Below are 72089 nucleotides of genomic sequence, written 5' to 3'. Positions count from 1 at the left end.
TCCTTATAATCCACACACATTCTAAGTTTGTTTCCTTTTCTAGGTACTACAACTATATTGGCTAACCATTCGGGATATTTCACCTCCCGAATGGATCCTATCTTGAGAAGTTTGGTTACCTCGTCCTTTATGAATGCGTGCTTTACCTCGGACTAGGGACTTCTCTTTTGCTTCACCGGTCTGAACCTAGGGTTTGGTGCTCAACCTAGTTCCCAGGTATACCTTCTGTTCGGGCCAGTGCTCGATTAGTGTGACTTGCTCCAGTTCCTCAATCGTTGATTTGGTGGCGTCGGAGTCATCGGGAATCACGAAGGATCGAGGGATCCTCTGATCATCATCTTCTTTGATCCTCTGGTTATCAGGTTGCGTCAAAGCCGGTGTTTGTGATTGCTATTTGGTATCTCATTCCCCTTCTGAGCCCGATCCTTTTACTGGCGAAGGCGAGGATATTGGTTTCGCTTCCTCGACGGCGAACATTTCTCTTGCGGCTAGTTGTTCTCCATACACTGTTTTGACTCCTCTCTATGTTGGGAATTTAAGGACCTGGTGTAGGGTCGAAGGTACAACTCTCATGTTGTGGATCCATGCCCTTCTGAAAAGGGTGTTGTATATCATGTCGCCTTCGATCACGTGGAACTTCATTTCCTGGATGGTTCCGGCCACGTTTATTTGTAGAATTATCTTGCCTTTGGTAGTTTCACATGCCATATTGAATCCGTTTAGAACCAGGGTTGTGGGTACGATCTGTTCCTATAGGCCGAGCTGTTCTATGACCTTCAATCTGATGATGTTGGCCGAGCTACCTGGATCAATCAACACACGCTTAACTTTAGTTTTATTCATGAGTACGGATATTACTAGTGCATCGTTATGAGGTTGCATGACTCCTTCTGCATCTTCATCATTGAAGGACAAAGTTCCTATGGGTGTGTAATCTTGAGTTCGAGATTGTTTTTCTCTCACAATCGATGTCTTAGTGCGTTTAAGCACTGGTCCCTGAGGGGTATAGGCGCCGCTGATTATCATGTGAATGAAGTGTTGCGGTTCTTCTTGTTCGATTTGCTTGTCGAAATCCCTGTTTTTAAAATGGTTCTTCGCCCTATCGCTCAATAATTATCAAAGGTGCCCTTTGTTGATTAACTGGGCCACTTCCTCTCTTAGTTGTCTGCAATCTTCTGTTCTGTGGCCATGGTGTGATGACCCAAAATGTCATCTTTAAATTTAATAAGTAATTTTGTGTTCTAAGACCTCGAAAAGCACCATTTATCATTCCTCGACTTGCGTGCGCAATTCGTACAATTTTCCGGAAAGTTTTTATGTGAAAAATGGATTAAAATGGGAAATAGAGCTTTAAAACTCAACTAAGTTGACTTTGATCAACATTTTGAGCAAACGGGTCCGGATCAGTGTTTTGAAAATTCCGGTAGGTCCGTATCGTGATTTGGGACTTGGGCTTATGCCCGGAATTGAATTCCGAGGTCCCTAGCCCGAGTTATGGAATTTTGATGAAAAATTAAAAGCTTGAAAGCTTAATGATTTTTAAGAAATTACTGATGTTGGATTTATTGACCTCGGGTCCGTATTTTGGTTCCGGAGCTCGGTATAGGTCCACTATAATATTTATGACTTGTCTGCCGAATTTGGTGAGAATTGGAGTTGATTTGACGTGATTCGGACGTCCGGTTGTAATAATATAAGTTTTAAAGTTTTCTTGAAAACTTCCTTTGATTTGGTGTCCGATTCGTAGTTCTAGGTGTTATTTTGGCGATTTGATCATGCGAGCAAGTTCGTATGATGTTTTATAACTTGTGTACATGTTTGGTTTGGAGCCCCGAGGGCTCGGGTGAGTTTCGGATAGGCTACAGGATGATTTCGGACTTAGGAAATCTGGTTTTCTGCAGACTTCAGGCTTCTGGTGTGTTCTTCTTCGCGATCGCGAAGGTACTCTCGTGAACGCAAAGAGCAAATTGGGCTGGCAAGTTTTGTGCTTCGCGTTCGCGACATAGTGACCGCATTCGCGAAGGCTTGAGGTTCAAAGCTTCGCCTTCGCGATAGAAGCCTTGCGTTCGTGAAGGGAAAGAGACTGGCCAGGAAAAATTAGCCTTCGCGTTCGCGAAAGGTATCTCGCTTTTGCGAAGGCCAAGCCAGGCATGCATCGCGTTCGCGAGGTAGCCCTCGCGTTCGCGAAGAGTAAGATTTGACAGCACATAATTTTGCTTCACGAACGCGAGGCAGTGGCCGCGTTCGCGAAGGGTAAAAATCCCAGAAACAGAATATAAGTTGTGGAAATGGGGTTTCGACCCATTTTCGGATAAGGCAATTTTTGGACGATTTTCACGGAAAAACATTGGGGTAAGTATTCCTTATCCTATATTGATTATATTTGATGATTTCCTACTCATTTATATCATGAATCTGTGAATTTATGGAAGAAAAATCAGATTTTTATAAAATCGTCCAAAAACAAAAAAATTAAGATTTAAAGGTCCATTTGATATCAGAATTGGACCAATTTGGTATGGTTGAACTCGTATCGGAACAAGTGTTCGTATTTCGTGAGTTTTTCTTGGATTTGAGATGTGGGTCCCACTGCCGAATATTTTAATGAATTTTGGATTTTTATCCGAAAAATTTGTAAATTCATATGGAATTAATTCCTATGATTAGTATTGAATATATTGAATTGTTTGTGAATAGATTTGAAGCTTTCGGAGGAAAATTTAAAAGGAAAAGTTATGGTTGAATAATTGATTGGAATTTGCAAAGCGAGGTAAGTGTCAGGGTTAACCTTGACTTGAGAGAATAGAACCCCTAAATTGTTTGTTATGTGAATTGCATGTGAACGACGTATAGGCGAGGTGACGATTATCTATACGTCGTCAAATTAATTGTTTGTCTGCTTACTTGAAAAATCATAAATTATTTTTAATTATAAGTTAATTATTATAATAATTATTTCTCTCTTATTCTTTACAAATATAAATTCTTGAATTCCTGCATTAATTGTTACATGCTATTTGAATTATGTGCCTTAATTGTTTTTTGACATTTAGCATAATAAATATTAAACTGCCTATTTGCTCCCTGATTTCCATAATAATTTGCTATTTGTCATTGTTTGCTTCATAATTAAATCATAATTATTGTATGCTTGTTGTCTTGTAATTTTATATTAATTGTTACATTTATTGGAAAAAATTCTTCTATAAGAATTGGTAAATGAAAATGTTGGAGGAGCGGGTTGCACGTCGCAACATGATTGATTATAATGAATATATTGGAGGATCGGGTTGCACGCCGCAACAAACTTATTAAAAGTCTATATTGGAGGATCAGGTTGCACACCGCAACAAACATATTAAAAGTCAACATTGGAGGATCGGATTGCACGTCGCAACAGACTTATTAAAAGTCAATATTGGAGGATCGGGTTGCACGCCGCAACAGACTTGTTAAAAAGTTAATATTGGAGGATCGGGTTGCACGCCACAACAGACTTGATTAAAATGAATATGTTGGAGGAACAGGTTGCACGCCGCAACAGAACTGAATGTGGATATATTATGAGAGCGGGTTGCACGCTGCAACAGAAATAATAAAAATGATAATTGGTTATGACTGTTGAGTTGCCTTCAATTATTATAAATGAATTACCTGATTTATTCCTATTATTTTTGTTGTTACTAATATTGCGTACAGGTTAATGTAAGTGAACCGCCTTAGCCTTGTCACTATTTCGTCGAGGTTAGGCTCAGCACTTACCAGTACATGGGGTCGGTTGTACTGATACTACACTCTGCACTTCTTGTGCATATTTTGGAGTTGGTCCCAGTGGCGTACCATAGACTTGCTCAGATTTCAGCTACCAGAGGAGACTTGAGGTATAACTTCATTGCATTTGCAGTTCTGAAGTCCCCGTCTATTGTACTTTAGTTGTGTGTTTATTTCCAGACAGCTTTATTTTATTCAGAACTTTATTTTTATTTATTCTAGAAGCTCGTGCACTTGTGACACCAATTCTGGGATGGTATTTAGACACCATTGTTATTATGGATTATTTCAAAATTTCTTCCGCATTTGCTTCCTTGTTGTTAATAAATTTAAAATTATTTTAAAATTTGATAATGTTATTCTAACGTTGGCTTGCCTAGCAAGTGAAATGTTAGGCGCCATCACGGTCCGAAGGTGGGAATTTTGGGTCGTGACAGTTGGTATCAGAGCACTAGGTTACATAGGTCTCACGAGTCACGAGGAAGCTTAGTAGAGTCTGAAGGATCGGTACAAAGACGTCTGTACTTATCTCTTAGAGGCTATGAAGTTTAGGAACAATATCACTTATTTCTTATTCTGTCGTGCGATTTTATTCTATCATCGATGATTGAACCATTCTACTCTTATTCTCTCGCAGATGGTGAGAACACGTAATACCTCTACCGATGGACAGTGACCAGAACCCCCGGTGGAAACTATGGCCAGGGGTAGAGGTCGAGGCCGAGGTCATGCTAGAGGCCGAGGCAGGGGCTGAGGTAGAGCTCAGTCCAGAGCTCGAGCAGCTGCACCTGTTGTAGAACCTCAGGGAGACCTTCAGGAGGAGGTCCCAGTTCAGAATGTACCAGTTGGACCAGTTCAGGTCCCAGAAGGATTCATAGCCACTCCAGTGCTTCAGGACACTCTAGTCTGATTGGTGAGTCTTATGGAGGGTGTGGCCCAGAATGGTACATTTCCAGTGGCACCAGCCATCTCACAGGCTGGGGGAGGAGCAAAAACTCCCACTACTCCCGCTCTGGAGCAGATGGCTCCCCAGAATTAGGCTCCAGCAGCCCCGCCAGTTGGGGTAGTTTAGCCAGTTATTGCGGCACAGACTGGTGATAGGCCCGCCATGTCTTTTGAGGCCTTATTGAGACTGGATAAGTTTACTAAGCTCTTTCCAGTTCACTTCAGTGGTACACCTTCTGAGGACCCACAAGATTATCTTGAACGCTGCCATGAGGTGCTACAAAACATGGGTATAGTTGAGACCAATGGAGTTGATTTTGTTGTATTCCAGATGACGGGTTCCGCCAAGAGGTGGTGGAGAGATTACACATTGACCTGAGCAGTCGGATCACTTGAACTTACCTGGGAGTAGTTCTCTTAGCTATTTCTGGAGAAGTTCCTCCCTATCACATTGAGAGATGAATTCCACAAGCAATTTGAGCGTCTACAGCAGGGCAGTATAACTGTTACTCAGTATGAGTCCCGTTTTGTGGATTTGGCCCGTCATGCTCTCCTTTTACTACCTACAGAGGGAGAGAGAGTGAGGAGGTTCATTGAGGGACTCACTCACCCTATCAGACTTCAGATAGCCAAGGAGACCGGAAGTGAGATTTCTTTTCAGGTGGCTGCTAATGTCGCAAGGTGGATCGAAATGGTTCTTGCACAGGAAAGAGGGAAGAGGTCCAATAAGAGGCCTCGTCAGTTTGGTAGTTATAGTGGTGCCTCGTCTGGAGGCCGAGGTAATTTTGGTAGAGGTCATCCTCCCAAACCGTTTCATTCAGCACTTCATGTATCTCCCGGTGCTTCAGGGAGTCACGATCCTATTATGCCTTACTCTGGGCAGCCAGTATTCAGTGCACATCCATCTCCTATCAGTGCTCCACCACTCCAGAGTTACTACAGTGGTTATCCGGCCCATCTGGGTTAGCTTCAGCTTCAGCAGCCACGGCATTAGGATGAGTGTTATGAGTGTGGGAACATTGGTCACACCAGGAGGTATTGCCCTAGATTGGCGAGTAACAGATCTGGTCAAGATTCTCGTGTCATCATACCGGCACCGATTGCTTCACCGCCTGCTCAGCCAGCTAGAAATAGGGGTCAGGCAGTTAGAGGTGAAGGTCAGGCCATTAGAGGTGGAGGTCAGGCCATTAGAGGTGGAGGTCAGACCGTTAGAGGTGGAGGCCAACCAGTTAGAGGCCTTCCCAGAGATGCAGTTCAGAGTGGTGGGGCCCAGTCCCGATTTTATGCTTTTCTAGCTAGCCCTGAGGCCGAGTCATCTAATGCTGTGATCACAGGTATTATTCCAGTTTGCCATAGAGATGCTTCAGTTTTATTTGATCCAGGATCTACTTATTCCTATGTGTCCTCCTACTTTGCTTCATATTTGGTTGTGCCTTGTGATTCTCTGAGTACTTCGAGTGCTTCTGTATGTGTATCTACACCGGTGGGAGACTCTGTGGTAGTAGATCATGTCTACCATTCGTGTGTGGTTACTATTGGTAATCTTGAAACTAGTGTAGATCTTCTACTTCTTGATAAGGTAGATTTTGATGTCATCTTGGGTATGGATTGGATGTCTCCTTATCATGCTATATTGGACTGTCATGCCAAGACAGTGACCCTAGCTATGCCGGGGTTACCTCGATTAGAGTGGAAAGGAACTCCTGGCCTTTCTTCCAGTAGTGTTATTTCTTATATGAAAGCTCGGCGTATGGTAGAGAAAGGATGTCTAGCCTATTTGGCTTATATTCGCGATCCCGGTGCGGATGTCCCTTCTATGGACTCAGTACCAGTTGTTCGTAAATTTTCAGAAGTATTTCCTGCAGATCTTCCGGGGATGCCACCCGATAGAGATATTGACTTCTGTATTGATTTGGCTCCGGGCACTCAGCCTATTTCTATTCCACCATACCGTATGGCCCCGCCAGAGTTGAAAGAATTGAAAGAGCAGTTACAAGACTTTCTTGATTAGGGATTCATTAGACCTAGTATCTCGCTCTGGGGTGCACCAGTATTATTTGTAAAGAAGAAAGATGGCTCGATGCGGATGTGTATAGACTATCGGCAGTTGAACAAGGCCACTATCAAAAACAAATATCCGCTGCCAAGAATTGATGACTTATTTGATCAGCTTCAAGATGCCAAGGTATTTTCGAAAATTGATTTGAGATCTGGTTACCATCAGTTGAAGATTAGGGCATCTGATGTCCCTAAGACAGCTTTTCGGACTTGGTATGGGCATTACGAGTTCCTAGTGATGTCATTTGGGTTGACAAATGCTTCAGCAGCATTTATAGATTTGATGAATCGGGTGTTCAAGACTTATTTGGATTCTTGTGTGGTTGTATTCATTGATGATATCTTGATTTACTACAGCAGTCGAGAGGAGCATGAGCAGCATCTTCGAAGTGTGCTTCACATCTTGAAGAATAATCAGTTATATGCCAAATTTTCAAAATGTGAGTTTTGGTTAGACTCAGTTGCCTTTTGGGGACATGTTGTATCGGCAAAAAGCATAACGGTGGATCCTAAGAAGATTGAGGTTGTTCAGAATTGGCCTAGACCTACTTCGGTTACAGAGATCCGGAGTTTCCTGGGTTTGGCAGGTTATTATCGTCAGTTAGTGGAAGGGTTTTCATCTATAGCAAGCCCATTGACCAGATTGACCCAGAAAGGTGTCCCATTCAGATGGTCAGACGAGTGTGAGTTGAGCTTTCAGAAGCTCAAGACCGCTTTGACTACGGCGCCAGTGTTGGTATTACCTACAAGATCAGGATCGTATACGGTATATTGTGACGCATCTCACATTGGGCTTGGTGCAGTATTAATGCAAGATGGCAAGGTAATTGCATATGCGTCGCGGCAGTTGAAAGTACACGAGAAGAATTATCTTGTTCATGACTTAGAATTGGCAGCCATTTGTTTATGCGCTGAAGATTTGGAGGCATTACCTCTACGGTATCTCGTGTGAGGTATTTACTGATCATCGTAGCCTCCAGTATCTGTTCAAACAAAAGGATCTTAATTCGAGGTAGAGAAGATTGTTGGAGTTGTTGAAAGACTATGATATCACCATTTTGTATCACCCCGGAAAGGCCAATGTGGTAGCCAATGCTTTGAGTAGAAAAGCTGTGAGTATGGGCAGTCTTGCGTATATTCTGGTTGATGAGAGGCCATTAGCTGCAGATGTTTAGACTTTGGCTAATCAGTTCGTGAGGTTAGATGTTTCAGAACCCAGTCGGGTTCTAGCTTGTACAATCGCTCGGTCTTCTTTATATGAGCGCATCAAAGAGAGGCAGTATGATGATCCTTATTTACTTGTCCTTAAGGACACGGTGCGGCACGGTGATGCCAAGCAGGTTGTTGTGGGGGAAGATGGAGTTCTGCGAATGCAGGGCCATATTTGTGTGCCTAATGTGGATGGGCTTCGTGAATTAATTCTTGAATAGGCACACAGTTCCAGGTATTCTATTCATCCAGGTACCGCTAAAATATATCAAGATTTGCGGCAACATTATTGGTGGAGGAGAATGAAAAAGGATATAGTTGCACATGTAGCTCGGTGCCTGAATTGTCAGCAAGTTAAGTACGAGCATCAAAGACCTGGTGGTTTGCTTCAGAAGTTAGAAATTCCTGAGTGGAAGTGGGAGCGTATCACTATGAATTTTGTTGTTGTGCTCCCACGGACTCAGAGAAAATTTGACGCAGTTTGGGTCATTGTGGACAGGTTGACCAAGTCAGCCCATTTCATTCTAGTGGCAGTTACCTATTCTTCAGAGAGGTTAGCTGAAATTTACATTCGTGAGATTGTCCGCCTTCACGGTGTGTCCGTGTCTATTATTTCAGATCGAGGTACGCAGTTTACCTCACATTTCTGGAGGGCTGTATAGCGTGAGTTAGGCACGCGGGTGGAGTTGAGTACAGCATTTCATCCACAGATAGATGGACAGTCAGAGCGCACTATTCAGATATTGGAAGATATGCTTCGCGCTTGTGTTATAGACTTTGGAGGTTCTTGGGATCATTTCTTACCACTTATGGAGCTTGCTTATAATAATAATAGCTACCAGTCGAGCATTCAGATGGCTCCATATAAGGCATTATACGGAAGGCGATGTCGATCGCCAATTGGTTGGTTTGAACCCGGAGAGGCTCGGTTGTTAGGTACCGATTTGGTACAAGATGCCTTGGATAAGGTCAAGACTATTCAAGATCGACTTCGCACAGCTCAGTCTAGGCAAAAGAGTTATGCCGGCTATAAAGTTTGTGATATTGCATTCATGGTTGGAGAACGAATATTGCTCCGGGTTTCACCTATGAAAGGTGTAATGAGGTTCGGAAAGAAGGGCAAGTTGATCCCTAGGTATATCGGACCCTTTGAAATTCTTGAAAGGGTGGGTGAAGTAGCCTACAGGCTTGCATTACCACCTAGTTTATCAGCGGTTCATCCGGTGTTCCATGTGTCTATGCTCCGAAAAAATCATGGTGATCCGTCCCATGTGTTAGATTTCAGCTCAGTCCAATTGGACAAAGATTTGACTTACGAGGAAGAGCCAGTGGCTATTCTAGCCCGGCAGGTTCGACAGTTGAGGTCTAAGAGTTATCCTTCAGTTCGGGTGCAATGGAGAGGTCAACCGATAGAGGCATCTACCTGGGAGTCCGAGTCGGACATGCAGAGTAAATATCCATATCTTTTCTCCAGCTCGGGTACTTTTTCTAACTCCGTTCGAGAATGAACGTTTGTTTTAGAGGTGGAGAATGTGATGACCCAAAATGTCATCTTTAAATTTAATAAGTAATTCTGTGTTCTAAGACCTCGAAAAGCACCATTTATCATTCCTCGACTTGCGTGTACAGTCCTTACAATTTTTCGGAAAGTTTTTATGTGAAAAATGGATTAAAATGGGAAATAGAGCTTTAAAACTCAACTAAGTTGACTTTGGTCAACATTTTGAGCAAACTGACCCGGATCAGTGTTTTGAAAATTTCGGGAGGTCCGTATCATGATTTGGGACTTGGGCGTATGCCCGGAATCAAATTCCGAGGTCCCTAGCCCGAGTTATGAAATTTTGATGAAAAATTAAAAGCTTGAAAGCTTAATGATTTCTAAGAAATTACTAATATTGTATTTATTGACCCCGGGTCCGTATTTTGGTTTCGGAGCTCGGTATAGGTCCACTATAATATTTATGACTTGTCTGGCGAATTTGGTGAGAATCGGAGTTGATTTTACGTGATTTGCACGTCCGGTTGTAAAAATATAAGTTTTAAAGTTTTCTTGAAAACTTCCTTTGATTTGGTGTCCGATTCATAGTTCTAGGTGATATTTTGGCAATTCGATCACGCGAGCAAGTTCGTATGATATTTTAGAACTTGTGTGCATGTTTGGTTTGGAGCCCCGAGGGCTCGGGTAAGTTTCGGATAGGCTACGGGATGATTTCGGACTTAGGAAATCTGGTTTTCTGCAGACTTCAGGCTTCTGGTGTGTTCTTCTTCGCGTTCGCGAAGGTACTCTCGCGAACGCGAAGAGCAAATTGGGCTGGCATATTTTGTGCTTCACGTTTGCGACATAGTGACCGCTTTTGTGAAGGCTTGAGGTTCAAAGCTTCGCCTTCGCGATAGAAGCCTCGCGTTCGTGAAGGGAAAGAGACTGGCCAGGAAAAATTAGCCTTCGCGTTCGCGAAGGGCATCTCGCGTTCACGAAGGCCAAGCCAGGCATGCATCGCGTTTGCGAGGTAGCCCTCGCATTCGCAAAGAGTAAAATTTGACAACACATAATTGTGCTTCGCGAACGCGAGGCACTGACCGCGTTCGCGAAGGGTAAAAATCCCAGAAACAGAACATAAGTTCTCGAAATGGGGTTTCGACCCATTTTCAATTCTTTCCCATTTTTTAGCTCGGGTAAGGCGATTTTTGGGCGATGTTTACGGGAAAATATTGGGGTAAGTGTTCATTATACTATATTGATTATATTTCATGATTTATTACTCATTTATATCATGAATCCGTGAATTTATGGAAGAAAAATCAGATTTTTATAAAATCTTCCAAAAACGAAAAATTAAGATTTGAAGGTTCATTTGATATCGGAATTGGACAAATTTGGTATGGTTGAACTCATACCGGAACGGGTATTCGGATTTTGCGAGTTTTTTCGGGATTTGAGATGTGGGTCCCACTGCCGAATATTTTAATAAATTTCAGATTTTTATCCGAAAAATTTGTAAATTCATATGGAATTAATTCCTATGATTAGTATTGAATATATTGAATTTTTTGTGAATAGATTTGAAGCTTTTGGAGGCAAATTTAAAAGGAAAAGTTGTGGTTGAATAATTGATTGGAATTTGCAAAGCGAGGTAAGTGTTGGGATTAACCTTGACTTGAGGGAATAGAACCCTTAAATTATTTATTATGTGAATTGCATGTAAACGACGTATAGGCGAGGTGACGAGTGTCTATACGTCGTCAAATTAATTATTTGCCTGCTAACTTGAAAAATCATACATTATTTTTAATCATAAATTATTTATTATAATAATTATTTCTCTCTTATTCTTTGCAAATATAAATTCTTAAATTCATGCATTAATTGTTACATGCTTTTTGAATTATGTGCCTTAATTGTTATTTGACATTTAGCATAATAAATATTAAACTGTATATTTGCTTCCTGATTTCCATAATAATTTGCTATTTGTCATTGTTTGCTTCATAATTATTGTATGCTTATTGTCTTGTAATTTTATATTAATTGTTACATTTATTGGGAAAAATTCTTCTATAAGAATTGGTAAATAAAAATGTTGGAGGAGCGGGTTGCACGCCGCAACATGACTGATTATAATGAATATATTTGAGGATCAGGTTGCACGCCGCAACAGACTTATTAAAAGTCTATATTGGAGGATCGGGTTGCACGCCGCAACAGACATATTAAAAGTCAACATTGGAGGATCGGGTTGCACGTCGCAACAGACTTATTAAAAGTCAATATTGGAGGATTGGGTTACACGCTGCAACAGACTTGTTAAAAAGTTAATATTGGAGGATCGGGTTGCACGCCACAACAGATTTGATTAAAATGAATTTGTTGGAGGAGCGGGTTACACGCCGCAACAGAATTGAATGTGGATATATTGTGAGAGCGGGTTGCAAGCTGCAACAGAAATAATGATAATTGTTTATGACTGTTGAGTTGCCTTCAATTATTATAAATGAATTACCTGATTTATTCCTATTATTGTTGTTGTTACTAATATTGCGTATAGGTTAATGTAAGTGAACCGCCTTAGCCTCGTCACTACTTTGTCGAGGTTAGGCTCAGCACTTACCAGTACATGGGGTCTGTTGTACTGATACTATACCCTGCACTTCTTGTGCAGATTTTGGAGTTGGTCCCAGCGGCGTACCATAGACTTGCTCAGATTTCAGCTACCAGAGGAGACTTGAGGTATAACTGCATGGCGTCCGTAGTTCTGAAGTCTCCGTCTATTGTACTTTAGCTGTGTGTTTATTTCCAGACAGTTTATTTTATTGAGACCTTTATTTGTATTTATTCTAGAAGCCCGTACACTTGTGACACCAATTCTGGGATGGTATTTAGACACCGTTGTTATTATGGATTATTTTAAAAAAAATTCCGCATTTGCTTCCTTATTGTTATTAAATTTAAAATTGTTTTAAAAATGGATAATGTTATTCTAACGTTGGCTTGCCTACCAAGTGAAATATTAGGCGCCATCACGGTCCGACGGTGGGAATTTCAGGTCGTGACACATGGGTGCCATGATATTCGCACATTTTATTGGGATTCCTCTGGGCAGGATCGGTCTGCATGGGTCGAGGCCATTTAGTGTCTTTGATGCATCCGATAGCCGAAACGATGGCGGATGCGTCAATGCTGAAGTTATATTCTGATAACTGAGGTGCTTCCTTAGATCCTGCAGGCCTATCGAACCTACTTCTGTTCATCAGCCCCCGGGACCCTTGACCTCGATCACTTCTTTTGTTATTTTGCCCGAGGTTATGTCTCGATTTACTGACTCTGTGGCTTCCGTTGTACGGTTGGTATCGATCCCTGATCAGACCTCGTTCTCGATTAGTATCCCTTCGAACAGCGGGTTCAGACCCCAATTGATCATCTTCGACCCTAATTTTTGATTGATACCGATTGTGCAAGTCGGCCCACGTGATGGATGGGTATTCGATCAAGTTATTCTTTAACCGATGTGAAGCCGTCGAACTTCGTTCGTTCAAACCTTGAGTAAAAGCCTGAACATCCCAATCGTCTGTGACTGGTGGCAAGTCCATTCGTTCCATTTGAAAACAAGATACGAACTCCCTCAGCATCTTGTTATCCTTTTGTCTTACCTTGAAAAGGTTCGATTTCCTCGACTTTTATGGCGCCGGCATGTGCTTTCACAAAAGAATCTGCTAACATGGTGAACGAGTCTATGGAATTTGGTGGTAGGTTGTGATACCAAATCATTGCCCCCTTTGAGAGGGTCTCTCCGAATTTTTTTAACAACACAGATTCAATTTCATCGTCTTCTAAATCATTGCCCTTGATGGCACACGTGTAAGAAGTGACGTGCTCGTTGGGATCGGTCGTTCCGTTATATTTGGGAATTTCGGGCATACAGAATTTTTTGGGGATTGGTTTCGGGGATGCGCTCGAGGGAAAAGGTTTTTGCACGAATTTTTTCGAATCCAACCCTTTTATCATTGGTGGAGCTCCCGGGATCTGATCGACCCTAGAGTTATAAGTTTCTACTTTCTTATCATTGGCTTCGACTCGCTTTGTGAGTTCCTCGAGCAATTTAGCCATTTCGGGAGTAGTCCCCGATTCTTGCTCATTTGACTTCACTATGGCTGGCTCCGTTCTGTGGGTGATTTCTCGAGGTGGATTAGGCTCCGGCCTGCTTTGTAGCTGGGTTTGGCTCTGCAACTGAGCTATTGCTGCCTGTTAGGCTTGCAACATTTCGAAAATCATACACAAGCTAATGATGTTTTCTTCGACGTTATGGGTATCTCGAGATGTAGACCGAGTGCCACCATGGATGCTATTCTCGGGTTCGGCATGGAAGTTCGCCTCAATGGATACATGCGAATTGATATCTATTGGCGCTCCGATTCGAGCTCTAACGGCGTTCACAAGTGGCCTTTCGGTACTAGGTGTCAAGTTATTATTCTCATCTTGAAGACCGGCTCTGTTGTCGATTGGTGAAGCCATTTGATTGGTAGTTAGTCGTTGCTAATCCGAAATTCAAGATATTTTCGGAATCGAGTGCAAAACACAACGGTGTGTTTCTTCAGATTCGTATCAAATAACCACTGTTATCCTTAGCCCCACGGTGGGCGCCAAACTGTTTACCCGAAAAATGGATGGAGTTAATTGTATTCGTAGTTCTAAGGATATGTGATATAGCTCAATACAAATCGTAAGGATAAAAGAAAATATCAAAAATGGACCGCAAAGAGTACAAAATAAACAAAGTTGTAAAGAAAGCGATTTTTAGGACTAAGCAAGATGAATCAGTTTATGACGCTTGAAAGAACAACTCTTCACTATGGGAGAATATGGTATTTGGATTACAATCTAAGCATAAAAACTTGCCCCAACCGAAATGATAACCATCCCTTTTTATAGTAGAGGGATCTTACTTTAAATATAATTAAAAATACATAGTGGGAGACTATGATAAATCAGCTTTTTCACAATTCCTGCCGAGATTCTCTCCTCTAGTGGGATTACAACGGCTCTTGTCTATGAGCTCGATATTGACTCGAGTCTTCGATCTTGACTCGAGCTCTCGATCTTGGCTTGAGCTCGATTCTGACTCGGACCCTTGAATTGATTCGGGATCGATGTTGGTCGGTCTCTGGATCATAAGCTCGATAACTTTACTTTGCATCATATCTCGATTTGGATTCGTGCTCGATAAGGATATCGGCCCCTCGGACTCGAAACTTGTTTTTACCATCTTCAGAATCCGACTCGAAGTCTCACTTCGATCGATTATGTTTTGAACTCAATCGATCGTACGAAGGCCGAAATCTATTTCAACCGCATACAACGTGATTAATTAATTAAACATAAACTTGATATTAGTATGGGACATCATTATCCTTCCAAGTTATAAGAACTTGGGGAAAATATTTATGGAGACAATATAGGAAATGGAGATAATCGGATTATAAAAATTACATTGTATTCTGTATCTACCTAGAGAAAATTTAGAATGGGCTTCTTTTACTTGAAAACAATTCGCGATTGGGGTTCAAACTGGCTTACTTTAGCCGTGTTCAACAACAAGTTTAGTACAGTTAACTTGACCATATGGGGTTACAAGTTAAAACATAATCAAAAAATGTAAACAGTCCCTGATATGGATCAGTTCGGAGTTCGGTCACCCATCTAAATATGTGGAAGAAAATAAAAACTTTAGAGAGTAATTATAAAAGTCTGCACCAGCCTTAATAACACATATATACGTATGTAATTTATACAGACAGAAACTAGTTAGAATGTGATAAGAAAATCAAAACAACAAATAATAATTTTGTTTAGTGAAACCAACAAGATACACTGCAACGAATAATATGGGCAGTAATTTATTTTTATAGCGAGCCAGAGGATGGATTTGATCCAACAAAAATTGTGAAAGATGAAGTTAAAATTATTTGATTAGCATGAATAATGACAAAGAATTACTGCCAGGCAACAGACAACAATATATAGCAGAAATCATGTCAAAGTTATATTAAGTGATACTCCATATATATGTGAATACAAGAAAATTCTTCCGGCAATAGCAAGTTTCTCTTACGAAGTTTGTTCTAATGAGAAACGGTTACCTAATAAAAGCTCTATTTTCCTATAACTTCTATCTACTACTTCATTCAATAAAAGTCACTATTATATATAAATTGATTGCTGCGTGTCTCTCCTCCCATTGATATTCTGCTTCCCTTTCATTAGTCATGCTTACCAGATTATATCTCCAAAATTGTCTATACCTATGAGCAGATCATTAGCCCAATTGATCTCCTCTTGGTAGTTGGAGCAGTCATTAATATTGCTGCTATTATTATTCTGTTCGTTCATCTTCTGAGTCTCGTCCATAACTTGATGTTGATCAGTTGCTTGACATATTGTTGCTGGTTGTACTGTTGTGCAGTAATCCTCATCTGTTTCATGCAACATAGCTTCGATTACTTTTGGAACATCTTGTTCTTCCATATTTACCCCATAATTTTTCTTTGATCTTATATTCTTCTTGATTCGGCACACAACAATATCCTCCTTAGGAATATTGTTTTCTCTTAAGAAATCATTCCGGACGGAATATTCGTTCATCAGCCAAATTTTATTGTGCTCTCCTTCTTTACTACGACTAGTTTGAAACTTGAAACATCTTCTAAACCGAACACCCATGACACGTCGGCGTGCAGCTGGTACTGTCGACATGGTATATATGGTCGTTTCTTTTTCTTGCTTATAGAGAAACACAAGAAGGAGACAATAGTAATTGCCGCAATACGCAAAGACAAGAAGTTTTGTTCTCTCAAGTAAGAAGACAAGAACTATGAAAGAAAACCCTAAACGAATGGCGGAAGTTAATTTACGTGAATGTTGTAATGGACTATTTATAGATATGTGATCAGTTAAATCCAACAGAGAAAATTTAGGAAATAAATTTTTAAGAGAGAAAAGAAGTGTTGATTTCCGCGGAAGGTTAAACTTGGGACTCAAGTTAATCTTTATATACAATGCTTAAGTTTTTTACAATTGAACTAATTAACAGTTGTGAACAGGTGAAACTGAAAATATTGTTTCTTGTTCCTTTTACTTTTTTCTTTTTCGTTTACAATTTATTTATTTTCTCTAACTCCACTCATCCAATAAGAAATTCTAAAGGAGAAATAATCAAAATAGTCCTTAATATATTGGGGTTACTTTATTTTGGTCCGTAATATATTCCCTTTATATGATCATTTCACATGTTTGGTTTATCTAATACTCCCTCCGTTTTAATTTATGTGAACCTATTTCCTTTTTAGTCCATGCTAAAAAGAATGACCTCTTTTCTTATTTGGAAATAATTTACCTTTATGCAATAATTTATAGCCACACAAAATATATGTGTCTCATTTTACACCACAAGTTTTAAAGTCTTCTCTCTTTTCTTAAACTCTGTACCCAGTCAAATGGATTCACATAAATTGAAACGGAGGTAGTAGATTATTTGAAGTGAGAAAAGAAATTAAAGGACAATATTACACGTACATCTCTTTTATAAGAAATGAAAAAGCTAGTAAATTTACCCCCAACTTAAACTGTAGAAAAGGAAACGTGTCTTGTCATTGGACTAGCTGTAAATTTCAAAATTTAACATCATCCATATATGTATACGCTTCTTGAAACACCTTTTTCTTGGAATTAACTTGACTCAATATGCATTCACCTTATTTATTATTACTACTTAATCATGCTTGATAAAGTTCAGTATAAATATTGGGTGCGAGTAAGCTTTTACGATCACATGTATGTAACTTAAATCCTTCTATATGTTATTGGTATTGTTACACTAATATAACTTGAATCCTTCTATATATAACAATATTATTACACTAATGCTAAATTGCTCATGAAACCTTTATTATTGACTGTTTGATGTTTCGATTTGAAAAGATTTTATGTTGTTGTATGGTTGTTTAGTACTAGTAAACCAAACAATTATTATGAATGCGGGTAAGTGGAAAGAAGAAGAAGAAATGACAAAACAAAAAATCCGCACAACAAAATATAAAAGTAAAATGGACAAAATACAAAATTGTCCAATATATAATACACTTAAATACAGATAATATACATTTTATCGGCTATTATTTTTGGGAATCGCTAAAATATATATTTTCGAATAAAATTGTGTTATAAGCGATTCTATTAACATTATGTGTACACTAATGATAATTATTCATGATATCTTTATTATGGAATTTTTTATGTGTTAAGCCTACAAACTTAAAGACAGAAATACCGTATAATAAAATATGAAAGTAAAATTGAGTTCTATACGATGTTATATTGTGGTCAGGGGCGGATTTAGGTTCACCCGAGTCCCGTTCGCCGAAAAATTACACTGCATACATAAGTCAAAATTTATTTTTTACCTCTATATATTATGTTTTGAATCCCCTTGACACAACACAAAAGCATAGCTTAGCGGTCAAGGGGGTTCAAAACCTTTGTAAGGGCATTAGTTCAATTCCAACTAAATATAATCTTTTTAAACTTTTTTTTAATTGAACCCCTTAGAAAAAATCCTGCATCCCACATTGATTGTGGTCACAAATGTTGAACGTTCGTCGTTTGATAAAACATTACTACTATACACGCATCTTCTTTTGTGTTCAAATGGTCATTACTGGATGTTGCTGCTACTTGGGAAGTTTTATAATTTCTTGAAGGCTATATTTCCAGTTTGTTTTTTTTTTCTCCTGGGAATGCTCTGTCTTTTGTATTTGTGAAAATAGATTCTTATTAGCTTGTTGTTCTTGTATGTTAGTAGTACATTTATATGTTATGAGAAGGTAAATACTGAGAGATTCACTACTAGAAATTCGGGAAACACCGACCAACTTTGGTCGGTCAACAAACCGACCAAAATTGGTCGGTTTTTCAAAATATATTTTTTTTAAATTTTTTTTAACGAAACCGACCAACTTTGGCCCGTTTTCTTTGGCGCAAAAATGCGGGAAACTATTTTTGAGTCCCGCAAAATTTATTTTTCAAGAAACCGACCAACTTTGGTCGGTTTTCAATTAAAATAAATAAAAATTAATATTAAAAAAACCGACCAAAATTGGTCAGTTCATTCGGCTGGTCATTTAAAAAACCGACCAACTTTGGTCACTAATTTTACTTTTTAATAAAACCGACCAACTTTGGTCGCTAATTTTACTTTTTACTACAATTAAGAGTATAAATCAAATAAAAGACAGTCTTAAAATAAAATGCACATATGGTTTAGTGGTAGAATAGTATCCTGCCACAGAACAGACCCTGGTTCGATTCTCAGATGGTGAATCTTTTGATTACATAATTAAAATACCGACCAACTTTGGTCGGTTTTGTTTGCAATATTTTTTTTTTTGAATTTAATTGACCAACCAAAGTTGGTCGGTAATTTCCGACCAACTTTGGTCGGTATGCCTTTCCGACCCCTAAAATACCGTCCACACGTAAATGGTCGCGTTTTGGTCGGTTATTGGCCATTACCGACCAACATTGGTCGGTTTTTTTGGTCGGTTTTTACCGGATTTCTAGCAGTGATTACACCAGAAAGTGGGGAGCATCCTTCTACAGATTGAAGAGAACGCAGACAGTGAGTTTATGTCAGAGACAATACTGTTCTTAGTCCACAGATTTACAAATGAAATGTTGTCCCTCTTATCATTAAAGCACCTATTGTTTCTCCCTAACCAAGTGTTCGAGAAAGTACAATTAGGAACAGCGTTCCAGAACTGTCTATTGCCAAAACAACCGCTTATACCAGCAGCATAGGGTAAGTTTGATACTTCCTGGCATGGCCCATTGGACCCCAAATATACTAAGGAACACTAATCAAATCTGCCTTGTGAAGGTGCAATGAAGCAGCATGTGATAGACTGGTTCATTAGCCTCCTCACAAAGGAAACATCTGCTACACAGAGATAGGCCTCTCGTCTGCGAGTTATCTTGAGTTAAGCAAGCTTGACAAGTAGCAATCCAAGTTAAGCGAGCAGCTCTTCGGGGTGCGATGTTTTCCAGGTAATCTTCCTTGGCCAACTAACTTGAGACTCCTCATCTATTCTTTAGTAGACTTTTGTAGCAAGCATTAACAGTAAACTTGCCATCTTTTCTAGATCTTCCACATTAGCGTGTCAGCAAGAGAAACCGGCTCCAACTTCAGGACATTAATACAATCAATCTCTCAATCATTCATGTTTCTCCTCAGATGTAGCCTGCAGGTTCCACCCACAAGGAGAAAGCAGTCAGCCGTAGTGCAGTCCTTATTGGAACAAATTGTGTAAAGGTCTGGGAATTGGTCTTTGAGAGGAATATCATCTGGCCACTTGTCTATCCACATTTTTATTCACTTGCCATTGCTGATTTTCAGCTTGATATTCTCAGAAACTCATTCCAAAGCCCCCTTATGTACTTGTGAAACATTTGCAACTAACTCATAACTGAAAATTTACATTCTACAGAATGAGTTGGGTAGAAACACTTGGCTAAAAGAAAATAGCAACATAAGTTCCAAAAGTACCAGATTAAGAGTACTCCAAATAGAACGGAATAAAATTGAGTTGAAAATCTTTACTTTATCAACAAACAAAAAAAAAGAGTTGAAAATCTACTAAGTAATATGCATTATTCTCTTATATCATGTTAGTAGGGGCAGTAGTAAATGCAGTGGGAGCTATTGTATTACGAGCACCTGTTGGTTTTAAGTATGTAATCATTTAGTGTTTCTAGTTTTTTATAATGACACTGAAGCCTGAAGCCTTAGTTGAGGTTGGATCGAAAAATAGATCTGATCTATCCTACAGCATAGATTATGACAATGTCCTTGCATGATCATCAGGTATGCTCTCTATTTTTCACAAAAAAGCCAAAGATTGGCAATTCAAACATTCTATTCAGTCACTATATATCCAACAGCATAGATAGGTTTTTCTTGTCGGAAGTAGTAATAGGAGGAAAAGGAAACCGCTGATCCGCGATCCATGCACAGCAATCCAGTGATGCATAAACCGAGTACTTCAAGACTGACTGAAACTAAAAAGCAGATCTCCCAAGTCAACACTCTCCAACAACCTTTAGGTGAGACAAAGGGAAAGTCTTATTCAACTCCTTTAAGAAAAATAAAAAGAAAGGTCATGCCTGCACCCAAGGGTGTGGCCTAGAGGTCAACAAAGTGGGTGTGAATCATGAGGTCTCAGGTTCAAACCCCAACGTAGACAAAAACACTAGGTGATTTCTTTAAATTTATCCAAGCCTTCTGGTACTTATTGCTGGTGGGAGGTGGCAGGTATCCCGTAGAACTAGTCGAAGTGCGCGCAAGCTGGCCCGGACACCACAATTATCACATAAAAAGAAAGAAAGGCGCCAAGTAGATGAAATCATACATGCATTTTAAATTCTATCAGCAACAACTTCGAATATTATACAATATAGACTTGAATCAATGCAAGTTAGTTAATGATCACGAAAAGATGAACACAAGAATTTCTATCTTTGTGTTAAGTTATAGCTTATTGTTGTTTCAAGCAAAGACCGAAAGACCGAAATCACAGAAAAGGAATTCAAAGTGTCAGCATGTTCATCAACTAGTTTCTTTGGGATCAAGCAGTTGAAGAGAGCACATATAAACTTGAAAGAATTAAATTGCTTATTGAACTGTTTTTCCCTTTTTTGGGTAACAACAACACCATCAAAGTCATTCATCAACTTAGCAATTATGAATCATATTCTTAAATTTTAAACTGCAAAGATTCAGTAAATGTATGATCGCAATTTATTTTCTAAATGTTCATCAAGAATAAAAGAGGGAAAAAGGAACCTGTATACATGAATGTGGTTTTAATTGGATGTCACCATCAGTGTCCTTTCTTGTGTATATATCAATAACAAGAAGTGCTGAATTATCTGGTAGAAGCAAAAATGAGAGTATTTTGATATCGTTCGATGACATTGTGCACCTCCGTTTGCATGATATACCTAATTTGCAACTCCACCTCCTTTAAGTCCTACGCCAAAGTCAGAGCACCCTGCTAAACAACACAAGTTCTTTTTAGTGGCATGCTTTTTTAGTCAGTTTCATCTAAAACTCTTCACATTCATCATACTTATCCACATCTTACCACACTCCAAAATTGAATTTCATGGGAAGCGACAAACTTATCTCATTTAGAGCTTTAAGATTTCATTAAGCTCCAAATAGGTACTTAGTTTGGGTATCATCCGTACACTGATGTGCTTTACAGTTTAAAATGGTAGGGGAGGCGGCCAGATTTGCTTAGCAACCTCAAAATCTCCTTTGCAAAATCTTGATTACCAGTTAGCAAAAGCCCATTTAGGACCCGGTTGAAGGTAAATTTTCGAGGAAGAAATCCTCTGTCAACCATTTCTGTCAATAGTTTCCCAGCCACTAATAAATCATCTGATTTTTTCCTAACAAACATTGCACTTATCAAAATATTATATGTATCCAGATTAGGTAAACAATCGCCGGTACTCATCGTCTCAAACACCCTCAGGCCCTTCTCAATTTCCCCTTCATCACAATAGTATCGGATGACAACATTATAAGTCTGAACATTTGGTTCACACCCATCCTCTTTCATCTTATCCATATACTCCATTGCCCTGTCCATTTTTCCAACATGACACAATCCCCTGATAATGGCATTATAAGTCGTGGCATTCGGCAAATAACCTTTCCTCAACATCTCATTGAACACCAAGATAGCATTTTCGACACAGTCTTTCTTGCACAAAACTTGTATCAAAGCATTATAAGTGGCAACAGAAGGAAGTACGCCAGCCCCCACCATCTCATTAAACACCTTTTGCGCCTTCTCAACCTCACCCGCAACACCAAACCCGTGAACTATAGTAGTGTAAGTCACAACATCAATATCACATTTCCTCTTCTTCATCTGCAAAAAGAACTCCCAAGCTTCCTTAATCTGTCCTGCTCTAAAAAATCCATTAAGCATTATGTTATATGTCGTTATGGTCGGATTCAAACCTCTCTCCACCATTTCTTTCAAAATCTCTTGTGCTTTAGGTGTTCGCTTAATTAAACAAAACCCATTCGCAAGTGTGTTATAACTAATTGTATCAGCTCTGAACCTGCTCCTAAACATCTTGAACAAATTATAAGCCATCTCGGCCCGTTTAGATTTACAAAGCACGTCAAGGAATGCATTGAAAGAATTCAAATCCTGAGGGCAACCATGTTTATGCATAGACAGGAAAACCTTCAACGCTTTATCAGCTTTCCCAGCGGATACATACCTCTCAGTGATAATAGCGAATGTTTTCGGGCTCGGGCTCGGGCCGAGTCGCCGAGATTGCATTCGGGCCACGAGCTTCCAAACGGTCTTGTAATCGCGCATACGAGCAGCGATGTCAATAGCATGGTCAAAGGCTGTAGCAGAGTGAGCATAGGAACGGTGGTGATCGAGGCGGTTGAAAAATTGGAGGGCTTTGGGGCCGTGGTTCCAGAGACGCTTTAGGACAGCGTGAACGAGTTCAGGTGTCCATTGGGTGAGGTTGTGAAGGGTATCAGATAATGATTCTGGGTTGGTTTGAAGTATGAGGTTGGAGATTGCGGTGGCGTCTGGTGGTGGCTGTGACGGCGATTGTGGTGGTGACGGTGGTGGAAGAGAGGTAAAATGGCGGAGGGAGATGGAAATGGGATTTAGATGTGATTTGAGGATTGTAGTACTGTGCAGATTCAACATTTGACCGTTCTGCGTACTATTGCGCTAAAGAGTAAAGGCCGCCCGCAAACAAGTGTTGCCGAACCCTTCAATTCATGTTCGCTAATATGTTTAAGTATTACGTACTCTTTTCGTCCCAAATTGGTAATTAATTAGACTAACCTCAAAAAAAATTAAATTGAATTAGATCAACTCCGTATTATTAAATTAAAACTTAAATATTTAAAAACTATATGAAAAATATAGCAAAATAAATATAATGATAAATACATTTTAAATGTAGGTCCAAATCCATATAATTTGACTTTGAAGAAGCAAAATATGACAACTAATTTGGGGGTTAATTTCACTGAATGTCATCCAACTTATCATTTATTTCACAAAGGTCACTTATTTATTTTTCATCACTTAAAAGTCATTCAACTTTAACTTTGTAACTTAAAAGTCATTCTAGTTCAAAACCTACAAAATATCCAATAAAAAATATAACATGGCATTATATTTAATTAAAAAATCTAACAATAATGCCACATAAGTTTAAATAGACCATATCTAAGTTAGACACATTTCTTCCACGGCCCTATTTCAGTCGGTTTTTTGAATATTAGTTTTAATTTATTTTATATGTACTACGTAAAATATTGGTAATTTGTGAAAATATGTTCTTATTAGCTTGTTGTTCTTGTCTGTTAGTGGTACATTTATATGTTATGTGAGATTGAAGTCGGTCGGTTTTTCAAAATATTTTTTTGACGAGGCCGACCGACTTCGGTCGGTTTGTTTTGGCGCAAAAATACGGAAAACTATTTTAGAATTTCGCGAAATTTATTTTTTAAGGAACCGACCGAAATCGTTTTCATATAAAATAAATTAAAACTAATATTTAAAAAATCGACTGAAATAGGGCCGAGGAAGAAATGGGTCTAACTTAGATATGGTCTATTTAAGCTTATGTGGCATTATTGTTAGATTTTTTAATTAAATGTAATGCCATGTCATTTTTTTATTGGACTTTTTATAATTTTTGAACTAGAATGACTTTTAAGTTACAAAGGTAAAGTTGAATGACTTTTAAGTGATGAAAAATAGATAAGTGACTTTTGTGAAATAAATGATAAGTTTGATGATCATGGGTGAAATTAACCCATAATTTGGGACTAAAGGAATAAAAGGGTTGTTTGGTTTGGAAAATTGTGAGATTATAATCCCAAATATGAGGTAAAAATATCATAATTTCAGTATAAAATTTATCTAAGTATTAGTTAATATTAATAACCAAACACAAGATAAATGCAATGTAAAATTTTATAATAAAATTATTATCATAATGTTTATAACCAAACGACTCCTAATTGTAGCACTTAAGAAGCACACTAGTCCAGTATGTTTCTTTGACCACATGCTATCTTGCATAAAAATATTTTCTTGAAAAATAACTTCCGTTACAAAATATATCTCAATTTTGTTACAACTTCTACCCTATGAAAAATATCAACTTTAAGCTAAGTTGATACAAAACTTGTTATAATACAAGGTATATGTATCAATAAGAGCGTTTAGTGCAATTAACCCTACTATATTTTATACCTATAACTAGATGCTTCAGCATAAATGAAGTTATTACTCACTTTATGATTTGTGTCTCTTCGTCTATTTACCCAGCTTCCATTTAAATGAGTCATTGGAAAAACATGAATATTCGCACGGCACTTCCAATTTTAGCAATTATATCCAGGTCGAGATTGCTAGCTCGGTACAACCTCAGAGAATTTGAACTAGTAGAATTTATATTCGGAAAAGGTCCAAATATGCCCTCATACTATACGAAATTGAGCACATTTGCCCTTCGTTAATAGTTTAGCTCAAATATGCCCTTACTGTCAAATAGTTGGTCCATATATGCCCTTAGAGTTACACAGTAAGCTCATATATGCCCTTTTCGAAACGGAATCCACCCAAACTAATTAACTCTTTCGTTAATTGTATTAAAGTGTATTACAAACACTATTTCCTTTTTATTAATATTTTTTTTCTTTACCTTTCTCTTTTCTTTCATCTTTTTTCTTTTCTTCTCTTTTTTTTCCTTTTTCTTTCTCCCTTAACCGATTTTCTCCATTACTGATGTCTTTTCCATTTTCATCACCAATTTCACTTGACAAATCTCATAAATTTGAATTACTAAGAAAATTCTCCCATAAGAATATTTTTATAGATCATATGTTTTTTATTTTTTTTATTTTTACTGAACATATATTTAGTTCTAAAAAATTTAATAAAGTAAGATTGAAATAATATTTATGTAACAAAAAATCCGAAAATCCAACAAAATCGTACAATATAAACCGATATAATTGGTTCGGTTTGATTTTGATAAAACATCGAATCAACTCGTTCCATGTACACCCCTAATTTACATATATAGTTAATTAAAAAAATAGAAAATGTCCAGCTGAAAAGGGACTAACAACTCAAATTTATAACACTACAATTTGAACTCTAGGCTTTTAATCATTAAATTATCTTTCTGAAAATAATTTAAATATTTTGGTCTTTTGAGTATTGTTAAAGGTTGAGATGTTTTTATTATTTTAAATTTTAAACCATAATTTTTGAAATAATTTAATTTCATTTATTTAGAGGGCCAGTGAAATTGGAACTTGATTACCTTATTGGAGAATTTTCTTAGTAATTGGAATTTATGAGTTTTGTCAAGTGAAATTGGTGATGAAAATGGAGAAGACATCAGTAATGGAGGAAATAGGATAAGGGAGAAAGAAAAAGAAAAAAAAAGAGAAGAAAAGAAAAAAGATAAAAGAAAAGAGAAAGGTAAAGAAAAAAAAAGTACTAATAAAAAGGAAATAGTATTTGTAATACACTTTAATACAATTAAAGAAAAAGCTAATTAGTTTGGGTGAATTCCGTTTCGAAAAGGGCATATATGAGCCAACTGTGTAACTCTAAGGGCATATATGGACCAACTATATGACGGTAAGAACATATTTGAGCTAAACTATTAACGAAGGACAAATGTGCTCAATTTCGTATAGTATTACGACATATTTGGACCTTTTATTTGAAGAACTTCTAAGAAAGGACCCTTACCGGATTGAACACATGGATATGTATTCCGATGTGCTCTATGCAAAGGAATGTTATTCAGCCTTAAGTTACCTTAGCTTGCACAGAGAGTATTTTTGACAGGTAAATACAGGCCAGAGTCTAATTGCATTATTGGAAACTACTATTATAGTTTGAAGGAATGAGAAGTCTGTAATGTATTTTCGGAGGGCTCTCAAATTGAATAAAAATTATTTATCAGCTTGGACACTTACGGTTCATGAGTATACAACAACAACAACCACCAAGTAGAATTTCACCAGTGGGGTATGGGAGGGTAGAATGTACGCAGACCGATTTTTTTGGAGATAGCAAGGTAGCTGTTGGCGATCGCAGCCCCTGCTCTTCTCCCTCTTATCTTCCTCTAGTTGTATTTAGCTATTTTCCAGGCTGAGTTAGCCTTGATATTGTTAGACAGATTGTAGTAGATGCTCATGACTAGTGACACCCCGATGTCGGGCTTTTCCTTCCGTACTTTTATTTTGATTTGAACTCTTTTATGAAGGTTTTTGTATTAAATAACATTGAAATTATCTTTGAAATGAAAATATCGGTTTGTTTTGGAAATGAGTCGGCTTGTCTAGTTCCACGATAGGCGTCATCACGACAGTGGTTAGTTTGGGTCGTGACAGTCCTTGAATGATTCAGTGGGATGAAATTCTATCAAAAAGACGAATGGAGTTTTGAAGCCATTACCCAATCAAAAACAAGCATATGAGATCGTGGGGATGCCGTTTTATACTCTTCATTATTTTAAAAAGTCAGTGTTGTTGCAGCCAAAGGATTCTCGATTGTGGATTTCTATGACTATGGCCCAGTGTTATGAAACAGAACAGCTGCGTATGCTTGAGGAGGGAATCAAATTTTACAGAAAGGCAGCAAACTGTAATGACAGAGAAGCAATTGCTCCTCACCAGCTAGCTTAACTGCATTCTGAACTTGGTTATTTCGAAGATGCAGCATTTTACTATAAGAAGGATTTGGAAAGGATGGAAGCTGAAGAACAGAAGGTCTAAATCTTGTTGAAGCCTTAATGTATCTTGCCAGATATTATAAAGCTCAAAAGAGATTTGACGATGCAGAGTTTTATTGCACCCGCTTTCTTAATTATTCTGGCCAGCAAGCTTTACCTCTTATTGACTCTCAAATGGCTGCTTCTCTCTGGGCGCACGTTAACTAAACTGCGCCGTCCATGGGGAAGAGGGAGTGCATCCCTTCTCAGAGTGCACTAATGGCCCAGGAATCTAAGGCATCGCAGGCGGCAACGCAACGAGGGAGGAAAGGTACCCAAATACTAGTAGAAACATCAGTTTCGAGCCCGAATGAATGTCGATCAGAGATCCTAGAAAAGGAAGGGAATGGAAATTCGAATTTAGGGAAGGAGTTAAGCTCACAAACTCAGAAGGCGAAGGAAGCAGCAGTTGAGGAGCCAGTTCTTCCTCAATCAAAGGTAACAGTGAAACAAGCCCAACAGATTTTGTCTGAGGTAGTAGGAACTTCATCAAGTAGTAAGCAGATTAATTCAATCAGTAGTGGCAGGAAGTCATGGGCAGATCAGGTGGAATAGGAAACCTCTCAATTGAAGTCGAGGAAATCAGTTTGGGATAATTTCGACATTGCTAAAGTGTCAAATGCTAGGTTCAAATTGGAGTATGTGGCCCCTACAATGCAAGGTGAGTCTCCTGTTGTAGAAATTAAAATGGGAGATATTAGTTGAGAAATAGAGTATTGGAAAAATGCAATTATATGTTATGTACTGGGGGCTCATCCTCCATTTGAAGTAATCAAGGGCTTCATACAAAGGCTATGGGCTAAGCATGGAATCAATAAAATTGCTATGCTTAAGAATGGGGTAATCTTAGTAAGATTTGACACAATTGTTTGGAAGAATGATGTTATTCAAGATGGAATTTATCACTTTGATAATAAGCCGTTCATTGTGAAATCATGGAACCCTGAAATGGAGTTTACAAGGGATGAACTAAATACGGTCCCTATATGGATTAGGTTTCCAGGACTAGACTTTAAATACTCAAGTCCTAAGGCTTTGAGTAAAATAGAGAGTCTGGTAGGGTGGCCAATGATTGTGAATCATAATACTGAGAAGAAGAATGGGCTTAACTTTGCAAGGCTGTTGGTTGATGTTGAAATGGGAGCTAGCTTACCAGAATGTGTGAGGTTTGTTAATGAAAGAGGGATGCTAATTGAGCAGAAGGTTTCCTATGATTGGAAACCAACATTATGCACCCACTGCCACAAATATGGTCATGCAATAGAGATTTGTAGGAAGAAGAGGAACCTTGGGAACCAGGAGGGTTCAAGAGAGAAGAACCAGACAGCCCATGAGGTTCAGAGGGCACCAATGAAGGCTATGGGGCATGGTGTAGCTGATCAGGGAACACAAAAACAACAGGGAAGTGCAAACATTGTTGCGACAGATAATAGGAACTTGGTTCCACAAAAGAGTAACTCAACACAAGGATCACCAACTAGGAAGCAGGTGGAGACAGTATGGGCGACACCACAAAGACCAGGAAAAAGCCAAAATTCACAGAATCAACAAGTGACAAAGCAGGGAAACAATATAAATTCCTTTCAAGTGCTAAACCATGAGGCAAAAGGAGGAATAAAGGGTGTTATGAGGAGGAACAGTCAGGTGGAAAATGTGGATAGTAGGACCATATCCCACATTGGGAATGGTTAAGCTACTAAGTTGGAATGTTAGGGGCTTAAATGCCCCAAATAAGCAAAATAGATATGATTGTGGTGACATGGAGACCAGACTATTATAATGTGGTTGTTGTTTACAAAACTCCCCAGAGTATCACTTGTGAGGTAGTATATATACCATTACAATTGTCTTTTGTGGTGACATTTGTGCATGCATTTAACACTAAAGAGGAGAGAAGAAAGTTGTGGAGTAGCCTAGTGGACTATTATGCTGGTTGTCAGAAGCCATGGATGGTGTTGGGAGATTTCAACTCAGTGTTGAGAGCAGAAGACAGAATTGGAGGGAACCCAATTACTTGGTCTGATGTGGTAGACTTTCACACATGCATTGAGAAATGTGAATTAATAGAGTTTACTCATACTGGAAATCACTACACTTGGAATGATAAGAATAATGATCAGAGAATTGTTTCAAAGCTAGATTGGATATTCATCAACAATACATGGTTGGATATAATGACAGCTTGCCGAGCAATTTTTCTGCCAGAAGGCATTAGTGATCATTGTCCAGCCATGGTGACACTGAGGATAGGAGAATGGGGATGAGAAGACAATTCATATTTAGCAATGTTTGGGCTCAACATCCTCAATTTTTAAAACTAGTGAAGGCTGGGTGGGAAGTGCAAGTGGAAGGCTGCAAGATGTTTAAAATAGTCAAAAGACTTAAGATGCTAAAGAAGGCTTTAAAGAATTTAAATGTAGACTACTTTGGTAACATTGTAACTAGGGCAAATGTGGATAGGCTGGCACTTAAAGGGGTTCAGAAAAAATTACAGAGAGATCCAACAAATAGAGAGTTACAGCAGGAGGAGGCCACTATGTATAATAAATTTAGGCATATCCTATATGGCTGAGGTGTATCTGCAGCAGAAAAGCAAAGCTACATGGTTGAGATTGGGTGATGATAATACTAAGTATTTCCATTCAGTCATAAAGCACAAAAGGCTACACCAAGCTACTACACAGCTAAAGGATAGACAAGGTATTTGGCAGAATGATCCAAATGTTATAGCCAATATATTTGTTTGTTTTTACACAGATATATTGGGTACCAGGAGTAATTCAAGGGTAAAAGTCTCTACCAGCATAATTCAGAATGGCCCTATATTGTCCATACCACAACATGTTGAGTTAACCAGGCCTTTCAATGGAAAAGATGTCAAGGAAGCAATGTTTAGCATAGACAACAATAAAAGCCCAGGGCCAGGTGGATATGGAAGTGGGTTCTTTAAAAATACATGGTCTATTATTGGAGAGGAAGTCACTGAAGGTATACTGGAATTCTTTGAGAATGGAAGGCTATTGAAGCAACTGAATGCAACAATTATAGCACGCATCCCTATAACTGATAATCCAGAGTTTGCAAGTCAATATAGGCTAATATCATGCTGCAATGTACTTTACAAACGTATTTCCAAGATGCTTTGTGTTGGGAAACGTGTCAGGCTAATAAAAAAAAATATTTGAAAGAGAAAAGCAATAAATGGTACAAGACAAGACAAGGCAAGATTTACGTGGTTCGGTAATTTTGTCTACTCCACGGCCACACAAAGAATAACTCTTTATTAATTGAAGAGAGAAAGAAGAAGTTGAGGGATGATTTGCAAATGAAAATGCATACCCCTTTTATAGGCATTTGAATGCCCTACCGAGTTAAGCATTTACATCATATGAATGCCGATATAAGCGCTTACATCATATGAATGCCGATGTAAGCGTATACATTATAAGAATGCCGATGTAAGCGCTTACATCATAAATTCATCTCTTTTTTATTTTTCTTTCTTTTGTTTTGTCCACTTTTCTTTCTTTCACATAAAACAACAGGTTTGCTACTATCAATCTCCCCCTCAAACCCCAAACCTATGTTACATCAAGAAAGAAATTTAAATAAAGATTTCCTATTCTCTGGTGGAGCCTTCACCCTATCAGTCTTGAAGGCTAACTGAGGCAGTGCACAGCCTCAGTTTGTCAACACCGACAACTTTGGTCAACATGTCTGACTGGTTCTTTGATCCTGTTATCTTCTACAGGGAAAGAGTTTCTTCACTTATCAACTCTCGAATATGATGATACATCAACTGGATATGCTTTGATCTTGCATGAAACACTGGATTCTTGGCAATATGAATTGCACTCTGGCTATCGCTGAAAAGCTCACAATTGTCTTGCTCTTTACCTAACTCTTTAAGAAAATTCTTGTGCCAAATTATCTCTTTTTCAGCTTCTGAGATTGTCATATACTCTACTTCAGTGGTAGATAGAGCAACACTTTTCTAAAGTCTAGACATCCAGCTAACAGTAGTACCACCCAAGGTGAATACGTAGCCTGTGGTACTTTTTCGACTATCCAGATCGCCGCTTAAATTTGCATCAGCAAAACCTTGTAAGATAATATTGCTCCTTTTAAAATAAAGTGACATACCTGAGGTGCCTTTGAGATATCGCAATATCCATTTTACACATTCTCAATGCTCCTTTCCTGGATTTGACATGTATCTACTGACAACTCCAACTGCATGGGCTATATCAGGTCTAGTGTAAACCATATCATATATCAAACTTTCTACTGCTGAAGCATATGGAACTTTGGACATGTACTTCCTTTCTTCATCTATCTTAGGTGATTGGTCCTTCGACAGATTAGATGGCTTCCGAGTGGAGTGCTTCTGGTCTTTGCATCATGAAAACTGAACCTGCTTAGTTCCTTCTGTATGTACTTTTCTTGAGACAATTTTAAGGTTCCTTCATACATGTTTCTACTATTCCTCATCCGAAGCATTTGCTTAGCTGGTCCTAAATCTTTCATTTCAAACTCCTCCGTCAGTTGTTGCTTAACCTTGTTGATCTCATTTATGCTAGATCCTGCAATTAGCATATCATCAACGTACAACAGTAAAATAATATAGGATTTATCAAGATTTTAAATATAACAGCAATGGTCCATCTCACATTGTGTGAAACCATTATTATACATGAATCCATCAAATTTCTTGTACCATTGTCGGGATGCTTGTTTCAAACCATACAAACTCTTCTGCAACTTACACACAAGGTTTTCTTTACCAAAAACTTGAAAACCTTCAGGTTGCTTCATGTAAATATCTTCTTCAAGGTCACAATGCAAGAAAGTAGTTTTAACATCTAACTGCTCCAAATGCAAATTTTCTGCAGCTACGATACTTAGCACCAACCTGATAGTAGTTAATTTGACTACAGGAGAGAAGATCTCGGTGTAGTCAATCCCTTCCTTCTGCTGAAAGCCTTTTACTACTAATCATGCTTTGTATCTCTTCTTACCATCGTGCTCTTCCTTGACCCTGTACACCAACTTATTTTGCAATGCCTTCTTTCCTTTTGGTAATTCTGTAAGTATCCATGTTTTATTCTTTTGAAGAGAATTCATATCTTCTTTCATGGCTAGCTTCCACTTATTAGAGCTTATCACCTGCATTACTTCAACAAAATGCTCTGGTTCTCCAGCATCAGTCAGAAGTAAATAGTGGAGAGAGAGAGTTAACCTATCTGGAGCATTCGTGACTCTTTTAGATCTCCTTAATGTAGGTTCAGGATTAACTGATGCCGAATTTGATTCAAGTCCTGACTCCAAATCTGGTTCTCAATCTGATTCTATCTCTGGTTATGGTTCTGATTCTAATCCAGATTCGGCTTCTGGTTCGGCATCTTCAATTTCAGATCTAGTTGTAGTCTCTCTAGCCATTTCATTTTCTGAAATTTCTTCTAAGTCAACTGTTTCAGATATCTATCTACTGGTGTTGGTTGGTTCTACTTCAAGCTTATCTTTATATATCAGATTTTCATTAAATGTGACATTCTTGTATCTTAGGATCTTTCTATTCTGATCATCCCAAAATCGATAACCAAAATTATCATCACCATAGCCAATAAAGAAACATTTCATGGCCTTAGGATCAAGCTTATCTCTATCGTTAGAGTTTACATGCACATAAGCAACACAACTAAAAATTTTCAGATGTGAGATAGTTACCTCATTTCCTGTCCATACCTCCTCAGGAATTTCAAAATTCAGCGGTACAGAGGGTCCCCTATTTATGAGGTAAGCTGCCGTGTTAACAGCCTACACCCAAAAATATTTCGGCAATCCAGAATGTATTCTCATACTTCTGGCTCGTTCATTCAGGGTTCTATTCATCCTCTCAGCAACGCCATTTTGTTCCGGTGTTCGAGGAACTGTCTTGATCATTCTGATACTATTCTCAGAGCAGAATGCTTTAAACTCTTGACTATCATACTCTCCTCCATTGTCAGACTTCAGACATTTTAACTTTGGACTTGTCTGATTTTCAACTTCAACTTTCTATCTTTTAAAGGTAACAAACACATCAGATTTATTTTCAGAAAATAAACTCATACCTTTCTTATGGAATCATCAATGAAGGTGACATAATAGCGTGAGCCTCCCAGAGAAGTTACAGGTGCTAGTCCCCACACATCTGTATGCACTAGTTCTAGCTTCTCTTTCTTTGGCGTCCTTCCCACCTTTGAGAAACTAACTCTCTTTTATTTCCCGTAAATGCAATCTTCGCACAAACCTAATTCAACATGCTTTAGGTTTGGCAATTTTTCTTTGGATGCCAACAACTTAATTCCTTTCTCACTCATATGCCCGAGCCTTCGGTGCCACAATATTGTATCACGACCATAATCAATTGTTGCTATAGTATCTCGATGTATTGCAGTTATATACAGTGTTCCCTTCTTGAAGTCTCGTGCCACAACTAAATTTCCTTTGGTTATCTTCCATGATTCGTTACCGAATGTTGTTGTATATCCTTCACTGTCAATCTGACCCATAGATATCAGATTTTTCTTGAGGCCAGGAACATGTCGGACATTTTGCAATTTCCATAACGTGCCTTGTGAAGTCTTTATATGAACTTCACCTTTCCCGACGATGTCCAGAGGTTCGTCATCTGCTAGATAAACTTTCCTAAATTTTCCAGCAATATATTATGCAATAATTCTTTGCACGATGTAGAGTGAATAAAAGCACCTGAGTCGAGAATCCAAGATTCAACTGGACTGTCTACACAACAAACTAGTGCATCACCGACTTGTTCAACAATTGCTTTTGCTGAATTTTCATCCTTGTATTGATCGTTCTTCTTCTTCTTTGGCTCTCTATACTGACTACTGTAGTGGCCCTTTTTATCGCAATTCCAACACATAATGTCTTTGCGATTTTTGAATTGCCCTCTTCTCCTTGACTTTGATCTGCCATGACCATGACTTTGTCCTCTTTGGCTGTTTCTCCCATGCTTTCGGTATTCAAAGCAGATCCTGGGGAATCACTTGATTCTCTCCGGCGAATATCTCCGCTTAGAACAAACTCTCTAATATCATCCAATATGAGTTTGGTACTTCCCGATGAACTGCTAACTTTAGTTACTGTTACAAACCAACTTTCCGGTAGAGATGATAGTAGAATCAATGCCCTGACTTCTTCATAGAATGTTATATTGACATAACTCAACTGAGTTAATATTACATTAAACTCATTGATATGTTTCGTAACAGATCCACCTCCTGTAATCTTTAAGTTGAACAATCGACGCATCAAATAGACTTTATTTGAAGTAGATGAATTCTCGTATATATTTGATAACGCCTTCATCAAGCCTGCAATGGTCTTCTCGTTAATGATGTTAACCCCACATTTCGTGTTAGCGTCAAACGAATCACACCAAGAGCTTGGCAATTTAATAGATCCCAATCCGCTTTGGCCATATTCTCTGGTTTTACTTCGGTCAGAGGTAAATGTAACTTTTTTTGGTACAAATAATCATCTATTTGCATTTTTCACAATCCAAAATCGTTGCCATTGAACTTGTCAATCTTAACCTTCCCTTCTTCCGATGTCATTTTTCACAAAAATAATTTATGTGAATAACGATGATCAATAATGTCGCACTATTCTTGAGAATAGTACCTGCACCGATACCGTACTTTTCTACTAGAATTACAATGTTTATGCTCTGATACTAGCTGTTGGAAAACGTGTCAGGCTAATAGAAGAGAAAAATATTTGAAAGAGAAAAGCAATAAATTGTACAAGACAAGACAAGACAAGATTTACGTGGTTCGATAATTTTGTCTACTCTACGGCCACACAAAGAATAACTCTTTATTAATTGAAGAGAGAAAGAAGAAGTTGAGGAATGATTTGCAAATGAAAATGCATACCCCTTTTATAGGCATTTGAATGCTCTGCCGAGGTAAGCGCTTACATCATAGGAATGTCGATGTAAGCGCTTACATCATACGAATGCCGATGTAAGCGCATACATCATAAGAATGCCGATGTAAGCGCTTACATCATAAGTTCATCTCTTTTTGATTTTTCTTTCTTTTGTTTTGTCCACTTTTCTTTCTTTCACATACAACAACATGTTTGCTACTATCACTTTGTAGTATGCTAAAGGTTGTTGTATCACACCTAGTGGCAGAGAACCAAACTGCTTTTGTACAAGGCAAGTCAATGGTGCATAATGTGCTAATATGTCATGATTTGTTAAGGCATTACAATAGGAGAACAACACCTAGATGCTTAATGAAGACAGACTTGAGAAAGACATATGATATGGTGGAATGGGCATTTCTGGAGGATGCAATGAAAGGGTTTGGTTTCCCTGATAAATTCACTAACTGGATGCTCACATGTGTTACCACAACAATGTTCTCCGTGAAGGTAAATGGGGAGAGCCATGGATTCTTTGAAGGAAAGAGAGGATTGAGACAAGGTGATCCTGCTTCACCATTACTATTTGTATTAGTAATGGAATATTTATCCAGATTCTTAAAGACAATGAGTGTGTTGCCTGACTTTAGGTTCCATCCGATGTGCAAGGAGCTTAACTCACGCATCTCATTTTTGCTGATGATCTTATTTTTGTTTTTGCAAAGGACAAGTGAAGTTCGTGACAAGGATATTAGAGGCATTGAAGCATTTTAGTGAGGCCTCAGGTCTGGTAGCTAATATGGAGAAGTCCAACATGTTCTTAGCTGGGGTGACAGAAGAAGTTAAGGAGCAACTACTAGGAATAACTGGCTTTACAATGGGAGAGTTTCCTATTAGATATCTGGGCTTGCCTTTGTCATAAAAAAAGTGGAGTAAATTGGAATGTCAGCAACTGGTAGATAAGATCACTAATAGGATCAAATTGACATATACAAAACAACTCTCCTATGCTGGGAGATTACAGATCATAAATTCAGTTTTCTTCTCAATATACAACTTCTGGGGATCTGTGTTTATACTTCATCGGAGTGTGTTGAAGGAGGTAGATAGAAAGTGCAGAGCGTACTTATGGGCTGGCTCGGAAAATAAGAAGAAAGTATCTTTAGTTTCTTGGGAAAAAGTATGTTGCCCTAAGAAGCTTGGAGGATTAAATATCAAAGAATGCAGAATTTGGAACATGGCTGCAGTAGGTAAACTGGTGTGGCAACTTGTAGTCAATAAAGATTCAATGTGAGTAAAGTAGATGCATGGTATATACTTAAAGAATGGTGAGGACATCTAGAGTCACAAAGCACCTGCGGATAGTAGCTGGTACTGGAGGAAGATAAAAGCTTTATCTGTCAAAATGCAAAATTGGTACATACAGCGCAGATACAGACTCACCTCAAAGGGAGATTACTCTATTACTAGAAGTTACATGGAACTAAGAAATGCTCGAACTAAGTTGGCCAATGCTGAATTAATCTCGACTTCTGTGGCACAGCCTAAGCATAGATTTATTATGTGGCTAGTTGTTCACAATAGACTACTCAGTAAAGAAAGATTGGGGAAGCTGAATATACCAGTGGAGGAGGCGACCTGCTGTTTATGTGACTATCAAGTTATTGAGACAGCTAATCACTTGTTTAGTGGATGCCCGTGGTTCCAGGAAGTCAAGAGAGGGGTGAAGCAATGGACTGGATCACATCTACAACTAGGAGATCTGAAGACAGTTCTGAAGCGCATAAAAAAGATGAAATGGAAGCAATTCCAAAGAGAGCTGGTTGCAGCAACCTGGGGAGCAATGGTTTATCACACTTGGAAGGCTAGGAACTGGATGTTGTTCAAAGGCACACATGTTCAGGCGGCAGAAATAGTTATTATACAGATAAAAAGAGAGATTTTGGCTAGAGTAGACATACTTAGTTCATCTAAGAAAGCTCATAGATGCAGGAACTTAGTACAGCAGTTGCAAATGTAATTAATTAGTTCTCTTTGTTTTTGTCTGTTGGAGGCTTGATCTTTGTGAGGTCAGGTGCTCTTGAAGTGTAAGGTTTTGTTTGTTAATGGTAATGTTTACATGGTTACCAAAAAAGGTTTTACCTCTTATTAAGTAACTAAATGATAAGTTAAAATATGTTCTGTAAATTGCTAATTATTCTGGAAAACAACACTTTGAGCAGTTTCCTCACTAATTTTGGTCATTAACGCAGAAGAAGTAAACAACAAAGTGCTTAAAGGAACAAGATTTGAAATGGATGTTGAGCATTTGGAATGGGGGTAGAAATGGTTCAAGGGCAAAAGAATGCAGATATAGTAATCATATCTTTATTCAGAAAAGTTGGCCTATTGGTCCATCATTTGTGAGATTATTTCATGGACTGAATTTTGTAAAATCATTAATATGTTTTTCTTCATCTAATCAACACGATGCGTTTTGTTAAGAGTAGCACCTTGAGTATCATTCAGAAAACCCATTCGAATATATGACATATACGTCTCAATACAAACTGTCACAAAGAAGTCACTACCATATTTTACAGGCACACCATACTGCAATACATCCGGCACAACAGATTAGAGTCGATCAGATCACATTTCAAATCTTGATTCAAGATGATAAGGGTGAAGTCTGACAACTTTATTTGAACCCAGTTACAGGTGATTAATTCTTTTGTGGATCACTGAAGAACCTATTGAGGGAAGGGAAAATTTCTGGAGGTCTACTACGAGCAAACTTTCTAACGGCATGTTCAGCATATTTTTCTCCCTCTTCAAAGTTCTCCAGAACACCGGCAGCTCTTTTCTCCTTGCTTACCCTGTCCCGTGATTATTAAACAAGAAAAATGGTAAGTTCTTGTCCAGTACAAAAACAGTAGATATAAATGTTGCAGCAAATATTCAATACATTGTAGGCACAAGTCGGTTATCACTAATGTAGACATCAAAATTTTATCGTGGATCAAATCCATATGAAATTTGGGCAAATTCTTGGAGGCAACTCTGTCTGAAACACTAACTTGAAGGCTACTCTACCTCGGTTTGGGTCGGTTTTTCCCTAAAAAGAAACCAAACCAAGTACGTCGGTTTTTCAAATATTGGAACCAAACCAAACCAATTAAGTCGGTTTTTTATCAATTCGGGTTTTTCGGTTATTTATCGGGTTTTTTCTTAAATATGAGACATACACTACCAAATGCATATTCCGGCGACTACATTTTCAACATAACACTATCAAATTAATTGTTCTTTGATAAATCTATCATTTACCAAGATATATATATATATATATTTTTTTTTTTTTGATTTGGCATTTACCAAGATATATTGATGACAATTGAATCAAATATTGATAAATAATTTAAGTACTCAATTAAAAATTATTTTTAACATGATATAAATTTTTGTACTTAGCAAATAAAAACTACCAATCAAACTAGAATGTAAAGGCAAAGAATTAGATTATTAAATAGCAACGAACTAGACTAAAAATATAAATGACTAATATGTACCATAAAATTTTAAAAACTTTATATAAAAATATACATATATATAGGTGTAATAATAAATTTAAATAGCTACTTTTATTATCTGTTTGGTTCGGGTTTTTTCGATTATTTTTTAATTAAAACCAAAACCAAACCAAATTTGATCGGTTTTTAAAATTCCAAACCAAACCTAAAAAGTATCGATTTTTTTGGTCGGTTTGGTTCGGTTTTCGGTTTGGTTCGGTTATTCGGATATTTTTTAACACCCCTACCTGAAACCCTAGCTTGGAGGGTATTCTACCCAAAACTCTAGCTACACCTATAAAAGGGGCCACATATTCCCTTTGTGAGGCATCTCGAAATTCCATAAAAACTCATGGAATATTCACAAGAGATCAAAGACATCAAATACTGTATTTCTCAAAGACGCCGAAGTGATCACAGATTTTCTTCCTTTTCATGGAGATCAAATACATCCTAAGGAAGTTCGCATCATCCTACGTTCGAGAAATACGCTGGTTAAACCCTCGAATCACAAAGAACAATCTAGAGAGAAGAATCAAGGGAACAAACAAAATTGTACTATCATTGTATCAATAAAATTATGTTTCTTCATATTTATATTGTGGTTGCAATTTATTTTTGTATCACAAATAATTTGTTACAAACAACTACTTCTAGGCATGGAATTTATGATACTAGTTTGACTTGTTTATCAAAGTTGATTTGAAATTTTGAAGGGAGTATTATTATCTCTTTTCGTGTCTTTAATCAGCTTGTTCTTTTTATCACAGCTTTTTATAATGGGGAAAGGGGAATTATTCCTGCATAGTCTTAGTATAATTTAACAGATCATATAAATTTAATAACAAAAACTGGATGAGATGTCGAGGGTGCACGCAAACTGCCCAAACATTACGGTTATCAAAAAATAAAAAATTGATGGATAACAAAGATTTGGACAATTCACAACATTCTTGTTCTTATTTTGATTGAGGAAAATTGGATGATCTACTAAGTAAGCCCATATTGACCATGAATGTAGCCAAGTCAGCTTTAGCCTTTAGCAGGCAGGGGAAAGAAGCGAATCCAAGGTATCCAAAGGGTAACAAGTAAGGGGGGGAAAACCTATTTGAAAGGAATTGACCAAAAGAAAAGCATATGCTCGTATTTCCATCTGAGGAATTGACCAAAACTACTGTAGAAATACACTAAATCATACTGAGAAATAGAGTAATAACAACAAAAAAAAAAAACAAGTATTTGAGGAGAGAGACAGAGAAACAAGGCGAACCTGACTTCAGGATTGATACGCATATTACGAACCAACTGAAGTCCACAGATTCCAATGGCAACACCTACGGCTGCAAACAGTGGATATACCTGTACCCACACATTCATTTTGCATCCATAAGCTTAGAAATTTCGGAAATTTTGAAGAACAAGTACACAAAAAAGATACCTCAGGCCTGAGCCAGCGATTAGTAGCCATGGAAAGAAGCTGTTTGATTACGAAACCACAAGGGCAACGAACAAAGGATGAATCACAGAGAGAGACAAGGATAGAGATGAGGATTGAGGAGTAGTACAATAATGGAGAGCAATAAACAAGTTTATCTTGTTTTAGAAATTGGACAAGTTGATGTTGATTGGATGATGATTCTGACATTATCATTGCCTTACTACCGATCACTGAAAGCCACGTTTCAACACCTGACAAGGATAACTTTAAGAACCCACCACTAGCCAGAAAAAAGGGGAAAAGAATTAGAAAAGCCAAAACCTAAGCCTTAAACATATTCCGAGACATGCGCTTAGAATTTAACACACCGGGCTAAACCTAGTTTTTGGTCAATATTATCCCTTATGTTTGAGGGTAGGTCTATTTTAATTCCTCAAATTAAGTTCTGAGCATATTTAGTCCCTTAAGTATGTTAAAGTGGAGTACCTTTAGTCTCACTGACACAATGTGTTCAAAAACTAACGATGTTACCCAATTCTGATTCATGACGCAAATTTTCTGCTCTGAAGCAAAACGTTTCCTCTTCTTTTATTGGATAACCCAAATTATCACTTTAATTTCTCATTTTTAGATAATGTCTTCCAAAATTTTGACCTTGAAAATATTTCCTTCTGTGCTAGTTTTCAATGAGAAAATGACATTGTATAGCCGCTGTAAAAATAATAACCGAAAAAATGTATAAAATTTGTATACTTTTTGTATATATATAGACATTTTGTATGTTAATATACAAAAAATATACAAATTTTATATACTTTTTCCGCTACCAGATGTAAATAGTTTCTGGTACGGGCTAAAAGTGATAATACAACTTGGTTATTCGTTTGCTTCAATAATATGCCTAGAAGTGATCCTGCCAGCTCTAATTTTTTCAAATTTTAACTTTTCTTTTTGGAAAAATCAACCGAAATTTTTAAATGTATATATACAAATTTTATACTTACATTGTTTCGGCTATTATTTTTGCAACAGCTATACAATGTCATTTTCTCATTGAAAATTGGCACAGAAGGGGATATTTTCAAGGTCAAAATTTTATAAAACATTATTTAAAAATGAGGAATTAAAGTGATAATTTGCGTTATCCAATAAAAGGAGAGGAAATATTTTGTTTCAAAGGAGAAGATTTGTTTCATGAATCAGAGTTGGGTAACACCGTTAATTTTTGAATATATTGTGTCAGTAAGACTAAATGTGCTCCACTTTAGCATATATTAAGGGACTAAATATGCTCAGGGTTATATTTGAGGGATCAAAATAGATCTATCCTCTAAGATAAGGGACAATATTGGTCAAAGATTCGGGCTAAAACCTGTATAGCAAATTGAGTTACCGATTAAAAAAATTATGATTAAACTTTATAGCTTGTTTGGATGGTTGTCATGTATTATTTCATAATATTTCCTATCGTATTGTATTGTATTGTATTATTTAAACGTGTAAAATACTTTGATAAATTGTATGTTTGTCATCGTTTCATGATGTCATACACCAACAATATGAAGAGTAAATTTATGCAATATTGCAAAGAAAAAGTAAGGTACAAGGTAAAATTATCATATAAAAGTGTACGATAAAGGATAACATAGGTTTATTTAATAATAAGGAACAGTAAGATGAGAGAAAAAAATAAGGTAACGATGCGATATTATTAAATTGGTCGTGACTCTTTTCGTTGTTATGTAAGGACAGATTTAACGATACGATACAATAAAATTTGAGTAACCGCCGAATTGTATTTAAAGTAACGATATGATACAATACAATAGGTAGCCTACTATTAGAAATTGGTAGTGACTTTTGCGTTCTTCCGTCGATGAAGAACATAAACTAGGGGCGGGTATCGGTCGGTTCGGTTCGGTTGTGAATATTATTGGTTCGACATATCGGTTATCGGTTTATAAATATGCAAAATCAATAAGCGAACCGATAAGAAATTGGTTATCGATTATCGATTATCAACTGTTATTGGTTCGGTTATCAGTTTACCCAATAAAATAACTCAATCTAGATCAAAACATCTTCAGAAGCTCGCAACCGAAGACTTTTTAAATCCTTTAGATATAAGATGTCAAAATGCAGCTAATTAGGAGTGGAACAACGAGCAACAAACAACCATAACCATAGGATAAGCTAAGCGACAGTAACTTAAATTAGCCAAAAATATATAATAATGATATACCTATAATAATTAGTTGCAGCAGAATTCCATTCATTACATCCACATGTTGCAATAGAATGTCAGCAACAAGTTGTGCCACTGCACTGCCTCCTCCTATCCTACTCATGTTCAGTACCTTTTAAATACAAAATTATTTACTGGACAGATACAATAATGAGATATGGCAAGAAGAACAAGAGTATTCAACAGTGTTTCAAACTCCGAACACTGTAGAAAACAGTAATAATAGTCTAATACTTCAATAATAGTTATCCAAAATCAAGAAACGAAAATAAAAATCATAAAATATGAGCACAAAATAAAGAATCTTTAACAGTCAAAAATCCCTATATGAAGATGAATTTTGTTATAGAAACCTATTGTATAAGACTTATGTTAGGAGTAAGGTCTATGAAGGTGAAGACTTTAAGACAATGAACTGAAGAGTGCCACTGAGAGAGAATATGAGAGAATGAAGCCCTAGATGTATGTATATACTTAAGGATAAAGTCGTAATTTTATTAATTCTTATTGGGTTATCGGTTAGCCTATTAACAAAATTGGCAAATCGAGGCCTGAACCAATAACCCAATAGTGAAAAGATTCTAAACCGTTACCGAACCGATAACCCAATACCGATAACTCAATAAGCTTTTTTCGGTTCAAGCTATCGATTTTACCCGATATATGCCCAGCCCTAACATAAGCTTTATTTGCAAAACTATTTAAGAAATGGAAAAATTATAAGAAGTGGCCAGACGGAGGCTATTAGTGCCAATTCAGTCTTCACGATCTACGCCCAAGGTTATAGTTTGGTTATACAGATGGGTTTTGTGCAAGCCCAAGTTTCAGTGGACAGGTTATGTTATAGCCCACGATTAGGTACAGCGCCTTGCATAATGGGAAATCTACGCGGTATACCTATTGAAAATATAGTTAACTCCATATATATTTAAAATATTTGTTTTACATTCTATACCTACTTTATAAAATTTTATTTACTTTTTATATCTTTAATATCATTATATGCCATTAAACAAATCCCACATTTTAAGGGATTAGATTATCTTTCACTCCAATTTGATAAACCCCTTAAAACACTCCATCATCCCAAGAAATTAGGATTATACATTTTCACCGAAACATCTGAACCCCAATAATTTCTTGTTCCAAATAAACAACCCTCTTTATTCTTTTCTATGACATGTGGGTGCAGAAGGAGGAAGAATATGAAAATTGAGCATTTGTTTTGTACAACACAATACCTCTTTACCATTATTTGTTAGATGAAGTGTTTCATCTTTTTTGTTTTTCTCTTACATCTATGTAATCAAAAGAAAAGTTAAAATAAGGTAAAAATATTTTAATTTGGGATACAATATCTAAACTACAGAAATATTAGAATATACTATTCAAACCAATACACCACAATATTCTAATTAAAATTACAATATTCAAATCAAACACGCCACACTATTCGAATTTGGAATACAATATTCAAACCAAATATACCAAAAAATTTTAGTGTGCGATACACTATCCAAACCAAACATACCAAATTACAATTGATTAATGAAGAATATAGTATTCAAACCAACACACTATAATATTCTAATAAAGAATACAATATTCAAAACCAAACATATTGCAATATTCTAATTGGGAATATAGTATTCAAACCAAACATACCATAATATTCTAATTTGGAATATAGTATTCAAACCAAACATACCACAATATTCTAATTTGAAATACAATATACAAATCAAATATACTTTTATTTATATTTATTGTGTATATATTATTTTACTTCGAATATTAACATTCTTTAATAGTATACAATGATTAGTTTACTTGTATTTTTTTTATTGTATAGAGGAAGATAAACTTCTATAACGGCAAATGTTTCCACAGTAAAAAAAAATTGTTTAATGGATAATCGTTTTTTACTTTAATTTTGGTCCAACTTTGAAACGGTTGCAATAAGATTTTGAATAGATTTGCTTTGTGTATATAACTTCCTTTAATTTAGGGACATATTTATTAGGTAGTAATTGTCCTTTAACTAAATAGGTATGTGGGGTAATTAATTGATGTGTACTACATATAATTTTATAATTGAAGTATAGTGTGTTAAGAGTTCTTCAAAGGGGGTATACCGTGTAACTTAATTTGGAAGGCGAAAGAAAGATTTATGTTTGTATATTGGTTACATTTCCCCTATAAATAAATCAAATTAAAAGATAATTATCCAATCATATTTCTCCCTCCCAGATTGACTCTACAAAATCAATACTCATGCAGCTTGTGTACCATAACTAAGAAAGCTTGACAGCTTTTAGTTAAAAAAATATTGCAATTTGAAACTCGAGCATGTCAAAAGCGCTTGCTTTGGGTTACCTTACGCCAACATTACAAAGTCACTGAAGGATATTTGCCCATTCTTTCAGATGTAAACGGGCGAGCACGTGACATATATCTTTCAGATTTAACTTTATTACAACAAGATTAATTAATAATGTGTTCAACTTCTATGCACGTACTGTCTAAAAATATTTATATTCAAGTTACTTAAAATGTAATTGCATATAATTTATTTAACAAGATTCATTGGTAACCTAGAATAAAAATTTAAACAACTTGATGTAACTTGTTAAATTATACAAATGGTGTAAGAAATTTATAACTACACCATCAGTGTATATTATTTTAATCCTCTAATATATTGCTGCCTCAATGTACATTTAATTATCATCGTAAACTAACGTGGTTGGATATAAACATGAAGTGAAGATAAAAGAATTTTGTTCTTCTATTAACTTAAATTTTGGAATTATAGGGGAGACATTAGACATAGGATGAAATATAAAATGAAACGTTGGAAACTCAAATGGTTATCCTAAACAATCCAACCGTTTCTAAATTTAAAACCTCAACATCCTTTTTTTTCCCCATCCGAATACTATTAAAAAAAAAAAAATTAATGATTGCTGCTCTATATACCTCTATCATATTAAAGATTATATTAATTTCAAAACCTTTTTAATCTCGACTTCGAGTGAAATTATGCTAATTTCTCAAGCTAGAAAGCCACATGGCGCCAGGGGCGGACCCACGTGGAGAGGTCTTGATTTTGTTTACCTATTTTATATTTTTGAGCATTCTTTCGGTCATAAACTCGTAATCACTAAGATTTCAAAGAGTTGCACGCCAGACTTTATTACTAATAATATTATTTTTATATTTACGTTAAAGATAATGGTACCCGTAGCGTTCAAATCCTGAGTCCGCCTCTGCTGATTACGCACATCCGAATATGTTAAGGTGAAATAGACGAGCGGTTACAATAGTAAAATAAAAGATAAAGACTGGAAAAAAGCATCATCGCAACTGATAAGCTACTACCATAACAGAATCTGAGCTTTCAAATTATAAGAAACGGTAATATTTTGATCGGGAGAGGAGTATTTTTCGGGAAGGGAATTTCTAATTGGCCCTTTTAATTCGCATTATAGGTTTATAATTTATTAAAATCAGAGACGTTACTAAATCAAAATTTTGAACTTTCAACGTCTCTGAGAGGAAACTTGCTACTTGCCCCTATAAATACAAATGCTAGTTATTAATCCGTTCGTTTCAATTTAGATGAAATAGTTTGATTCGTCACATAATTTAACAAAAAGAAGAAAACTTTTAAAATTTGTGGTCTTAAAAGTTTAAGAAATAAAAGCTTTGTAAGGTCATGACATTTGTGTGGTTATAAAAACTTTTTCATTAAGGATAAAATGAGTAAAATGAAAAGTTTAAAGTTGAATTATTTTAAAATTAAGAAATTTGTCATTTATTTTGAAATACATTAAAAAAAAAGAATATCTCATCTAATTTGAAAAGGAGGGAGTAATAATATTTCAGAATTTTGATCAAACTGCATTGACAACCATGGCAATCACTACTATTCACGTTGACTTCGTCGGCGATCGAATCCAAACAACAGTCACTGATGACAACCCAAGCTCTGTTACCAATTGGATCTGGCAAACTGAGTCCGTCCATGCGCGTCGCCTCGATCGCCTCATTGTTGGACTTGGTATCGAGTGGCGACCAACTTTCGACAGCAACCAACAAAGCCAAGTCGCAATTCTTCAGCTTTGCGTTGGCCATCGCTGCCTCATATTTCAACTCTTGCACGGTCATTACATACCTACTGTCTTAACCACTTTCCAACACAAGAAATCAGCTAAAAATCAACCAAAAATTTCCGGCCAAACTTTGGTTGGTAAATTGATCAACAAGTTGACCCAGCTGATCAGACTTACTTAGTCAAAGAAAATTTTGAATTACCGACCAACGTTGGTCGGTAATCTGGATCTGGACCCAATTTTTTAAATTTTAATGGAGTAATTATTTTATTATTTAAATTATTTTATAAAATTTAAGAATTTATATTTAAAATTATCGATCAACGTTGGTCGGTTAATGCAGGGGAAGCATTTACCGACCAACTTTGGTCGGTTATTACGTCAACATTGGTCAAATTTTTGAATTACTATCTAAATAATATAAATGTAATCCGTTAACACTTCTGTAATACAAATAATGAATACACTAACATATACTGTATATAACATGCTATATATGTAGTTAAAGTAGTACAACGAAACGTGTTATATATATATATAGGTATAGCCGTATATATATAAGAACACGAAGCGCTAGGACCACAGGGTCAGGTTCTTTTAGGGATAGACTTGTGAAGATCCTAATTAGTATATATAATTTATCATCAAATATATTGTCACGACCCCAAATTCTCTCCGTAGGATGTCGTGATGACACATAGTCTCTAAAACTAGGTAAGCCTATCAATGCGGAAAAATAATAAATATCTGGAATAAATAAACTACAATTCAAACAATTTCAACTCCCCAAAACCGATAGAAATAAGTCACAAGCTTCTAAGAATATCTCATTTTCTTATCTCACCGCGGGAGCCTTCACAATTTATTTTAAAGAAAATATTATTTTCTAGAAATAACATCCCGCGTTTTAGCCATACTTATCACACCGCATGACTTCTAGTAGTTCCCCTTACTAGCCACGCATATCCAGCTACCCTTATCTCACCGCATGCGTTTCAATACCCAGACCTTATACCATCGCATGCGTATCAATATCACAATATATCACAATTTACACCTCAAGTGCCCAAATATTTCAATTTGCCAACATAAATCATCAACGATATTTTTTCACAATAAAGAGCTCACGGCTCATGCCAACATAAATTATTAATAATATTTTTCCACAATAAAGAGCTCACGGCTCATGCCAACATAAATCATCAATAATATTTTTCCACAATAAAGAGCTCACGACTCCATCACAATGAGTACAAAAATCTTACAAAAATATTCAAGAATAAATAATTTAGCAAAATAATATTTCAAAATCTTTAATACGTTGCTTCAATACCAAATTTAAAATGTCAAATACTTCATATTAATAATATTTAATTTTAAAAAAATCAATTTCAAATAATGCACAGAATAAAAAAAATCAAAATCATAGAATAAAAAAACCAAAACCATCGGGACCTAACCAAATATACCAACAAGTTCAAAAATATCATACAAACTTATTTGAAATCTCAAATCACATATAACGACGCCAAAACTATGAATTATGCTCCAATTCAAGCTTAATGAAACTTAAAATTTCCAACTTCTACATTCGATATCGAAACCTATCAAATCAAGTCCGGTTGACCTCAAATTTTGCACACAAGTCATAAATGACATAACGGAGCTGTGAAAATTTTCAGAACTGGATTCTGACCCCGATATCAAAAAGTCAACTCCCTAGTCAAACTTCCAAACTTTAAATTCCTATTTTAGCCATTTCAAGCCTATTTTCACTACGGACTTTCAAATAAAATTCTGATCACGCTTCTACGTTCAAAATCACCATACGGAGCTATTGGAATCATCAAAATTCTATTCTGAACTTTTAGTTTTTTATCAAAATTCTATATCTTGGGTTAGGGACCTCGGAATTTGATTCCGGGCATACACCCAAGTCCCAAATCACGATACGGACCTACCGAAATTGCCAAAATATTGAAGCGAGTCCATTTACTAAAAATGTTGACCAAAGTCAACTCAATTGAGTTTTAAAGCTCTAATTCACATTTTAATTCATTTTTTGCATAAAAACTTTCCGAAAAATTTTACGGACTGCGCACGCAAGTCGAGTAATGATAAATAGTATTTTTCGAGGTCTTAGAACACATAATTAATTATTAACTTTAAAGATGACATTTTGGGTCATGACATTCTCCACCTCTAAAACAAACATTCGTCCTCGAACGAAGTTAGAAAAAGTATCTGAGCTGGTGAATAAGTGTTGATAACAGCAGCGCATATCATGCTCGGTCTCCCAAGTTGCCTCCTCGACTGGATGACCCCTCCATTGAACCTTCACGGAAGCAATGTTCTTTGACCTCAACTTTCGAACCTGCCTCTCTAAAATAGCCACTGGGTTCTCAACATAAGATAGATCCTTATCCAACTGAAATCTAAACATATGAGACGGATCGCCGTGATATTTCTAAAGCATAGAAACATGGAATACCGGATGAACTGCAGAGAGACTAGGTGGTAGCGCAAGTCTGTAAGCTACCTCTCCAACTCTTTCAAGAATCTCAAAAGGCCCAATATACCTAGGGCTCAACTTGCCCCTCTTCCCAAACCTCATCACACCCTTCATAGGCAAAACCCGGTGCAATACCCGCTCACCAACCATGAATGCAATATCGCGAACCTTCCGATCTGCATAACTCTTCTGTCTAGATTGGGCTGTACGAAGTTGATCCTGAATCAACTTAACCTTCTCCAAGGCATCCTGAACCAAGTCTGTACCCAATAGTCTAGCCTCGCCCGGTTCAAACCAACCTACTAGAGACCGGCACTACCTACCATACAAGGCCTCATACAGAGCAATCTGAATGCTCGACTGATAACTGTTCTTGTAAGCAAACTCCGCAAGTGGTAAGAACTGATCCCAAGCACCCCCAAAATCTATCACACACGTACGAAGCATATCCTCTAGTATCTGAATAGTGCGTTCGGACTGCCCGTCTGTCTGAGAGTGAAATGTTGTACTCAACTCTACCCGAGTACCCAACTCATGCTGTACTGCCCTCCAGAACCGTGATGTAAACTGCGTACCCCGGTCAGAGATGATAGATATCGGTACACCATGGAGTCTGACAATCTCGCGAATATAGACCTGAGCCAGCTGCTCCGAAGAGTAAGTAGTAACCACAGGAATGAAATGAGCTGACTTGGTCAATCTATCCACAATCACCCAAGCTGCATCGAACTTCTTCTGAGTCTGTGGGAGCCCAACAACGAAATCCATAGTGATACTCTCCCTTTTCCATTCCGGAATCTCTAGATTCTGAAGCAATCCACCCGGTCGCTGATGCTCATATTTCACCTGTTGACAATTTAGACACCGAGCTAAATACTCCACTATGTCTTTCTTTATCCGCCTCCACCAATAGTGATGTCTCAAGTCCTGATACATCTTTGCAGTACCCAGATGAATGGAGTACCGCAAACTGTGAGCCTCCTAGAGAATCAACTCATGCAATCCATCTACATTAGGCGCACATAGCCTTCCCTGCATCTGTAATACATTGTCATCTCCAATAGTGACTTCCTTGGTATCACCGTGCTAAACTGTATCCTTAAGGACAAATAGATGGGGGTCATCATACTGGCGTTCCCTGATACAATCATAAAGAGAAGACTGAGAAACCATGCAAGCCAAAACTCGGCTAGGCTCGGAAATATCCAACCTGACAAACTGGTTGGCTAAGGCCTGAACATCCAAGGCTAAAGGCCTCTCTGCTACCGATAAATATGCTAAGCTGCCCAAACTCTCCGCCTTATGACTCAAGGCATCGGCCACTACATTGGCCTTCCCGGGATGATAAAGAATGGTGATATCATAATCCTTAAGCAACTCCAACCATCTCCGTTGCCACAAATTACGATCCTTCTATTTAAACAGATGCTATAGACTCCGGTGATCAGTTTAGACCTCATAATGGATACCGTACAAATAATGCCGCCAAATCTTCAAGGCATGAACAGTAGCCGCTAACTCAAGGTCGTGATAATTCTTCTCATGCACCTTTAACTGTCTAGATGCGTAGGCAATCACCCTACCATCTTGCATCAACACTGTGCCGAGACCAATACGCGATGCATCACAATACACACTATAAGACCCTGAACCTGTAGGTAATACCAATATTGGGACTGTAGTCAAAGATGTCTTGAGCTTTTGGAAGCTCTCCTCACATTCTTCGGTCCACCTGAACGGAGCACCCTTCTGGGTCAATTTGGTCATAGATGAAGCAATAGAAGAGAAACCCTTTACAAATCGGCGATAATACCCAGCCAAACCAAGGAAACTCCTGATTTTCATAACTGAGTACGGTCTGGACCAACTCTGCACTGCTTCGATCTTCTTTGGATCTACCTTGATCCCCTCGCACGAAACTATATGACCCAAAAAACCCACTGAATCAAGCCAGAATTCACACTTTGAAAATTTTGCATATAACTTCTTTTTTCTCAAAGTCTAAAGCACAATCCTCAGGTGTTGTTCATGATCTTCCCGACTTCGAGAATACACCAGAATGTCGTCAATAAACACAATGATGAAAGAATCAAGATAGGGCTAAAATACACTATTCACTAAGTGCATAAATGTTGCTGGGGCATTGGTCAGCCCAAAAGACATCACAAGGAACTCGTAATGATCGTACCGAGTCCTGAAAGCAGTCTTCGGGATATCTGGCTCCCGAATTTTCAACTGATGATAGACTGAATGTGTCACGACCCAATTTCCCCTCTGTGTGACGTCGTGACGGCACCTAGTCTCTATAACTAGGTAAGCCTAACATTTTTGTGGAATAGTGAAATAAAAATATAAATTTAACCAACTATTCAAAAATATACAACAAATCTCAAAACCTGGAACATAGTGAATCACAAACTATAGAAAGAAAAATCTAGTGTCTCTCTACATCAGAGTCTAACAAGGAAAAATACAGAACATAATGGACATGAGAAAGAGTAGAATGGGACTCCAAGGTCTGCGGACGTGTCAGATATACCTTTAAGTCTCCAAAGCTGTCCCGGCTCACTGATAGTGCGGCTGATAAGGTACACCTGGATCTGCATACGAAAAACATGTGCAGAGAGTAGCATGAGTACACCACAATCGGTACCCAGTAAGTGCGAAGCCTAATCTCGGTCGAGTAGTGACGAGGTCAGGTCAGGGCCCAACTGGAAAATATATAATAAAAACAATATAGATTGTAATACCGCAATAAATAAAGGTTGGAATTTAACAAAAATGAAATCATAGAAGGTAACAGCTCAGTACACAAAAATCACAATAGGGGATCTCTCGAGATACCGTCTCGTAGTCCCAAACGTAAATGTGCAGGGGATCCCGGAATACCGTTCCGTAGTTCCAAAGTAAATATGCAAAACAAGGGGGATCTCTTGGAATACTGTTCCGTAGTCCCAAAGTAAATATGCAGTACAAGGTCTCCCGGAATAACGTTCCGTAGTCCCAAAGTAAATATGCAGGACAGGGGGATCTCCCAGAATACCGTTTTGTAGTCCCAAAGTAAATATGCAGCGCGAATGATAGAAATACAATTACATCACAAAATTCTTACAATTTAGACTAAGTACCAATCAGGGAAGAAGCAGGAAATTCACTAAGCATGTTGCACAGAATTCACATAAACAATTAAGACACGTAGACATGTTGTATTAGACTAAACATGATAGCTACACATATTGGAATAACTCAATTAAGAATGAAAAGAGATTAGTACTCATAAAAATGGTATAACTCAAAATAACAGGAAAACTTGTTGCTGCTCAGTAAGAAAATAGGGTTTTACCACAACTAGCCCGTGTACGTACTCGTCACCTCACGTACATGGCGCTCACATATCACAATAGTTTCAAATCTTAAGGGGATTTTCCCCACACAAAGTTAGGCAAGACACTTATCTCGAACCAAGCTCAATCAATCGGTCACAATGCCTTTCCCACGAATATCCGGCTCCGAATGGCCCAACACTTTAAGGAAAATAGACTCATCTAATTAAGAAAATCAACACTTTAACAAACATTCCGGAATTAACTCAAAAATTGCCCGTGGGGACCACGTCTCGGAATCGGGTAAACATTACAAAATAGGAATGCCCAATCCACCACGAGTCTAACCATACCAAAATTACTAAATTCCGATAACAATTCGGCTCTCAAATCCTTAAATTTATCCAAGAGGGTTTTCAAACTTATCCAACTTAATTCACCAATTAAATGATAAAAACAACCATGGATTCGGGTAATTTAACCAATATTGAGTTAAGAACACTTACCCCATTGTTTCCTCTGAAAATCTCCCAACAATCGCCTCAATCCGAGCTCCAAATCATTAAAAGTTCGTCCCATTTTCTAAACTTAAACTTTCTATCCAGACCTCTCTTCTTCGCGAACGTGACAGGTCCCTCGCATTCGCGAAGCACAACTCGACTGCTCACAAATTTAACCCTTCGCGAACGCGACCACGGCTTCGCGAACACGAAGATTTACCAGGTCAGACCTTCGTGAACGTGACCACCACCTCGCGAACACGTAGAACGAGGACTTGGGGTCCCCAATAGCCTCACTCCTCTTCGCGAATGCGACACCAATCACGCGTTCGCGATGCACACATAGACCATACCTTCGCGTTCGCGTCCTCCCCTTCGCGAATGCGAAGAACAAAACCTCACACTCAGAAAACACTCTTCGCGAATGCGTCCTATTCCTCGTGTTCGCGATGCTTCCACTGTCGACACCTTCGCGAACACGAGCTCTTATTTGCGAACGTGAAGAACAAACTTCTGCAACAAAAACCAAAAAAAATCTGCTACTTCTCTAAGTCCAAAAATGACCCGTTGAGCATCCAAAACACCCCAGAGGCCCCCGGGACCTCAACCAAACATACCAACAAGTCCTAAAACACCATACAAACTTAGTCGAACCCACAAATCACATCAAATAATGCTAAAATCACAAATCATCCTCCGATTCAAACTTTAAAAACTTGAAACTTTCAAATTCGACAACCGATGCCGAAACCAACCAAACCACATCCGATTGACCCCAAATTTGTCACACAAGTCATATTAAACACTACGGACCTACTCCAACTTCCATAATCAGATTCTGACCCCGATATCAAAATTTTCACTACCGGTCCAAAACTCCTAAATTTTGACTTTCGCCATTTCAAGCCTAAATGAGCTACGGGCCCCCAAAACACATTCCGGACATGCCCCTAAGCTCAAAATCACAAAACGGAGCTAACGGAATCGACAGAATTCCATTTCAAAATAGTCTTCACATAGTTCCGACTACGGTCCAAATTCTAAGACTTAAGCTCTCATTTAGGGACTAAGTGTCCCAAAACACTCTGAAACTCAAAACCAATCATCTCGGCAAGTCACAATAGCAGAAATAGACATGGGGAAAGCAGTTAATAGGGGTTCGGGGCCCTAACTCTCAAAATGACCAGTCGGGTCGTTACATCCTCCCTCTCTTAAAACAATCGTTCATCCTCGAACGAGCATAGAGACATACCTGAAGTGGTGAAAAGATGAGGATAACGGCTGCGCATATATTGCTCGGTCTCCCAAGTCGCCTCCTCGACCGGCTGTCCCCTCCAATGAATCTTCACGGAAGCAATGTTCTTTGATCTTAGCTTTCTGACCTACCTGTCTAAAATAGCCACTGGCTCCTCAACATAAGATAAATCCTTGTCCAATTGAATTGAGCTGAAATCCAACAAATGGGACGGATCGCCGTGATACTTCCGGAGCATAGAAATATGGAATACCTAATGAACTCCTGCTAGACTGGGAGGCAAGGCAAGCTCATAAGCAACCTCCCCAACTTGACGCAACACCTCAAATGGACCAATGAACCTTGGGCTCAGCTTGCCCTTCTTTCCAAACCTCATAACGCCCTTCATAGGCAAAACCCGGAGCAAGACTCGTTCTCCAATCATGAATGCCACATCGCGAACCTTCTGATCCGCATAACTCTTCTGTTTGGACTGGGCTGTGCGAAGTCTATCCTGAATCACCTTCACCTTTTCCAAGGCATCCTGAACCAAGTCCATACCCAATAATCTGGCCTCGCCGGGTTCGAACCAACCCACTGGGGACCGACACCGCCTACCATATAGAGCCTTATACGGTGCCATCTGCATGCTGGACTATTAACTGTTATTGTAAGCAAACTCCGCAAGTGGCAAGAACTGGTCCCAAGCACCCCCAAAATCTATCACACACGCATAGAGCATATCCTCTAATATCTGAATAGTGCGCTCGGACTGCCCGTCCGTCTGAGGGTGAAATGCTATGCTCAACTCAACCCGAGTACCCAACTTATGCTGTACAGATCTCCAGAACTGTGATGTAAACTGCGTACCCCGGTCAGATATAATAGATACCGGTACGCCATGAAGCCTGACGATCTCCCGGATGTAGATTCGAGCTAGCTGCTCGGAAGAATAGGTAGTCATCATAGGAATGAAATAAGCTGACTTGGTCAGCCTGTCCACAATCACCCAAACTGCATCAAACTTCCATTGAGTCCGTGGGAGACCAACAACAAAGTCCATAGTGATCCGCTCCCATTTACACTCTGGAATCTCTATCTTCTGAAGCAACCCACCCGGTCGCTGATGCTCATACTTCACCTGCTGGCAATTTAGACATCTAGCCACATAATCTACTATGTCTTTCTTCATCCTCCTCTACTAATAATGTTACCTCAGATCCTGATACATCTTCGCGGCACCCGGATGAATAGAGTACCGCGAACTGTGAGCCTCCTGGCGAATCCAATCACGCAAACCATCCACATTGGGCACACATAGCCTGCCCTGCATCCTCAATGCACCATCATCTCCAATAGTGACCTCCTTAGCATCACCATGCCTGACCGTGTCCTTAAGGACAAGAAGATGAGGGTTATCATACTGACGTTCCCTGATACAATCATAAAGAGAAGACCGAGAGACCATACAAGCCAATACTCGACTCGACTCAGAAATATCCAATCTCACAAACTGGCTGGCTAAGGCATGAACATCCAACTCAAATGGCCTCTCTGCTGCTGGTAGATATGCTAAACTCCCCAAACTCTCTTCCCGGTGACTCAAAGCATCGGCCACCACATTGGCCTTCCCAGGGTGGTACAAAATAGTGATATGATAATCCTTAAGTAGCTCCAACCACCTCCGCTGACGTAAGTTAAGATCTTTTTGCTTAAATAGATGCTGCAAACTCCGATGATCGATGTAAATCTCACAAGGAACAATGTACAAATAATGTCGCCATATCTTCAAGGCATGAACAATACTGCTAACTCAAGGTCATGGACAAGATAGTTTTTTTCGTGCACCTTCAGTTGCCTAGATGCGTAGGCAATCACCCTACCGTCCTGCATCAACACCGCGCCAAGACCAATCCGCGATGCATCACAATATATAGTATAAGACCCCGAACTTGTAGGTAATACCAATACTGGGGCTATAGTCAAAGCTGTCTTGAGCTTCTGAAAGCACTCCTCACATTCCTCTGTCCACCTGAACGGAGCACCCTTCTGGGTCAGCCTGGTCATAGGTGCTACAATAGATGAGAATCCCTCTACAAAGCGACAGTAATACCCTGCCAAATCAAGAAAACTACGGATCTCTGTAGCTGAGGACGGCCTGGGCCAACTCTGCACTGCTTCAATCTTCTTCGGATCCACCTGTATCCCCTCACTCGATACTATATGACCCAAGAATGCCACTGAGTCTAGCCAAAACTCACACTTTGAAAATTTTGCATATAACTTCTTTTCTCTCAAGGTCTGAAGTGCAGTCCTCAAGGTGCTGCTCATGATCCTCCCGACTCTAGGAATATACCAGATTGTCGTCAATAAACACAATGACAAATGAGTCAAGATAAGGCCGGAACACATTGTGCATCAAGTGCATAAAAGCTGCTGGGGCATTGGTCATCCCAAAAGACATAACAAGAAACTCATAGTGACCATATCTGGTCCTGAAAGCAGTCTTCGGGATATCCGGCTCCCAAATCTTCAACTGATGATAACCTGAATGTAAGTCAATCTTGGAAAACACTCTGGCACTCTGTAACTGATCAAATAAGTCATCAATACGAGGCAATGGATACCTGTTCTTCACTGTGACTTTGTTCAACTGGGGGTAATCAATACACATCCGCATAGAACCATCCTTCTTCTTCTTCACAAATAAGACAGGAGCACCCCAAGGTGACACACTGGGCCAAATGAAACCCTTATCAAGCAACTCATGTAACTGATCCTTTAACTCCTTTAATTCAGGAGGAGTCATACGATATGGAGGAATAGAGATGGGCTGAGTGCCCGGCAATAAATCAATGCCAAAATCAATATCTCTATTGGGCGGCATGCCCGGAAGATCAGCTAGAAACACATATGTAAAGTCCCTTATTACTGGAACCGACTCAACTGTAGGGGTATCAATACTGACATCTCTCACATAAGCTAGATACGCGTCACACCCCTTCACAACCATTCGTTGAGCTTTAAGAAAAGAAATAACTCTGCTGGGAGTATACTCTAAGGTACCTCTAAACTCTAATCGAGAATAGCATAATGGGGCGACAACAGTCCATGCCCAAAATAATATCAAAGTCCATCATGCTGAGCAATAATAAATCGGCTCTGGTCTCAAAACCACTAAGAGCAATCAAACACGACCGATACACACGGTCTACAACAAGAGAATCTCCCACATGAGTAGATACATAAATAAGGGAACTCAAAGAATCCCGAGATATGCCCAAATGCGGGGAAAAATAAGAGGACACATAAGAATATATAGAGCCTAGGTTAAATAATACCGACGCATATCTATGATAGATCGGAACAATACCTGTCATGACAGAATCAAAAGAAACTACCTCTGTACGAGCAGGAAATGCATAATATCTGGCCTGACCTCCCACTCTAGGGCGACCTCTACCTCCCCGACCTCCACCTCAAGCTGGCTGAGCAGGTGGGTGGCAGCTGGTGTTGTAATCATTGCTTGAGGACTCGGTGGAGCAAGCTGTGGCTGAAAAGTCTACGGAGGTGCACCCCTCCTAATTTTGGGGCACTCCCTCACCATGTGGCGAGTGTCGCCACACTCAAAACAAGCTCTGGGAGGGCATGGCTGCTGTGACTGGCCGCTAGGAACACCCCGTGTAGGAGGCACACTAGATACTGGTGGTGCATAATAAGGCTCCCGGGGTCTAGAAGGAGCTGGAACACCGTTGGAGGCTGGAAGAGCTGAATGAACGGGGCGGCTCACATAACCCCTACCATGGCGAGCTGCTGGGACACAAGCACCAGAATAAGAACTAGTCTCTCGAGACCTCTTGGACTCCCTCTCCTCTCTATCCCGGACAAGCATGCCCTCCAATCTCCTGGCGATACTCACAACCTTCTGATAAGAAATATCCATCTCCAACTCCCTGGCCATACTAATCCTGATAACTGGGTGGAGTCCCTCAATAAATCGTCGAACCCTTTCTCGAACTGTGGCAACCAAGGCTGGTGCATGTCAGGCCAAATCACTGAAGCAGACTGCATACTCTGACACAGTCATAGCACCCTAGCACAACTGCTCAAATTCCGCGCGCCATGAGTCCTTGAGGCTTTGAGGGACATACTCTCTTAAAAACATATCCGAGAATTGAGTCCATGTAAGTGAAGTTGCCTCAGCCGGACTACCCAACTCATAAGCACGCCACCACTGATAGGCGGCTCCTCTAAGCTGGAATGTGGTAAAAGAAACCCTGCTCGTCTCCGCTATGCCCACAGTACGGAGAATACGATGACATTCCTCTAGAAAACCCTGAGCATCATCTATAGCCAATCCGCTGAAAGTAGGTGGGTGGTACTTCTTGTACCTCTCAAGTCTGAGCTGCTTCGCCTCAGAAGCTGCTGCCCTAACCTCGGGTTGAGCTGGAGCTACCGGCTGTATTAGTACAATCTCTGGAATCGGGTCGACCTAAACCCCCTGCTCTGGAGTACTGGCGATGGGAGTCTGTGCTCCTCCCCCGGCCTGAGATGTGGCAGGAGCAAGTGGAATCAATCCAGCCTGAGCTAAGGTGCTGAACATACTCAGAAACTGGGCTAGAGTCTCCCGGAGGGCTGGTGCAGGAACAAGTGTCTCAGGTGTCTGCCCTCCAGCTTGAGCTACTGGGGGCTCCTCTGTAGTAGCTCGTGCGGGTGCTTTGGCTGCACCACGTGGATGCCCTCGGCCTCTCGCGGCTCTAGTAGGGGGCGCGGGTGCCTGGTCATCAGATCCTCTTGTAAGTGTCCTTAGCACCTGTGAGAGAATAGAATACAAAAGTTTATAACCTTTGAAGTCAACAAATTTTTCGCATGACAAGGAATCAAAGTAGTGAAATGTTCCTAACAGTTTCATAGCCTCCCAAAGATAAGTACAGACGTCTCCGTACCGATCCGCGAGACTCTACTAAACCGGTTTGTGACTCACGACACCTATGAACCTAGAGCTCTGATACTAACTTGTCACGACCCAATTTCCCTTTCGTGTGATGTCGTGACGACACCTAGTCTCTACAACTAGGTAAGCCTAACATTTTTGTGGAATAGTGAAATAAAAATATAAATTTAACCAACTATTAAAAAATACACAACAAATCCCAAAACTCGGAACATCGTGTATCACAAACTACAGAAAGAAAAATCTAGTGTCTCTATACATCAGAGTCTAACAACAAAAAATACAGAAGATAATGGACATGAGAAAGAGTAGAAGGGGACTCCGAGGTCTGCGGACTCGATAGATATACCTTGAAGTCTCCAAATCTATCTCGTCTCACTGATAGTGCGGCTGATAAGGTACACCTGGATCTGCACACGAAAAACATGTGCAGAGAGTGGCATGAGTACACCACAATCGGTACCCACTAAGTGCAAAGCCTAATCTTGGTCGAGTAGTGACGAGGTCAGGTCAGGGCCCTACTGGCAAATATATAATAAAAATAATATAGAGTGTAATACCGCAATAAAATAAAGGCTGGAATTTAACAACAATGAAATCATAGAAGGTAACAACTCAGTACACAAAAATCACAACAGGGGATCTCTTGAGATACCGTTTCATAGTCCCAAACGTAAATGTGCAGGGGGATCTCCTGGAATACCATTCTGTAGTTCCAAATTAAATATGCAAGACAGGGGGGATCTCCCGGAATACCATTACGTAGTCCCAAAGTAAATATGCAATACATGGGGATCTCCCGGAATACAGTTCCGTAGTCCCAAAGTAAATATGCAGTACATGGGGATCTACCGGAATACCGTTCCGTAGTCCCAAAGTAAATATGCAGTACATGGGTATCTCCCGGAATACTATTTCGTAGTCCCAAAGTAAATATGCAGCGCGAATGATAGAAATACAACCACATCACGAAATTCTTACAATTTAGAATAAGTACCAGTCAGGGAAGAAGCAGGAAATTCACTAAGCATGCTGCATAGAATTCACATAAACAATTAAGACATATAGACATGTTGTATTAGACTAAACATGATAGCTACACATATTGGAATAACTCAATTAAGAATGAAAATAGATTAGTACTCATAAAAATGGTATAACTCAAAATAATAGGAAAAGTTGTTGCTGCTCAGTAAGAAAATCGGGTTTTACCATAACTAGCCCGTGTATTTACTTGTCATCTCACGTACACGGCGCTCACATATCACAATAGTTCCAAATCTTAAGGGGATTTCCCCCACACAAAGTTAGGCAAGCCACTTACCTCGAACCAAGCTCAATCAATCAGTCACAATGCCTTTCCCACGAATATCCAGCTCCGAATGACCCAAATCTAGCCAAAAGCAATTACGTATCATAAATACAACCAAAATAGACTCATCTAATTAATGAAATCAATACTTTAACAAAAATTCCGAAATTAACTCAAACATTGACCATGGGGCCCATGTCTCAGAATCAGGTAAAAGTTACAAAAATAGGAACACCCATTCCACCACGAGTCTAACCATACCAAAATTACTAAATTACGATAACAATTCGGCTCTCAAATCCTCAAATTTATCCAAGAGGGTTTTTAAAATTTTCCAACTTAATTCACCAATTAAATGATAAAAATAACCATGGATTCGGGTAATTTAACCAATATTGAGTTAAGAACACTTACTCCATTGTTTCCTCTGAAGATCTCCCAACAATCGCCTCAATCCGAGCTCCAAATCGTTAAAAATGGAAAATGGGACAAAGTCCCATTTTCTAAACTTAAACTTTCTGTCGAGACCTCTCTTCTTCACGAACGTGACAGGTCCTTCGCATTCGCGAAGCAGAACTCGACTGCCCACAAATGTAACCCTTCGCAAACGCGACCACGGCTTCGCGAACGCGAAGATTTACCAGGTTAGAACTTCGTGAACGCGACCACCACCTCGCGAAAGCGTAGAACAAGGACTTGGGGTCCCCAATAGCCTCACTCCTCTTCGCGAACGCGACACCACTCACGCGTTCGCGATGCACACACAGACCATACCTTCACATTCGCGTCCTCCCCTTCGCAAACGCAAAGAACAAAACCTCACACTCAAAAAACACTCTTCGGGAACGCGTCCTACTGTAATGACCCTAAATTTTGCACACAAGTCATATTCAACACTACGGACCTACTCTAACTTCTAGAATCGGATTCCGACCCCGATATCAAAATTTCCACTACCAGTCCAAAACACATTCTGGACATGCCCTTAAGCCCAAAATCACCCAACGGAGCTAACGGAATCAAGAAATTCCATTCCAAAACCGTCTTCACATAGTTCCGACTACAGTCCAAATTCTAAGACTTAAGCTCTCATTTAGGGACTAAGTGTCCCAAACCACTCTGAAACTCAAAACCAATCATCTCGGCAAGTCACAATAGCAGAAATAGATATGGGGAAAGCAGTTAATAGGGGTTCGGGGCCCTAACTCTCAAAACGACCAGCCGTGTCGTTACATCCTCCCTCTCTTAAAACAATCGTTCGTCCTCGAACGATCATAGAGACATACCTGAAGTGGTGAAAAGATGACCCTAAATTTTGCACACAAGTCATATTCAACACTACGGACCTACTCTAACTTCTAGAATCGGATTCCGACCCCGATATCAAAATTTTCACTACCAGTCCAAAACACATTCTGGACATGCCCTTAAGCCCAAAATCACCCAACGGAGCTAACGGAATCAAGAAATTCCATTCCAAAACCGTCTTCACATAGTTCCGACTACAGTCCAAATTCTAAGACTTAAGCTCTCATTTAGGGACTAAGTGTCCCAAAACACTCTGAAACTCAAAACCAATCATCTCGGCAAGTCACAATAGCAGAAATAGATATGGGGAAAGCAGTTAATAGGGGTTCGGGGCCCTAACTCTCAAAACGACCAGCCGTGTCGTTACATCCTCCCTCTCTTAAAACAATCGTTCGTCCTCGAACGATCATAGAGACATACCTGAAGTGGTGAAAAGATGACCCTAAATTTTGCACACAAGTCATATTCAACACTACGGACCTACTCTAACTTCTAGAATCGGATTCCGACCCCGATATCAAAATTTCCACTACCGGTCCAAAACACATTCTGGACATGCCCTTAAGCCCAAAATCACCCAACGGAGCTAACGGAATCAAGAAATTCCATTCCAAAACTGTCTTCACATAGTTCTGACTACAGTCCAAATTCTAAGACTTAAGCTCTCATTTAGGGACTAAGTGTCCCAAAACATTCCAAACTCAAAACCAATCATCCCGGCAAGTCACAATAGCAGAAATAGATATGGGGAAAGCAGTTAATAGAGGTTCGGGGCTCTAACTCTCAAAACGACCGGCCGGGTCATTACAGAACGCAAGTCAATTTTAGAAAACACTCTGGCACCCTGAAGCTGATCAAATAGGTCATCAATACGTGGCAATGGATACCTGTTCTTCACTGTAACCTTGTTCAGCTGGCGGTAATCAATACACATCCGCATAGAACCATCTTTCTTCTTTACAAATAAGACAGAAGCACCCCAAGGCGATACACTGGGCCGAATAAAACCTTTATCTGGCAATTCCTCTAACTGTTCTTTTAATTCTTTCAACTCTGCTGGGGCCATACGATATGGTGGAATAGAAATGGGCTGAGTACCCGGTAATAAATCAATGCAAAGTCAATATCCATATCGGGTGGCATACCCGGAAGATTTGCTGGAAATACATTAGGAAAATCCCTTACTACAAGAATTGACTCCACAGTAGGAGTATCAATACTAACATATCTCACATAGGCCAGATAATCATCACACCCCTTCTCAACCATTCGTTGAGCTTTAAGAAATGAAACAACCCTGCTAGGAACATGATCAGATCTCCACTATAGCCGCGGTAGACCTGGCATAGCCAACGCCACCATCTTGGGGTAACAATCAAGAATAACGTGATAGGGCGACAACTAGTCCATGCCCAAAATAATATCGAAATCCACCATACTAAGCAATAATAAATCAGCTCTGGTCTCAAAACCACTGATAACAATTAAACACGACCGATACACACGATCCACAATAATAGATTCACCTATGGGTGTAGATACATAAATAGAAGAACTCAAGGAATCGCGTGCTACTCCCAAATACGGGGTAAAATAAGATGACACATAAGAATAAGTGGAGCCTGGATCAAATAAGGCTGATGCATCCCTATGATAGACCGGAATAATACATGTGATAACAAAATCGATACAACGACCTCTGTCCTAGAAGGAAGGGCATAATATCTGGCCTGGCCTTCCCCTCTAGGGCGACCTCTACCTGTCCGACCTCCACCTCTAGCTGGTTGTGCAGGTGGAGTGGAAACTGGTGCAGTAATCATGGCTTGAGAAGCCTGAGGACCCTGTGGAATAGGTGGGGCCTGAGAAATCCGTGGAGGTGCACCCCTCCTAAGTCTAGGGCAATCCCTCATGATATGACGAGTGTCACCACACTCAAAACAAGCCCTCGGAGGACGTGGCTGCTGGGACTGGCTCGGGCCTGCTCAACTAGAGTGTCCGCTGAAAGAACCCCATGCAGGAGGTACAAAATACACTGGCACTGCATAATATGGAACCTGAGGTCTGGGAGTAGCCAAAATACCACTGGAAGCTGGAAGTGCTGATTGAATAGGACGACTCACATAACCTCTGCCATGACGGGCTGCAACTGGGGCACGAGAATTATTATACGTGCCTGAATCTCGGGGCCTCTTAGTTTCACTCTCTTCCCTCTCCCGAGTCTGCATACCTTCCAATCTCCTAGCAATTGACACCACCTGTTGGTATGTGAAGTCCATCTCCATCTCTCGGGCCATTCTGTATCTGATACTAGGGTGGAAACCCTCAATAAATCTGCGAACCCGCTCTCGAACAGTAGAAACTAAGGCTGGTGCATGCCTAGCCAAATCACTGAATCAGACCGCATACTCTGACACGGTCATAGAACCCTGGCACAACTGCTCAAATTCTGCATGCCATGCATCCCTAAGTCTCTGAGGAACATACTTCCTTAAGAACATATCTGAAAATTGAGTCAAAGTGAGTGAAGATGCCTCAACGGGACTATCCAACTCATATGCCCGCCACCACTGGTAGGCTGCTCCTCTAAACTGGAATGCCGTGAAAGAAACCCCACTAAAATCCACTATACCCATAGTACGAAGGATACAGTGACATTCCTCCAGAAAAACCTGAGCATCCTATGAAGCTAAACCTTTGAAAGTGGGAGGGTGGTACTTCTTGTACCTCTCGAGCCTGAACTGCTTCCCCTCTGAAACTGTTGTCCTAATCTCAGGCCGAACTGGGACAACTGGCTGCACTGGTATAACCTCTAGGGGATGGTCAACCTGGGCCCGTGGCTCTGGAGTACGGGCGGCAGGAGTCTGTGCTCCTCCCCCGGCATGAGATGTGGCAAGAGCAAGTGGAATTAACCCTGCCTGATCTAGAGTGCCAAACATGCTCAAAAACTAGGCAAGAGTCTCCTGAAGTGCAGGAGTAGTAACATGCATCTCAGGTGCTTGCTTTCCAACTAGAGCTACTGGTGTCTCTGGTGCAGCAGCTCGTGTAGGTGCTCTGGCTGCACCACGTGGTCTTCCTCGGCCTGTAGCTCGGCCTCTGCCCCGACCTTGTCCTCTTGCGGCTCCAACAGGGGGGGCACAATTGTGCGTGTCCTCACCATCTGTGAGAGAATAAAAAGATAATGGTTTAAAACTTTGAAGTTAACAAATGCGCACGATAAGGAATCAAAGAAGTGAATATTTCCTAACAGTTCCATAGCCTCTCGAAGATAAGTACAGACGTCTCTGTACCGATCCGCAAGACTCTACTAAACCTGCTTGTGACTCATGACACCTATGAAACTAGGGCTCTGATACCGACTTATCACGACCCCAAATTCCCTCCGTAGGATGTCGTGATGGCACCTAGTCTGTAAAACTAGGTAAGCTTATCAATGCGGAAAATAATAAATATCTGGAATAAATAAACTACAATTCAAACAATTTCAGCTCCCAAAAAAAGGTAGAAATAGGTCACAAGCTTCTAAGAATTTTATCCTCAATGTCTCTATATATCAAGGTCTAAAGAAAAATAAGGAAGCAACATAAAAATGATAGAAGGGGAATCCGGAGTCTGCGGACACTGGCAGATATATCTCGAAGTCTCTGTGCCCAGGTAACTCACTGATGCCTAGTCTGATAAGATGTACTTGGATCTGCCCAAAACGATGTGCAGAAGTGTAGTATGAGTACACCACAACGGTACCCAGTAAGTGCCAAGCCTAACCTCGGTAGAGTAGTGACGAGGTCAGGTCAGGCCCTACTAGACAATAATAATTTCATAGTAAATTTTTTAACAATATAGTAAAATAAAATGACATTGGAAATGAATCAAGTAGCATGTCACCATTTAATTACACAAAATAATGGCAAATAAAATCTCGTGGAATCAAAACAGAATTCCTTTCAACTTTATGAAAATCACAACAATTAATCGAAGGCAACTATGGCCATAAATAAATATCAACAAGGGAACTACCAAGGTACCGCCTCGTAGTCTCAAATCATAAATAAATTCACAATATCTTATATCCTTATCTCACCGCGGGAGCCTTCACAATTTATTTTAAAGAAAATATTTTTTTTCCCGAAATAACATCTCTCATTTTAGCCATCCTTATCACACCGCATGACTTTTAGTAGTTCCCCCAACTAGCCACGTGTATCAAGCCATCCTTTTCTCACCGCATGCGTTTCAATACCCAGACCTTATACCACCGCATGCGTATCAATATCACAATATATCACAATTTGAACCTCAAGTGCCCAAATATTTTAATTTGCCAAAATAAATCAACAACAATATTTTTCCACAATAAAGAGCTCACGGCTCATGCCAACATAAATCATCAATAATAGTTTTTCACAATAAAGAGCTCAAGGCTCATGCCAACATAAATCATCAATAATAGTTTTCCATAATAAAGAGCTCACGGCTCATGCCAACATAAATCATCAATAATATTTTTCTACAATAAAGAGCTCACGGCTCCATCACAATGAGTACAAAAACCTTACAAAAATATTCAGGAATAAATAATTTAGCAAAATAATATTTTAAAATCTTTAATACGTTGCTTCAATACCAAATTTAAAATGTCAAATACTTCATATTAATAATATTTAATTTAAAGAAAATCAATTTCAAATAATGCACATAATAAAAGAAACCAAGTTTCAACTAAAGAGGTAAAACAATTAGCAGGAAAAGGTCAAGCAAATTTAAATTATACAAATCCAATCAATGATGGAGAATATAACAAGATTTAATAATTTAATTAATATGCAACAATGATCTTCATAATTTAAAAACATAATCCTTCACATTTAGTCCGTGTGCACACTCGTCACCTCGTATACACGACTTTCATCACATTACAATTAATACCAATCCTAGGGGAAATTTCCCCCACACAAGGTTAGGCAAGTCACTTACCTCGACTTGCTCCAATTTAACCAAGTAGTATGCCTTTTCCTCGATTTTTTGATTCCGGTCGACTCGTATCTAGTCATAATTAATTCGATACAGTCAACAAAAAATTATAGAATTAATTCTATAAGAAAATACTACATTTTTCAATAAAAATTCGAATTTAACTCAAAATGGCATGTGGGGCCCACGTCTCGGAATCCGGCGAAAGTTACGAAATATGAACGCCCATTCAACCACGAGTCTAACCATACCAAAATGACTAAATTCCAATAACGATTCAACCCTCAAATCCTCAAATCTATCCAAGAGGGCTTTCAAATTTTTCCAACTGAAATCACCAATAAAATGTTAAAAATAGTGATGGATTCGGGTAATCTAACCAAGATTGAGTTAAGAACACTTATCCTAATGTTTTTCCTTGAAAATATATCAAAAATCGCCTATGCTCAAGCTCCAAGTTGTTAAAAATGGCGAATGGGACGAAGCCCCCCTGATTTTATAACTTACAGATCTGTCAAGGGTGACCTCGATCATGAAGTCCGATCTTGGACCTTGATCATAGGAATCCGATCATGGGGAGTCCAATTAAGGTCCTCGATCATTGCCCTCGATCATGGACCTCAGTCATGGCCTTCGATCATGGCCCTCGACCCTGGGCTCGATCACAACCATCGATCCTGGCTATCAATCATGGCTTCGATCTCTATGGCCTTCAATCACTGGCCTTGGTCATAGCCCTCGATCATGGGCCTCGGTCCTGGGCCTTCGATCACTAGTCTTCGAGCTTGCCTTCGATCATGGCCCTTGAGCCTTGCCTTCGATCATGGCTTTCGAGCCTGCCTTCGATCATGGATCTCGAGCCTGCCTTCGATCCTTGGCTCGATTTCTGGGCTCGATTTCTGGCCTTCGATTTTTAAGCTCGATTTCTGGCCTTGAGATTTTGGTAGTTGTTTAAGTCCCATTTTTGATCCGTTAACCATCCAAAACTCACCCGAGGCCCTCAGTGCCTCAACCAAATATACCAACAAGTCCTAAAATATCATACGAACTTATTTGAAATCTCAAATCACATAAAACGACGCTAAAACCACGAATTATGCTCCAATTCAAGCTTAATGAAACTTAAAATTTCCAACTTCTACATTCGACGTCGAAACCTATCAAATCAAGTCCAAATGACCTCAAATTTTGCACACAAGTCATAAATAACATAACAGAGCTTGTGAAAATTTTCAGAACTGGATTCCAACCCCGATATAAAAAAGTCAACTCCACGGTCAAACTTTCAAACTTTAAATTCGTATTTTAGCTGTTTCAAGCCTAATTTCACTACGGACTTCCAAATAAAATTCTGATCACGTTCCTAAGTTCAAAATCACCATACAGAACTGTTGGAATCATCATAATTCTATTCCGGGGTCGTTTGCACATAATTCAACATCCGGTTACTATTTGAACTTAAACTTTTAATTTTTCATCAAAATTTTATATCTCGGGCTAGGAACCTCGGAATTTGATTCCGGGCATACGCCCAAGTCCCAAATCACGATACGGACCTACCAAAACTATCAAAATGTTGATCCGAGTCCATTTTCTAAAAATATTGACCAAAGTCAACTCAGTTGAGTTTTAAAGCTCTAATTCACATGTTAATTCATTTTTCGCATAAAAACTTTCCGGAAAATTTTACGGACTGTGCATGCAAGTCGAGTAATAATAAATAGTGCTTTTTGAGGTCTTAGAACACAGAATTAATTATTAACTTTAAAGATGACATTTTGGGTCATCACATATATCTATTTGTAAATTGATTCAGCGACTTATAACTTACTTAGATGCATCGATAAATATTAAAAACAAAACTTTTGACCTATATCGACTAATAGTAAAAACAAAACGTCTCGACTTATATCGATTAATCTATGTCATGCATTATTAGTGATGAATGAATGAAAAATAGAAGAATTAATACTAAACATCTTTGACATGTATATATATATATATTGTAAATTGATTCAGCGACTTATAACTTACTTAGATGCATCGATAAATATTAAAAACAAAACTTTTGACCTATATCGACTAATAGTAAAAACAAAACGTCTCGACTTATATCGATTAATCTATGTCATGCATTATTAGTGATGAATGAATGAAAAATAGAAGAATTAATACTAAACATCTTTGACATGTATGTATATATATATATATATATATATATATATATATATATATATATATATATATATATATATATATATATCAAATTAAAGAAACGAAAGAAGTTATTAGTATTAAGTAAACGAGTTAAATTAATAGGTCAAACATGGTCAAACTTTAACAAGCTATATATACACACTAACATATACTATAACAAGCTATATATATAGTTAAAGTATTATAGTCAAGTGTATTTGTGTGTGTGTGTGTGTGTGTGTGTGTGTGTATATATATATATATATATATATATATATATATATATATATATATATATAAGAACACGAAGCGCTAGGACGACAGGGTCAGGTTCTTTTAGGGATATACTTGTGAAAATCCTAATTAGTATATATACTTTATCATCAAATATATCTATTTGTAAATTGATTCATCGACTTATAACTTACTTAGATGCATCGATGAATATTAATCGATGATTCATCAAAACGTCTCGACCTATATATCGATTAATCTATGTCCTACATTATAAGTGATGAACGAATGAAAAAAGAAGTTATTAGCATCAATTACAATATAGTGTATGCGTGTGTGTGTGAGAAATTACTCATATACTTAATTATAACTTAGAAAATTTACTTAGATAGATGCTATTATAATTTATTAAAAGTAAATAGTTAATATAATTATTTATAAAGATTATGCTTATAGTTTATAATTATTTATAATAACCGTATAGTTAAATAAAATAAATGCTTATAGTTTATAATATGTTTTTTTATAGTTTATAATATTTTAAGAAAAAAACTCAAAAAAGAAAAGAATTTAGTTTTTTTTTTAAAAACAACCAAAGATGGTCGGTTGTTGGTCAAACGGTCAACATTTAATGTACCGACCAAAATTACCGACCAACTTTGGTCGGTAATTCTGAAATAAGAATTGAAATAACGGGTTCCCCCCAATTTCTCTTACCTTTCTTCCCCAAATTTCCCCTAACTCCTCACTCAATACCTTCCCCTCTCCTTCTTTATTTCCCTCACACAAATGCGTTGCCACCGTTCAGCTGCCGCCGTCGCCGCACCGTTGCCGCTGCCACTGCCACTGCCACTGCCGCCCCTCTCCTTCTCCACCTCCTAAAAATTCTAGGTTTGAATTACAACCCATTTCTTTGTTATTTCTATGTTTTGTTTATTAGTTATGAATTAGTTTCAATTGATTAGTGTTTCAATTATTTGAACATTGCATTTAATTGAGGACTAGGATTTAGGTCTTGTTTTAATTAGTTTTGTTAATTAGTTAATTAGGTATGAATTAGTTTTAATTGATGAGTGTTTCAATTTTGAGATTGTATTGTCTTGAATAGTTTAGTTAGAATTGAATTATTAACTTTGTATTGTCTTGAATAGTTTAGTTAGAATCTAGGGTTTAGGATTTGTTCTTGTGAATTGAACTTTTAGGGTATGGGTTGAATTTCTTTAGTTTAGTTAGTTTATGTTTAAACTCGTAGGATATGAATTGAACTTTTAGTTTTTAGGATTTGTTCTTGTGAATTGAACTTTTAGTATATGAATTGAACTATTAGGATATGAATTGGACCTTTTGGATATGAATTGAACTTTTAGGATATAAATTAAACTTTTAGTTTATGTTTAAACTCGTAGGATATAAATTGAACTTTTAGTTTTTAGGATTTGTTCTTGTGAATTGAATTTTTAGGATATGAATTGAACTTTTAGGATATGAATTGGACCTTTTGGATATGAATTGAACTTTTAGGATATAAATTAAACTTTTAGTTTATGTTTAAACTCGTAGGATATAAATTGAACTTTTAGTTTTTAGGATTTGTTCTTGTGAATTGAACTTTTAGGATATGAATTGAGCTTTTAGGATATGAATTGGACCTTTTGGATATGAATTGAACTTTTAGGATATAAATTGAACTCTTAGTTTATGTTTAAACTCGTAGGATATAAATTGAACATTTAGTTTTTAGGATTTGTTCTTGTGAATTGAACTTTTAGTGTATGAATTGAACTTTTAGGATATGAATTGGACCTTTTGGATATGAATTGAACTTTTAGGATATAAATTAAACTTTTAGTTTATGTTTAAACTCGTAGGATATAAATTGAACTTTTAGTTTTTAGGATTTGTTCTTGTGAATTGAACTTTTAGGATATGAATTGAACTTTTAGGATATGAATTGGACCTTTTGGATATGAATTGAACTTTTAGGATATAAATTGAACTTTTAGTTTATTTTTAAACTCGTAGGATATAAATTGAACTTTTAGTTTTTAGAATTTGTTCTTGTGAATTGAACTTTTAGGATATGAATTGAACTTTTAGGATATGAATTGAACTTTTAGGATATAAATTGAACTTTTAGTTTATGTTTAAACTCGTAGGATATAAATTGAACTTTTAGTTTTTAGGATTTGTTCTTGTGAATTGAACTTTTAGGATATGAATTGAACTTTTAGTTTATGTTTAAACTCGTAGGATATAAATTGAACTTTTAGTTTTTAGGATTTGTTCTTGTGAATTGAACTTTTAGGATATGAATTGGACCTTTTGGATATGAATTGAACTTTTAGGATATAAATTGAACATTTAGTTTATGTTTAAACTCGTAGGATATAAATTGAACTTTTAGTTTTTAGGATTTGTTCTTGTGAATTGAACTTTTAGGATATGAGTTGGACCTTTTGGATATGAACTGAACTTTTAGGATATAAATTGAACTTTTAGTTTATGTTTAAACTCGGAGGATATAAATTGAACTTTTTGGATATGAATTGAACTTGTAGGATATAAGTTGGTGTAATTAGGAAAAAATAATTATCTTGAATTAACTAAAAAAGATTTAATTAATTTATAATTGTAGAATAAATTAATTTGTTCTTGTTTTATTTGTATAGATGGAACATCGTACTTGGATGTACAATAGAAATTATCCTAATCGGCAGGGATTGCGGGAGGATTTTGTAGAAGGGGTTGATGGCTTTATTAGACATGCAATGTCACTTCCACCATACCAAAGTGAAGGAGTAATTAGGTGCCCTTGTCAGGTGCGATTGTATGAAGTTTAAAACACCGGAGGAAGTTAAGCTTCATCTTTATAGGAA

The 72089-nt window shown here is 38.2% G+C and overlaps 4 protein-coding genes and 1 pseudogene across 7 annotated transcripts; 2 read left to right on the top strand and 3 right to left on the bottom strand.

The window, feature by feature from the left end:
- The window catches only part of LOC138908395 (uncharacterized), a 12914-nt pseudogene extending 5422 nt beyond the window's left edge, over nucleotides 1-7492 (top strand).
- An 8253-nt stretch (nucleotides 7493-15745) lies between these two features.
- LOC104099744 (uncharacterized) lies at nucleotides 15746-16228 on the bottom strand. Its single transcript, XM_009606833.2, has one exon. The coding sequence runs from the start codon at nucleotides 16226-16228 to the stop codon at nucleotides 15746-15748; it is 483 nt and encodes a 160-aa protein (XP_009605128.2).
- A 2902-nt stretch (nucleotides 16229-19130) lies between these two features.
- On the bottom strand, nucleotides 19131-23338 carry LOC104103445 (pentatricopeptide repeat-containing protein At1g74900, mitochondrial). Of its 4 annotated transcripts, none has more exons than XM_070197506.1 (3): nucleotides 21670-23338; nucleotides 21369-21576; nucleotides 19131-19992 (listed from the first exon to the last, which is right to left on the bottom strand). In XM_070197506.1, the coding sequence occupies exon 1, from the start codon at nucleotides 23275-23277 to the stop codon at nucleotides 21787-21789; it is 1491 nt and encodes a 496-aa protein (XP_070053607.1). In that variant the 5' UTR covers nucleotides 23278-23338; the 3' UTR covers nucleotides 19131-19992; nucleotides 21369-21576; nucleotides 21670-21786. The 4 variants fall into 4 exon arrangements, with proteins under 4 accessions (XP_070053607.1, XP_070053609.1, XP_070053608.1 ...); XM_070197508.1 differs by having other exon boundaries at nucleotides 19131-19767; XM_070197507.1 differs by having other exon boundaries at nucleotides 19131-21579.
- A 13390-nt stretch (nucleotides 23339-36728) lies between these two features.
- Nucleotides 36729-37343, top strand: LOC138908394 (uncharacterized). Its single transcript, XM_070199058.1, has one exon. The coding sequence runs from the start codon at nucleotides 36729-36731 to the stop codon at nucleotides 37341-37343; it is 615 nt and encodes a 204-aa protein (XP_070055159.1).
- Nucleotides 37344-37823: 480 nt separating this feature from the next.
- LOC104118078 (uncharacterized) lies at nucleotides 37824-40536 on the bottom strand. The gene is made up of 3 exons (XM_009629260.3): nucleotides 40313-40536; nucleotides 40145-40233; nucleotides 37824-38181 (listed from the first exon to the last, which is right to left on the bottom strand). Exons 1-3 carry the CDS (start codon nucleotides 40523-40525, stop codon nucleotides 38028-38030), a joined length of 456 nt encoding a protein of 151 aa, XP_009627555.2. The 5' UTR covers nucleotides 40526-40536; the 3' UTR covers nucleotides 37824-38027.
- Nucleotides 40537-72089: the final 31553 nt, after the last annotated feature.

The sequence above is a fragment of the Nicotiana tomentosiformis genome, chromosome 3 (genome assembly GCF_000390325.3).
Source record: "Nicotiana tomentosiformis chromosome 3, ASM39032v3, whole genome shotgun sequence".
In the NCBI taxonomy this organism is placed as follows: Eukaryota; Viridiplantae; Streptophyta; class Magnoliopsida; order Solanales; family Solanaceae; genus Nicotiana; species Nicotiana tomentosiformis.
Note: the sequence above shows the minus strand (reverse complement) of the source record. Positions and strands in the feature narration are given on the sequence as shown.

Bases quoted from the DNA above. Each gene is read 5' to 3' on its own strand.
- LOC104103445 (XM_070197507.1), bottom strand. From the start codon at position 23,277: ATGTTGAATCTGCACAGTACTACAATCCTCAAATCACATCTAAATCCC.
- LOC138908394 (XM_070199058.1), top strand. From the start codon at position 36,729: ATGCAAAATTGGTACATACAGCGCAGATACAGACTCACCTCAAAGGGA.
- LOC104099744 (XM_009606833.2), bottom strand. From the start codon at position 16,228: ATGTCGACAGTACCAGCTGCACGCCGACGTGTCATGGGTGTTCGGTTT.
- LOC104118078 (XM_009629260.3), bottom strand. From the start codon at position 40,525: ATGATAATGTCAGAATCATCATCCAATCAACATCAACTTGTCCAATTT. The intron at 40,234-40,312 runs GTATCTTTTTTG...GTGTGGGTACAG, and splicing joins ATCGCTGGCTCAGGCCTGAG to GTATATCCACTGTTTGCAGC. The intron at 38,182-40,144 runs GTTCGCCTTGTT...ATCACGGGACAG, and splicing joins CGTATCAATCCTGAAGTCAG to GGTAAGCAAGGAGAAAAGAG.